Genomic DNA, 72,089 nt, shown 5'->3' on the forward strand with positions numbered 1-72,089 from the left:
AACGCAATCTCAAAGAGTATTTCTTTGCTAGATAAGTTTTTACAAGTGGTATAAAAGAGGTTCCATGGAGTTTGATGACTTCTAAGGTTGTGATTTCTTGAGGCCAAATAGTGGCAGTTATTATTGTAGCTTTTTTCAAGCACAATATTGCTGCAGACTCGAGTTTCTTCAAGTGAAACAACACTCAAACATTTATGTAAAACCCTTAAAGCTAATTTAGGAGGTGACTTTCTTTGAGTGCTAATTTTAAAGTGTATAACACGTGACTTCACAAGAATGAGATTTTTCATTCACATTTCTATAAAAAAAACTACCAAAACTTGATGATATAAGGAGTTTTTTATTGAAATTATAAGTTTGTATAGAATAACTATCTAAGGCATCAATTTTTCATGAAAGGGACTTCTATTAAGTTTGAAAAACATACAACAATCACGGCTTTAAGCCGGAATAGAATAGAATCACCCTAATATGTAAGGTGATCTCAACCATTGAGGAGCATCATGGTGCCCTGAAAGACCTATGGGACTAGAGGAAACAAAAATGGCATGGTCCCACTCCCCCATGTTGGAGCTCTATATATGGCTCACTCTACCTAACTTGGTCTCACCTATATATATGTATCTTGTCCTCAATATGAATCAGTCTTTGGGAGCGTACATGATGTGTCTCTTGTCTCGTCTCTTTCTCTCTACATTTCAACATGGTATCAGAGCATCTATGAGGGAAGCATCTATGTCTTCTTGTTAAATTCATGATTATAATTTCATGTCTTACAAGATTGTTTTTTGATTATGTGTTGTCTACATGATTTTATAGCTTAACTTGTTGTAATTAGAGTTGTTTCTTAATCGGTTCAGGTGCGTAGATTGTATTGTGCTAGTGAATCCTATCAAAAAAGTTTGTCAAACGGAGTTGTGAGTCAAAAGTTATGACAGTTCAGGCAAACTGCATCTGTAAAACAGCAAAACAGGTTCTTTGTGTGAGCACACAGGTTTCGTCTTCATCAATTGTCTTTGTGAGCACACAGGTTTCGTCTTCGTCAAGCGTTTTTAGCAACCCGCCCAAATCTAGCTTCTTCGTCAAGCGTTTTTAGCAAACCGCCAAATCTAGCTTTTTCATCAAGCGTCTACCAATGAATCTTGCGTGTGCTGTTTTTAGCAAAGCGACCAATCTAGCTTTTTCATCCTAGCGTCTACCAATGAATCTTGCGTCCCACGTCTCGCTATTTTGAGGACTCTTTTCTTATTGACGTCTCTTATCTCTTACAGTCGTCTTTGTCTATGGTGTGCAAATTTTGTGATTTTATCTTATACGTCTTCTCACAGATAGATATGGCTATGACTGTTCTCGTCAATGGTTTTCCTTCTGGCCAACGTTCTATTCCTTCTTTTCAAGGCCAAGGGTTTCCCGGTTGGAAAGCAAAGATGCTATTAATTCTTGAAGGCGATGAGCTCTCAGATGTTGTTATTGGCAATTCTCTATGTCCGTCTCAGCCTATTATTCCGAATTCTGACAACGTTCTTATCACGGAAGGCCCTGTTTTTGATGCATGGCGTCTTGCTTATATGGATTGGCAGAGGCGTGATAAAGCAGCTCGTCGGTATATTCTTTCTGCTCTTAGTGATTCTCTCATGCTTGATGTGTATGACTTTCCTACTTCCCATGACGTATGGGAGTATCTTATAGCAAATTTTCAGAAAAAGTCTGTTACAGAAACACTTTATTTGAGAGGTTTGCTTTCAAAGTTACAGTATGAAGTTGGTACTGCTATGACGGGACATATTGATTCTTTCAAATCTATTATTAATCAACTTGCTGCTGCGGGTGATCTTGTTCCATGAAAGCAACTTATTACAATTCTTCTTGATACAATAAAGGATCCGTCTTATGACAACATTGTTACCATTCTTTCTAACAAGGACGGTCTTGATTTTGACCAAACTTGCATATCTTTGATTGAGTATTCTCAACGTCAACAACGACGTAGTGTTGGTCATGATGCAGTTATGTTTTCACAACAAGAGGAGCCTGAGTCACAACAGTTGGAACGGGCCTTTAATGTGCGAAGGCGTTCTTTTCAACGAGGCAACCGTAGAGGTGGTCGTCGTGGTGGTAGTTTCTCTCGTCTCAAATTTCCTAACAAGCATTGTTCTTACTGCAATAGGAATGGTCATACTGAAGATGACTGTTGGGCACGTCAATATGATGAAGAACACAACATTACCACAAAACAACCACGTTTATCTAGAGATTCTTCTTCTTGTGATTATTGTAGAAAATCTGATCATCCCTCTTCCATGTGCTTTAAGCGTCGATTTGATGTAGATCGAAATCGAGCATATGCAGCCGAGCATCATGATAATGTTATGCCTGAAACAAGTTGTGTTTTATGTTCAGTTCCCCCAGACAGAATACTTCATGTACGTGATGGTTCACTTTTCATTATTGATTCTGGTGCTACAGGAAATATGACATATGAATCTAAGTGGCTACATAACTATCATTCTTTACCTGTTAAGCGTGTTGTTTATCTTGCTGATGATACAACTTGCCAAGTCAAGGGCCTTGGAGATTTATATCTTGGCACCTTATCTTCTTCAACTCGAGTTTTACGAGGGGTTTTACATGTCCCAGAACTTCAACGTAATCTTCTTTCAGTTGCAAGACTTGTTGATCTTGGTTTGTTTGTTGGATTCGACCACACCAAATGCCGCATTGAGAAAGATGGACAGATTATTGCAACTGCTTCTCGTAATGGCAATTTGTTTGAGCTCTCTCTTAATGATGCTGTAGCAAATGTTGTCACTGCTCCAGGGGATCATGATTGCAAGATATGGCATCATCGCTTTGTTCATGCTGATTTCTCAAAGCTTCTTAATCTTCATCGTCAAGGTCTTGTACGTGGAATGGATCTTAAAGCTCATCCTCATATGGGAATCTGTGAGTTTTGTGCTCTTGGCAAACACAATCGTAAACCCTTTCCTCTCTCGAATTCAGTTCATTCTCATGATTTGTTGGATCTTGTTCATACCGATATTTGTGGACCTTTGCCTCCATCGAGAACACAACATCGTTATTTCATTACGTTTATTGATGATTACTCACGGTATACAGTTGTTTTCTTGCTTCAACAAAAAACTGAGGCGTTATCTGTTTTTAAGCAATTTCACAAGGCTGCCGAACTTCAAACTGGACGTCGCCTCAAGAAACTTCGCAGCGATAATGGTGGAGAATATGTGTCTCGTGAGTTTGAGAGTTATTGTACGGACCATGGTATTCATCATGAACATACAATTCCACATTCACCTCAACAGAACGGTGTTGCTGAACGTAAGAATCGCACTATTATCAATGCTATGCGATGTATGCTGATTCATTCTGGGTTATCTCGTGTCTTCTGGAGTGAAGCTCTCTTGACAGTAGTCTTTGTTCAGAATCATCTTCCTACTACTGCTCCTTCTGGTAAGATACCCATCACAGCATGGACAGGTGAAATTCCTTCTGTATCTCATTTTCGAACCTTTGGATGTATTGCTTACATTCATGTTCCTAAAGAAACACAAGCAAAGCTTGATGCTCCTGGCCTTAAAGTTATTTTTATTGGGTATTCTGACACTTCCAAAGGCTACAAATTCTATGACCCGTCCTCCAAGAAAGTGCTTGTGAATCGTGATGCTATTTTCAATGAACAGCTTATGGGCGGTACATGGTCCATGGATGATTCTGATGATACTAAATCTTTGCTTCAAGCTTTTCCATTCTTGTGTGATGATGAATCTTCTTCTATAGAGCAAATTTCCTCTTCACAACCATCTAAAGAGCAACTTTCCTCTTCACAACCATTGATTCCGAATGCTGTCATTGATGATGTTGACATTTTTATTGATCTGCCTATTGATTTTGAGCATGGTTCTTGTCATGTTTATGATGAAGATTTTGAGGCTAATGTTTTCTCTACTTCTGAAGATCCAGCCACGTACAGTGATGCTATATGTTCTCCACAAAAGGATCAATGGCAAGAGGCTATGGAAGCAGAGTATGATTCTCTTATCTCTAAAGGTACATGGATACTCACTGAGCTACCTCCTGGCCGTACTGCCATTAAGTGTAAGTGGGTATATAAGACAAAATTTAAAGCAGATGGATCCTTTGACAAATTCAAGGCACGTTTAGTTGCCAAAGGTTATTCTCAAGTTGCTGGCGTTGATTATCACGAAACCTTTTCACCAGTTGTTCGCATTACTAGTATTCGGGTTTTATTGGCATTTGCTGTTCAATTTGACTTAGAAATTCATCAGATGGACGTGCGCACAGCTTTCTTGAATGGAGATTTGAATGAAGAAATTTACATGGAGCAGCCAGAAGGATTTGTTATTGCAGGGAAGGAAGATCTTGTTGCTCGTCTTCATAGGGCTTTATATGGTCTTAAACAAGCTTCACGGGCCTGGTACATCAAGTTTGATCTTTTTCTTACCTCCCATGGTTTTCTCTCTTGCTCTTCTGATCCCAACTTATTTACCAAACACCAAAATGGTAGTTTTGTAATCCTTGCCCTTTATGTGGATGATACAATCCTTGTTTCCAATGATTTGGGATTTCTACACCAAAGTAAGCAGTTGTTATCTTCGGCATTTGATATGGTGGATCTTGGAGAGCTTCACTCGTGTCTTGGCATTCAGATTCAAAGGGATCGCAGTAAAGGTATTTTATTACTTCGACAGTCAAAGTTTATTGAAGATACTATTAAGAAGTTTGGTTTGGAATCTGCACATTCAGCAACTACTCCTTGTCTTGCGAGTTCCATGAAAAACACTTCTGATGGTGGTGGCCAGCTTGTTACAAATCAACCATATGCTAATTTGGTTGGATGTCTTCAAGTTGTTGGTTTGAACACTCGTCCTGACATTTTGTTTATTGCTAACTATCTCGGGCAACACCTTGCATGTCCTTCTCTTACGCATTGGTCTTCAGCAAAGCGCGTGTTGAAATACTTGAAAGGCACTATAGATTACGGTTTGGTTTATCAACGACAATTCACATCCGCCGACTCCATTCCATCTCTTTCTCTTTTGGGTTACACAGATGCAGATTGGGCCAGCTCACATTTATCTATGCGATCTACTAGTGGCAATTGTTTCTTCATTAATGGTTGTCTTATTTCTTGGACCAGCAAGAAACAACGTTGTGTTGCAGTTTCTACAACCGAATCTGAATATGTTGCGGCATCACTTGCAGCTCGTGAACTCATTTGGCTTCGACAAGTGTTGACAGATATTGGCCATTCTCCTCTTTCTAGTACACCCTTGCGGTGTGATAATCAGAGTGCTATTAGTCTTGCAAAAGACTATGTCCAACATAACAAGTCAAAACATATTGCTGTGCATTACCATTATGTTCGATACGAAGTACGCAAAGGCACTATCATGATTGAACATTGTCCAAGTGACCAGATGATTGCAGATATTCTTACCAAAGGTCTCAATGAGTCACGCTTCATTCTCTTGCGCTCAGAGCTTGGAGTTGCCTCGGGCTCACTCTTTCTAGATTAGGCTCTTTACTCTTATGGTAGCTTTGTACATATATCGTTGTAATCTTCTAGACACCATGCACTTTGCACATTCCACAATTGCTCACTATGACCTCTTGGTCCTTTTGTATATTTGTACATAGATGCACAATGCACTTTCACATCATTACTTCTGGTTCATATTTTCACATTTGTATAGGGGCTTGGGTTTTTCCCTTGTACTCCCCAAGGGTTTTTTCATCCATAGCTAGAGACCCTTGTTTGAGTGGGGGTGTTGGAGCTCTATATATGGCTCACTCTACCTAACTTGGTCTCACCTATATATATGTATCTTGTCCTCAATATGAATCAGTCTTTGGGAGCGTACATGATGTGTCTCTTGTCTCGTCTCTTTCTCTCTACATTTCAACACCCCATAACTTCATAAATAAGGTATTTTTAAAGAACCCCTTTAATTTACATTATATATAGGAATTCTATGTAATAAACACCTTTAGGTGATTTTTTTTACACTATGACTTCTTGAGGTAAAAATAGATGGTTCTAATGGTTTCAACTTTACTAGGGGTATATAAAAGAAGTTTTGTGGAGTCAAGTATTCAGTGTGATCTCTAAGACTGTGATTTATTGAGATCATATTAATGGTAATAATTTCATGGCTTTCTTCAAGCACAATATTTTACACTAAGATTTATTCAAGTTTAAACACAATTCTAAACATTGTACCCAGTCAAGGTAGTTTCCTAGGTGACTTTATTTGAGTGTTTTTTTGAGGTAAAAAACCACATAGCAACATTCCTCTTCACAAGATGTAGTTGATGAGGTGGCTTTCTTATTTGCAAATATGAAATCATGTGGTCAAGAAGCCTCCACAAAGCATCCTAAAGAGGATTTTAAAGAGCACTCTTAAATGATGTTATGTATTTGGTTACAAGGAGGCTTAATGGGTATATTAGTACCCAAAATCCACCCTTTCTATGGTAGAAAGGACCACCTCCAAAAGACTACCCTTGTATGGTGGAAAGGACTAGCTTCAAAAAACTACCATGAAGGAACATGCAATTATGAAATCTAGTAGCATTTCATGAACTCGTAGTTCAGACACCATCATAAATTTTTGTATGGATGGTTAAACCACCTTCAAAAGACTACACTTGAGGAAAATGTAATTCCAAAATCTAGTTGTTGTTTACGAATTCATAGTTTATCATCCATAGTTTGTATGCATGATAAAACCACCCTTACACTATCTTTCTAAGCTAAACCCCAATAAATTTGGAATGTACATCTACAAATCAACTATCAAGTTTCTGATTAAAAATATTCCAAAGAACTTGTCATTTTTTTAAATGCCACTATTAGAGTCCTCTCCTGAAGTTTCAACGATACTCATTGGAGGTATAGATTTTGGTTATCTCTACTACTGAGCAATGAATAATGCTCATTTGATATTCGTTTTGATTACTTTTATTTCAACCTATCTTTGAAGCCTTACTAAATGCTACATTCCAAAGATCCTACCACAATATTGGCAAGTTCTTATTTTTGTAAAGATGTGTGCCTTGTAATGCTCATACTCACCATCCCTATGTAGACCTATGATTCCTACACCCAATGTATTCAAAGACAAGGACAAGGTCTAAAAGATCCTACCACAATGTCTGTAAAGACGTGTGCCTTTTAATGCTCATACTTTTGTCTCACCATCCCTATGATTCCTACATCTAGAGTGTTTAAAGACAAGGACGAGGTTTAGCTATGTTGTGCTATCTCAGCTCTAGATCATCTTAAAAAGTTGTTATTGCTCTCTCTATATTGATCATCACCCAAAGTGTGGGTTTGATGCAAGGATAATGAAGTGAAACTATTGCAATCCTATACCTTATAAAGGTCTTTTTGTTCACAATGCATTTCTCCAACCACATATGTATTTGAATCATTTCAATTGTGCCGTGTCTTGACCTTCCCCTTAATATATGTACGTACGATGATGCAAAAGATGCAAAAGAGAAGAGCCAATTGAATACATGAGATATCGCACAGAAGAATCCATGAAAACGTGACAAATGACACATTACACATGACATAAAGCTCCAACATGATGCAAAAGAGAAGACCCAATTGAAATACATGAGAGATCGCACATAAGGCATGATTATCTAGAGAAAGCAATAAAGCTCCAAAATGATGCAAAACAGAAGACCCAATTGAAATACATGAGAGATCGCACAGACGACATGATAAAAATCAAAAAACAAAACGTTGAACATAGTACTTACGAGCCTCTTGTCAATTTAAACATAGTATCAAATCAGCTTACGTGAAAAACTGCATGAATGAATGCGCTCCTAGCTTTGATACTCCAAGCTTCTGAATGGAGAACTGCATGATTCTGAGCTCGACACTCCATCGTGAACTGGGTTGACGTGGTTCTCCATCCCTTCAGCCCTACGCGATGGTGTCTTACAGGCAATGATTGACAATGCTACGGATTTGATGCGTCTTAGGGCGCTCTTGCACTTGAGCTTGATGACTCTTACTTTTCTGCGCAAGTGGAAGACACGGTGGCGGTACTTCTTAGTCTTGGATTTGTTACGGTCTGCTACAGCCAGCACGAGAAGGGAGAGAGTAGAAACTGCTGGAATGTGCCGACTGTTGAACCTGCGCCCTAAAGCCGGCCGTCGGTATCGCCCCGGTGTATCGTTAAATAATTCCGTGGATGCAGGTGGCTTTGTGATGTTGCTGCTGCTGCTGATATTGTTGCTTAAGAGGCCACTCTCTTTATCATCAACATCATTGGAGCTTCGGCTGCACGTAGACGCCGACCGAGCGAGGCTAACATTAGACGTCATTAACGCACAGTTTCTATAAAAATGTTTGAAGAAGTTCCAAGACTAGGAGACAAATGGAGCCGCTCATGGCTGCTTTATAATCAACATTTACCGACTCCTATCCGATACTCTCTTCATGAGGCTTGCCCTAACCTTCCGACTAGACAATTTCCTAACCTTCCGATCCAGCGATTCTCATCCTTCCCAAACGACAGGAATCAGCAAGTTTTGAACCTTACTAAGGCTCGAAGCTTAGTAGGAGATAAACCTCGAACATGGACGTGCACAGTGCAGTATATATTAGCCATATAACGAAGGGATATACTTTTATGTGACAAAAGAATCAACCGTAGATGTGAATGGAGATGTGGATGTATGCATGTAGATGTAGATGTATAGATGTAGATGTGGATGTGGAGGTGGATGTATGCATGTAGATGTAGATGTGGATGTGGATGTAGAGGAGGATGTATGCATGTAGATGTAGATGTATAGATGTGGATGTGAATGTGGAGGTGGATGTATACATGTAGATGTAGATGTATGGATGTGAGTGTGAATGTGGAGGTGGATGTATGCATGGAGATGTGGATGTATGCATATAGAAGTAGATGTATAGATGAGGATGTAAAGGGAGATGTGGATGGATGCATGTAGATGTAGATGTATAGATGTAGATGTGAATGGAGATATGGATGTATTCATGTAGATGTAGATGTATAGATGTAGATGTGGATGTGGAGGTGGATGGATGCATGTAGATGTAGATGTATAGATGTAGATGTGAATGGAGATGTGGATGTATGCATGTAGATGTAGATGTATAGATGTAGATGTGGATGTGGAGGTGGAGGGATGCATGTAGATGTCGATGTGGATGTATGCATGTAGATGTAGATGTATAGATGTAGATGTGGATGTGGAGGTGGATGTATGCATGTAGATGTCGATGTGGATGTGGATGTGGAGGTGGATGTATGCATGTAGATGTAGATGTATAGATGTGAATGTGAATGTGGAGGTGGATGTATGCATGTAGATGTAGATGTATGGAGGTGAATGTGAATGTGGATGTGGATGTATGCATAGAGATGTGGATGTATGCATGTAGATGTGAATGTACGCATATAGATGTGGATGTATGGATGTGAATGTGCATGTAGATGCGGATGTATGGATGTGGATGCATGAATGTGCATGTAGATGTGGATGTGAAAATAGATGTATGGATGTAGATGTGGATGTATGGATGTGAATGTGGATGTGGATGTGGATATATGTATGGATGTGAATATATGATATGTGATGTGAAGGAATCTGAAGTGATGAGATGGAAAATGATGTGATGGGATGAGTATACATATAAATGGAATATGGAATAAGTAATGTAGATTGATGAGGGATAATGTGGAAAAATGAAAGTTAAAATAGAAACTGTATTGTAAACTGTTTGTAAATGCTGTTTGTAAATGACTGTTTTATGTCAACAATGCTGGGGGAGCATTTTGACCATCTTGTGATTAAGGTCGTAGAGACCTAACTGATAAAGTTGCAACTGCTGACGGAGAGTGAATGTAGGACGTCTCGCGTAGCAAGGTCGGCCAAGGTCTTGACCAGCCTCGGTGCGATTAAAATGGTGAGCTTCCGGTACAGTGGATGAGGGGCCAAGGAAGCGGCCTATGAGTGAAGCGCTAGGTCACCTGCGAAGGATCCTAGAGGGTGCTGACCATACGGTGCTCGGGCCCTGGGTCACCTAGGATACCCACGCGTACGTCGAGGAAGATATTGGAACAAGGAGTAGGAGTTGTTTTCTGAAATCGGGCATGGATCTGGTTGATTGACCTTGCTGGTCTTCAATGGATGAGTCCATGGCTCTTTATATGGATCTGTTGGTTGATCTTGCTGATCTCCAACGAGAGTCCATCTTGATAAGTGATTATATTGCCGAGTATTATTGTTGGAATGCAAATGCAAATGCCTTGATTGTGGTTAACAAATGCTTATGCAAATGCCATGGTGAGGGCATTGTGAATTGTTGGTTTGTGTTGGAGCTTTTGGATCATGGATTGAGGCATGAGTCCATGCTTTATTGGTGAGTTCTAAATTGTAAAAGGGCATGAGTCATGCTCAATACTTGTAAGCCAACAAACTTGTTCTATCATTTGATATTATCCACATCATTTTGTACCTACACTCACCATTGCTACCACTTCAAGTTTCTATAGAATCTAGCAATGTGTGAGGGTACCTTGGCATTGGTTGGAGAGGCCAAGGGGAGAATGGCTTGAACTCTTTGTGCCGTGATTGCCTTGGAAAAGCGGTACAAAGGGGGATTAGGTACACCGGTGTGAAGACATGGCCTCAACCTTCACCTTGGAGGAAAACTCGGTGAAGGGGTGAGAAGAGCTTGGCCGGGAGATCGGCAAGCTTCAACGCGCGTCCTCAACAATCCTCACCATCGACTTTGTGGATGCATTTGGGCAATGGGGTCCCTTTTTCCATCATATTGTGTGGATATTGCAAATGCTTTGATGGACAAAGAGTGCATATGATCTTTCATGACATTGTGGGATACAAAGAGTATTGCATGGTGATTTGAGAAGTTGCATTTTCATTTGAGATTTGGTTCCAATTACAAAGGAGACTATGGCGGAATTTTTCCAACAAGGGAGCCAAACAAGCTTATTGATTGGAGATTTACCCCATGGATACACTTGAAGAGTTATTCACAACTACCAAGGGGAGAAACACCAATCATTTGTAGCCGGATTGAGCTTTGGGACCGAATTTTGGGAATTTCTGGGATTTTACAAAACCCTAATTCAGTCCTAAGGTTTTTGGGATTAGGTCCGAGTGATTACACGACTCTATTCTACTCATTGAGAGTTTTCAAATGAGCCATAGAACCCCTTAATCGGATATCACAATCTTGGTCAAAGTAGTCATGTTGACTTTCTGGTCAAAGTCAAACAGAATATACTTCCACTTTGACTGAATCAAAATGCTTTTAGAGGTAGGTTCTATCTTCCGTTAGCTTTCTATAGAGCCGTCAAAATCCTAATTCCGACATATATTTTGCATTTTAGAGCCAAATTACTACTTTCAGCTGTCCCGCACAAACCCTAAAACAGAGAGTACTTGCCCACACCTAATTCTTACTGTGTTCATTTGGGAGGATAGTAGACACCATTACCTACCCATAGAACCTTCTTTTGTCCAATTCCGACATCATTTGGGCATTCTACCAACATCTTGCATTTCTTCACTATGCCGAAGGGAAGACCACGCAAGGGTGGGGATGTTGTGCAAGAAATGATCATGGGTGATGAGGACATGGAAGGTAATATAGATGCAAGGGATGCATTCATCAATGAAGACAATGGGGGCAATGTACATAATCAAATTTCTCAAGGGACACAAGCGGCGGTCAACCATGACACCCTCATGCAAATGCTTGTACAACGGTTGGAGACTTTAGACTCCAAGCTTGATTCTCATTTTGAAACATTATCCTCACGGATTGGTGTGATGGAGGACAAGTTTGGGAAGTCTCAAGCACAAGAAAAGCATGGGAATTATGGTGACTATGAGCAAAGAAAAGGCAAGGGCATTTTGAATGAGGATTCCATGAAGGCCGTACAAGAGGATCCATTGGGAGCATCCACTCGGGGATTCATGGCGGATGCACGGATTTGTCTCACCTCAATGCATCAAAGGGTCCTACCTCTTCTAGGGCAATGCATTCAAGGGAAGAGGATGAGGTGTTTGTGAATGATGAGGAGATTACACTCGATTGGAATCAAATGTCCTTTGCCCAAAGACAAAGGGATGCTCACGAGAAGTGGATGGAATTGTCGAATATCATCAAGAGGGATTACAAAGACTTTGCACAATTTATGGAGTCATACTCAAAGATGCAAAGATTCAAGCCCTCTACCCAACATGATAACCCATCCCACATATCTTCCAAGGATGTCAAAGATAAAATCTCACTATCAAAGTTCAAAGGTGACGGGTCATCTCCGCAAGAGTTGGAGGAGTGGGCTACCAAGCTTGACACTTATTTCCAACTTTACCCAAAAAGTGAGCGTGATATGGTACAATTCTCCTCCTTACATCTTGAAGATTATGCTCATCAATGGTGGAGGCACTTGGTCAAACAAGGGAACACGCCATCAACTTGGGAAGGATTGAAGCGGGAGATGAACTTGGCCTTCATTTCACCCTTAGTGCTTGACCGATACCATGAAGAATGGTATGAGCTTTCTCAAAAGGGGATGATAGTGAGAGATTACATCAAGAGATTTTTGAAGCTTTCAATGTACGTGGAAGGCTTGAGTGAAGACATGAAGATGAAAAAGTTTGTGCATGGGCTTGAACACTTCATCAAGGCGGATGTGTCGGCTCAAAGGCCTAGCTCTCTCAAAGAAGCTATGAGGTTAGCCGAACTCTATGAGCCAAAGTACAAGAGGTCTCAGCCCATGACCTTCACCAAAGACACACTCAAACCAACCACTACTTCTTACAATTTTGGGAAAGGTCCTACCTCTACATTACCATCCTCTAATCCAAGAGCCCCTACATCATTTGGGGGTGGACAGCCAAAGAATGGGATACATCAATTTGATGCCAAAAAGAGTAGTGACTTCATGAAGAAGAGGCCCTTTCGACCCTTCAAGAAGACTCAAAGAATGGATGATCCAAAGATTGAGGAGTTGAGAAGCAAAGGGCTATGTTTCAAGTGCAAAGAGAGGTGGTCACCCGGGCATGTGTGCAAATCAAAGAAGATTGTGGCCACTATGATCCTCATGGATGAGGAAGAGAACAAGGATGACTCTCATGACATTGAAGAATGGGAGGATTGCAATGAAGAAGCACATGAGGAGTCACTTGAAGACCATTCTTTCATCACGGAGGATGGTGAGTTTCCGTTTGATCCGGGAGGTGGAGTTAAGGAAAGCCTTGTGGATGGAGACATGCCTACCAATGCAGAAATTTCAGCTTGCATATGCTCTATCTCACAAGAGTTGTTGGCGGGTTGCAAGAACCCAAGCACACTAATGTTGGTGGGGACCATCAATGGGAGGGTTGCACGTATTCTTGTGGATTCCGGGAGCACTCATAGCTTCATCAACTCTAAATCCATCAACTCTCTCAAACTCAACACAAAGAAGACACCTACAACGTTCCAAGTGCAAGTGGCAAATGGGGAAAGTGAGAAGACTAGTTTGGTTTGCCCTTCTACAAAAGTGGTTTTATCCTCTTCATACACTTGGGAAGGTGATTTGGTGGTTTTGGATATGGGTCCCATCGACATTATCATGGGGTGTGATTGGTTGGCTTCACTTGGTGACATTCACATGAACCTTCAACAAGGTTTCATGAGCTTTCTACATCATGGCAACAAGTGGTACTTGCTGCAAATGCACCTAAGAAGCTCTCTTTGATCACTCCAAGGCGACTCAAGAAAGAGATTAAGGCTTTTGGCACTATCTATGTGTTACATGTTACCCAAGAGGGGATGAAAGGCAGTGGACAGCACATAGATGAGGAAATGGCAACTCTTCTTAAGGAGTATGAAGATATTTTGCAAGTGCCAAAGAGTCTACCACCTAAGAGGGAGATTGACCATGCCATAGTACTTGAACCGAATGCAAAGGTTGTCAACAAGCCTCCTTACCGTTTGTCTAAGGTAGAAAGAGAGGAAGTGGCTAAGCAAGTGCAAGATTTGCTTGCTATGGGTCTTATTCAACCTTCACAATCTCCATTTGCATCTCCCGTTCTCTTGGTGAAGAAGAAGGATGGATCCTTTCGCATGTGCATTGATTATCGTGACTTGAACAAGGTCACAATCAAGAATAGGTATCCCATACCTCGCATTGATGATCTTCTTGATGAGCTCAAAGGGGCAAAGTTCTTCACCAAGATTGATTTGAGATCGGGATATCATCAAATAAGGATGAAGGAAGGTGATGAAGAGAAGACAGCATTTAGGACGGAAAGGGGATTGTTTCACTTCATGGTGATGCCCTTTGGTCTTACAAATGCTCCGGCCACTTTTCAAGCATTGATGAATCGGATATTGGCTCCCCTTCTTTTCAAGTTTGTGCTAGTGTTCTTCGATGACATCTTGATCTATAGCAAGAGCAAAGGGGAACATCTATGTCATGTGAAGCAAGTGTTTGAAGTGTTGAGGAAGCACAAGCTTTATGCAAAGGAGAGCAAATGCACATTCATGGTCAATGAAGTGGAATATCTTGGACACTTGGTGGGTGAGAATGGCATAAGGGCTGATCCTAAGAAAGTGGCATGTGTCAAAGAGTGGCCAACACCAAGCAATACAACTCAATTGAGAGGATTTTTGGGATTATCTTCTTTCTATAGAAGATTCATGCAACATTATGCATCCATTGTGCGGCACCTCTTACCGACTTGCTCAAGAGGGAGGCTTTCTTTTGGGATTCCATTGCCAACAAGAGCTTCAATGAGCTCAAGGAGTTGCTCACTTCAGCCCCTATACTCGTATGTCCGGATTTTGCAAAGACATTTTATGTGAGGGCGGATGCAAGTGGTAGAGGAATTGGGGCAGTTTTGTATCAAGAGCATGGAGTCAGTGCATTTGAAAGTACAAAGCTTACTGAAAAGGAGATGGGGCTTCATGTTTATGAGCAAGAGATGCTAGCCATACTTCATGCCATCAAGAAGTGGCATCACTATCTTTATGGTGCTCATTTCAAGGTGAGAAGTGATCATAGGGTGCTGAAATTTTTCCTCTCCCAACCAAATCTTTCTCCAAAGCAAAAGAGATGGCTGGCCACACTTCAAGGATATGATTTTGAGATATCCTACACACCCGGGAAGGACAATGTAGTGGCGGATGCATTGTCTAGAATGTGGGCATGCGCTACAACTTCAATCATGGAGGTATATAGTGAATGGATCAAGGGGATTCAAGAGGAATACCTCATCAATGAAGGTGCTGCCCATATTTATACCAAATTACAGCAAGGTGATGGTGGATAGTTTCCTCATTACAAGCTTCACAATGGTCTCTTGTGGTACAAGGATAAGGTGTATTTGGTTCCTACCTCATTCTACATACCAAAGGTGCTTCATGAGATGCATTCTTCACCACTTTCGGGCCATCTTGGTGTACTCAAAACCTATGATAAAGTGAGCAAGAGTTTTTATTGGAAAGGTATATGGGGAGATGTGAAGAAGTTTGTGATGGAATGTGCTTCTTGTCAAAAGAATAAGGATAGCCATCAACTCCCAAGTGGTTTACTTCATCCATTACCTATTCCGGATGGTAAATGGACTCACATTTCTATGGACTTCATCACGGGTCTACCAAAGACAAAGCATGGATGGGATCAAATATTTGTGGTGATTGATAGGCTTACAAAATCAGCCCATTTCATTGCTTCAAAGACCACTTATGGAGCATCTCATATTGCCAAGCAATTTTTGGAACATGTATTCAAGATACATGGCTTGCCACTCAACATAGTTTGTGATCGAGATACCAAGTTCATGGGGACTTTTTGGAGGTCATTATATGAGAGCTTGGGTACTCAAATCACTCCATCTATGGCCTATCACCCTCAAACGGATGGGCAAACGGAGTGCACAAACAAATGGCTTGAGGTGTACTTGAGGCACTATTGTCATGACATGCAAACATCTTGGGATGAGTGGCTTTATCTTGCTGAATTTTGCCATAATTCAAGCAAGCATTTGAGTATTGGCATGTCACCATTTGAGGCTCTCTATGGATATCAAGTACATGTGCCATCGATAGCCTTCCATGAAGACAAAGTGGTCAATCCATTGGCAAAAGAAGAGTTGGAAAGAATGAGACAACTTCTTCAACTTTGCAAGGACAATATGAAGAAGGCTCAAGATGTCATGAAGGCTAATGCGGATGTTCATCGAAGGAATGTGGAGTTTGAAGAGGGTGACTATGTGCTATTGAAGCTTCCCAAGAGTCGACATAACATTCTCAAAGGTGTAACCAACTCAAAATTGGCTCATAGGTATTATGGACCATACTTGATTATCAAGAGGGTTGGTGATTTGGCCTACAAGTTGGATTTGCCTTCTTCGACAAGGATCCATAATGTGTTTCATGTATCTAACCTTAAGAGGTTTATGGGATCTTTGCCTCAAGAGATGGAAGAGCTTCCACCCATGAATGAAGAAGGTGAGATCATTTATGAGCCGGAGAGGGTTATTGGCAAGAGGACAAGAGAGTTGAGGAATCGGAATATTGATGAATACCTTGTCAAATGGAAGCAATTACCCATGGATGAGGCTACTTGGCAATCATTGGAGTATGTCCAACAACATGGCTTACTTGTGGATGACTTTCCGTGACCAAGTGGTATGGTTTGCTTGAGCAAATTGGGTAATATGAGGAGAAGTATACATGCCGTAATTTTCGGACAGTTTTGGGAAGGTCTACTATTGGGCCTATTTTTCTACTCCAACAAGCTTCATGGCGTATCCTAATGAAAGATTATGATGTGGGCTACATATGGCTGAGTGTACATATCATTTTTAGCCCAATATATGGAGTCTAAATGAAGGATTTTCAAGGGTCTTCATCGACTAGAAGGGCTGTCATAACAGTCCCACTCATACACTTTGGGCTTGAAGCTTTGTGGACTTGTATACATCCGGATTTTCATTGTATATGTGCTTTGGATGTACTTGAGAACTCTTAACCACTTCCCATTGATTACATTAGAGTCTCATACTTTGAGATTGTACATGTTATTGATTTTGAGGACAAAATCTTTGGGAAGGGATGGTTTGTAATAAAGTAGGAACTTTATTCAATAGGGTTAATAATGGGACAAGTCCATGTATAAAAGAGGGGACTTGGACCATGGTTGTAACTTTTGATGATCATTTTTAGAAATGGAAACTTAAGTTTCTTGGAGCTCATGGCTTCTCTCTTGGCTTGTGGAAGGCTATTTCCATTCTCTTGGTGAGAGACTAAACACACTTAGGCATCATGTTTACATGGTGATTACTCATAATTTTCATGCATTACATCCCTTCATTCCAGGCTAGGGATTAGGAAACGGCCCCTGAGTGGACAGGTGGTGAGCGTTCTAGTTGCCAATGATGCCATAGATACTCAAATGAAGGAATGATGGGAAAATTAAGAATCAACTGGATAAATTGGAAGATGGTGATCAGTGATACTATGGTTTTATTAAAGGATTGTTTTATACTGGTTGAATCTGTGAAAAGGCAATTTCATATTGGGTGTGTGAGTGGTGTGACTAGTTTTATTTTGCATGAACATCCGGCTAGGGGGCCTTGGAACTCTTTTCCTTGGTACCCGGGACAAAACCTAACCAAATTCTTAATTGGATCCCATCACTACAGAGGTTGGCTAACCCATGGGACTGGATGGGGTTAGGCTGGACTGATGGATCCGTAAATCAAGACTCAAACTTTTGTTTTTACGATAGATAAAATAAATCCCGGACAATAACTGTTCTATGGAGAGGAATCAACGGCTGTGCCTCTTGAATGGGAAAAAAAGCGTTGATCCCAATGATCCAAGTGCAAGTTTCTTCCTTGATCTGACCAAGTATCTTATAGATGCAATTGGATCAGCTCGATCAGAAATGATCTTGACTACGTTAGAGTAAAAAGTTATCCTGGTGGAATCGCCCGTGCTTTCCGGTAAAGGAAGTTTTTCTGGGTTCGGATTTGGAACAACCGACGGATTAGTCTCTTATCCGGATATCCGTGGGTGAGGCCCCGAGTGTGGGACCCTTGTCTCCCACGCGAGAAGTGCTACTTCCGCTGCTAGTACCCGAATCCGTTGCTCGGTGGGAACAGGGGGATCTTACAGTTGGTATCAGAGCCAGGTTATTAAAGATCAACTGAGAAGACAAATATGTCAAAAATTTATCAAGAAACACAAAAAAGATTATAATTGTGTGATATAATTCATACAATTTGATATTCAAACTGAAATTCGTAATTTGGTAATTGGGTCTTCAGATGGAAGTACCGCAATTATATAGAATCCCTGACTTGCTTGAGGCCTAGACATGAGAGTATTTACCTTATAATTCCAAGGGCCGTGACTACCCGTATATACCGAGAGTATACTGCAGCTCTTTATACTGACAGTATATACGAGTAAATCTAAGACTTGAAATTATAAGCGTTAATGCTATCCAGATGATGATTTCGAATGTGATTGATATGATTTTTAATTCTTTTTGAGAATTGATGAATTGATTTGGATTCTGATTGAAAATTTTGATTGAAAAATGATGATTTTTAAAAAAATTAGTTGAAATAAAATGAAACCACAATGAGGGGGAATGGGACGAGTCCCTGTGATGATATTCATAACTAGAATGATGATAATGAATTCAGCAAATCACTATGAGATTAGTGGGTTGTGCTGTCAGATTGCTACTATTAATACTTGACCGGTAGATCAAGTTAAGGGATGTCAAATTGAGAACTTGCTTGACTAAAATTTCCGTGGAGGAATGTTCCGAAGGAAACTCTTTGGTCTAATGGACCATTATCATGTTAAAGATATGAATAATATGACCTGAATGAATTGTTATTTAATGATGAGTTCTATATAAGGGATATTTATCCCAGTGTTCTGTTGGGTTGACTAAAATATAAGGAACCCCAGAATAAAATTGGATCTTAAGAAAAAGAGCTGTCCTCTACCTTGCGAGATGAGGACATCTCGCACTTTTTTAAGTGGGGTAGAATGTAAGATTTCTTCCCAGCCTTCGAGGTATACAGGAGTAAGAATCTCCCTTTTTGATCTTATAATTATTTCCTCTCTAAAATAAAAGAAAGTTTCTGTTTAAAAAAAGGAAGACCCTTTCCCTAGAATACTTCTCAGGAGTCCCACCTGTTTTAAGGATTTAGAACAATGAGTTCAGAAGTGAGAATCGGTGTTTTGGATACCAAGGTTTTGATTTTCATTCGAGTACGGCCCAAAAGAAGTTCTTTATTTCTTGGGGAGTATAAGAAGTTATCCCCCAGATATTATGACCCTTATATTTGAATTCAATGAAAGTAGGTGACTTAGCCTACAAGCTTCTTTTATCTCCTCATCTCAAAATTCTTAATGCTTTCTATAGAAAAATGTGTCAAACACAAATCATGGAAAGACGGTAAAACTTCAGTGACAAGTTACCGTTGGCTTCTAGGTTACGCTAGCTCCTTCCTTTATATAAGTCGTAACTTTTACTTGTCACTCACAGTAATCTTACTCCCATCAATCTCCTTTCTTTCTTAATCTCCTTCATGGCTTGGCAACAGGAATTAGTTTTATCCCTGATGATTTCTCACCTTCAAGACGCAAGAGAGTCTGTGAAGAAAGACTTTATAGAACAGTATGAGCGCTCACTTTTTCCTCACCTAGGAACTTCTGTAGCTCAGACCAAATGGCGGACCTATCAAAACATAACTAGGGTAACACCCTGGGGTCGGCAGCACTTTCGTAGCAATGTCCACTTGGCCATGGTTATTGAAGCTTTGGGTTTGGGTCCCCGATACTACTGCATCATGAGATCAAGGCATCTTGGGTTTTTTGAGCGGGTCTTCTTACTGGCGTGTTTTCTTCCTCATAAGAAGATATGCCTTTATCCCGTTTTTGGCTTGCCTCTCAGAGGTCCTTTTGTTAGATCACCTCATACCACTGAGATAGCTGCGGCAATAACCAGTAGAATCATTCCCATAGATGAGTTACCCTATACTTGTGCAGCTTGTGAGTGTTGCTTTTGTGACCATATGATGGACGGGCTTATAGAAGTATAAAGAGTTTTTCTATCTTTACTGTATAAGTTCCGAGAATGAATAAAGTTTAAATCTTGTTCTTATCTTGCTTTCTTTAAGACTTTTCTTGGTGGTTAATCTTGATTAAAATTTTTCTCTAAGTCTCATATTCGTGCATCTTGCGGAATTATCCCAGTTTGCGAGATGAGGACATCTCACAATTTTTAAGTGGGGTAGAATGTAAGATTCCTCCCCCAACCCCCTTTTTGATGTCTAGCATATTCCCCTGTAATCAATTCCTTTTCTGAAATATAAGAGATCTTGTTGTGGCTGTTTTAACCTAGAGAGAGAAAATATTCTAGAGAGAGAATATTCAGATTTTGAATATTTTTGGATAGAAAAATATCTCACCTTATTAAAATGAGTCCCCCTGAAACAGAAATTCAGAAAGAATTTTTCAATGTGCAATTGGAATTAATTGGAAATAGGTATAAAGAACCTTAGTCTAAGGGTCTAGATTTTCTGAAATTTTTGGATTATGGTCCAATTAAGGTTCCTATGGGCCAATAGCATCAATCCATGTGTAGGGAGGAGATAAATCCAATTTGTAAAAGAAGATACCAAAAAATGAGTAAATGCTCACATAAGATGAAGAGTTGAAAATGTACAAGGTTTATTAGTAAAAAACTATGAGCAATAAAATTTTGACACATATGTAAGGAAGGGGAATTCTTTAAAGAAGGTGCATATTTCACATAAGATGAAGAGTTGAAAATGTACAAGGTTTATTAGTAAAAAACTATGAGCAATTAAATTTTGACACATATGTAAGGAAGGGGAGTTCTTTAAAGAAGGTGCATATTTCACATAAGATGAAGAGTTGAAAATGTACAAGGTTTATTAGTAAAAAAACTATGAGCAATAAAATTTTGACACATATGTAAGGAAGGGGAGTTCTTTAAAGGAGGTACATATTTCACATGCTTGAATGAGTTTTAAACTAAAAAATAATGTGATATTTTTATCCCTCATCTCTCTTGAACCAAACCAAATCAAAATGGAACTAAATCAAATTAAAAAGTAACCAAACTAGGTCCAAATCTAGTCCAAATTCAACCAAACTGACTTGGAAAATTCTAGAATCAGTTTGTTTGGTTAGGAGCTCAATTTTTCCTATAAATAGAAGCCTTTCCTTGTTGAAAAAAATATAGTGTCTTATGCTTTGTTACTCTACTCCACCTAAGCCAAGAACTGTGAATTCTTTAATAATTCACTAGTTTTTGACACTTCTCTCTTTCTTCAATCCCCATTGGTGGCGCCATCAACATACTAAACTAGTTGATTGGTTGGGGGCCTCTACCGTGATCAAAGAATCAAGCAAATTATAAGATAAGTATAGTGAATTTTGATCTTTTCTATAATTTCTCAATGATTCTCTCTTCTCTACCCCTCTCAAGCTTGAGAAGCTTAATTGATATGGTTTTTGAAATGCTATTGAAGTTAATTAATTAATGATAGTAAAGAATTACATAAAATTCTATTTATATTCAATTCTAATGGTTTTTCCTCTCTCTCACTTAAGAAATGGTCATACTCATGACCCTTTTCAATCCAAATGAAGCTTTTCATAAGGCTTTTCCTTAATCCAAGATTAAGCTATGCTTGAGGCCAAATTAATGGCTTTTTTCTATGCTTTTAGTTTATGTATGTCGATGATTCAATCCATTATGGATTGATGATCCAATTAGAGACCATTCTAATTATTTTCTTAATGATAAGCCTTATCCCTTAGAAAAAATTGAGATTTATCAGTCATAGTAGCGGAGCTATGGCAAATATTTTATAAAAATTACGCATAAAATAATTTCATTCCAAGCATAAAAGGAGGACTTCCTACCATATTCTAGGAACTATCATCCTAGATTAATTAAAAGAATTTTATTATGCATGTAGATGTATAGATGAGGATGTCAATGGAGATGTGGATTGATGCATGTAGATGTAGATGTATAGACGTAGATGTGAATGGAGATGTGGATGTATGCATGTAGATGTAGATGTATAGATGTAGATGTGGATGTGGAGGTAGATGTATGCATGTAGATGTAGATGTGGATGTGGATGTGGAGGAGGATGTATGCATGTAGATGTAGATGTATAGATGTGGATGTGAATGTGGAGGTGGATGTATACATGTAGATGTAGATGTATGGATGTGAGTGTGAATGTGGAGGTGGATGTATGCATGGAGATGTGGATGTATGCATATAGAAGTAGATGTATAGATGAGGATGTAAAGGGAGATGTGGATGGATGCATGTAGATGTAGATGTATAGATGTAGATGTGAATGGAGATATGGATGTATTCATGTAGATGTAGATGTATAGATGTGGATGTGGATGTGGAGGTGGATGGATGCATGTAGATGTAGATGTATAGATGTAGATGTGAATGGAGATGTGGATGTATGCATGTAGATGTAGATGTATAGATGTAGATGTGGATGTGGAGGTGGATGTATGCATGTAGATGTCGATGTGGATGTGGATGTGGAGGTGGATGTATGCATGTAGATGTAGATGTATAGATGTGGATGTGAATGCGGAGGTGGATGTATGCATGTAGATGTAGATGTATGGAGGTGAATGTGAATGTGGATGTGGATGTATGCATAGAGATGTGGATGTATGCATGTAGATGTGAATGTACGCATATAGATGTGGATGTATGGATGTGAATGTGCATGTAGATGCGGATGTATGGATGTGGATGCATGAATGTGCATGTAGATGTGGATGTGAAAATAGATGTATGGATGTAGATGTGGATGTATGGATGTGAATGTGGATGTGGATGTGGATATATGTATGGATGTGAATATATGATATGTGATGTGAAGGAATCCGAAGTGATGAGATGGAAAATGATGTGATGGGATGAGTATACATATAAATGGAATATGGAATAAGTAATGTAGATTGATGAGGGATAATGTGAAAAAATGAAAGTTAAAATAGAAACTGTATTGTAAACTGTTTGTAAATGTTGTTTGTAAATGACTGTTTTATGTCAACAATGCTGGGGGAGCATTTTGACCATCTTGTGATTAAGGTCGTGGAGACCTTACTGATAAAGTTGCAACTGTTGACGGAGAGTCAATGTAGGATGTCTCGCGTAGCAAGGTCGGCCCAGCCTCAGTGCGATTAAAATGGTGAGCTTCCGATACGATGGATGAGGGGCCAAGGAAGCGGCCTATGAGTGAAGCGCTAGGTCACCTGCGAAGGATCCTAGAGGGTGCTGGCCATACGGTGCTCGGGCTCTGGGTCACCTAGGATACCCACGCGTACGTCGAGGAAGATATTGGAACGAGGTGTAGGAGTTGTTTTCTGAAATCGGGCATGGATCTGGTTGATTGACCTTGCTGGTCTTCAATGGATGAGTCCATGGCTCTTTATATGGATCTGTTGGTTGATCTTGCTGATCTCCAATGAGAGTCCATCTTGATAAGTGATTATATTGCCGAGTATTATGGGCTAGGGATTAGGAAACGGCCCCTGAGTGGACAGGTGGTTAGCGTCCTAGTTGCCAATGATGCCATAGATACTCTGATGAAGGAATGATGGGAAAATTAAGAATCAACTGGATAAATTGGAAGATGGTGATCAGTGATACTATGGTTTTATTGAAGGATTGTTTTATACTGGTTGAATCTCTGAAAAGGCAATTTCATATTGGGTGTGTGAGTGGTGTGACTAGTTTTATTTTGCATGAACATCCGGCTAGGGGGCCTTGGAACTCTTTTCCTTGGTACCCGGGACAAAACCTAACCAAATTCTTAATTGGATCCCATCACTACAGTGGTTGGGCGGTTGGCTAACCCATGGGATTGGATGGGGTTAGGCTGGACTGATGGATCCGTAAATCAAGACTCAAACTTTTGTTTTTACGATAGATAAAATAAATCCCGGACAGTAACTGTTCTATGGATAGGAATCAACGACTGTGCCTCTTGAATGGGGAAAAAAGCGTTGATCCCAATGATCCAAGTGCAAGTTTCTTCCTTGATCTGACCAAGTATCTTATAGATGCAATTGGATCAGCTCGATCAGAAATGATCTTGACTACGTTAGAGTAAAAAGTTATCCTGGTGGAATCGCCCGTGCTTTCCGGTAAAGGAAGTTTTTCCGGGTTTGGTTTTGGAACAACCGACGGATTAGTCTCTTATCCGGATATCCGTGGTGGGTGAGGCCCCGAGTGTGGGACCCTTGTCTCCCACGCGAGAAGTGCTGCTTCCGCTGCTAGTACCCGAATCCGTTGCTCGGTGGGAACAGGGGGATCTTACATGATGTCCACATGTAGCCTATCTTCGAGCCTAGCGATTGTAAAGTTATCAAGGATGGGCCACATAAGGATACTCATGGATGGTAGAAAGATGGGATATATAATCTTCCATAAGTTTGCTACTTGGTCACGATAGGAGGCATTATAGAAGAAGACCCCTTGAGTAGCAAGTAAAGGTGTTTTTTACCTACATACCTCAACTTCCCAATATATTTGCATTCATTTTGGCTCCTCCTGGGTGAGTGGGGATATCTCCAAAGATGTTGGCACTTAACGAAGCTATGGGAATAGGGTTAAGGATGCGAATGACTCCTGTTGCTCCTAGAAAACCTCACCAACAATTTTGATCTAAGGCCCAACAAGTTCATAGACTCATGAACAAGTCAATGGCACATACAATGGTACACAAGATGCTTTGAATCATTTAGAGGTCTTTAAGCAAATGTGTGAGGGGCCTACTTAGATCTTGGCTTTTGAATTGACTATAGATGGAGTAGCTAGACGGTGATTTTGAATCCTAGAACATCTTTTTAAGGCCACTTACATTACCTCAAAGAATGATTCTAGGGTAGAGTCTCAAATATTGTACCCAAATAGATTCATTGAAAATATCATTTTTAATCATTTCATCATATTTTTGATGAATTTTGATTAATCAAACTAATTTCTAGTAATTCAAGTTATATTGGGTTAATTTGAGTGCATGTGTATTTTACATTAGTTTCTTGATCTCATTTCAAGTACCTTTTTCCCCTAATTTTTCTCTCCAAGCATTGTCTCAATCCATCATAAACTGGACACCTTGATCTTGCAACAACCCAAGGGTGCCTTTCAGCTTATCCTTGCACTTGTCTCTGTGAGCATGCCTTTGAGCTTATTTTACAAGTGTGTATGTGACAGAGATGTACAAGCTCACCAATGAGCTCCAAGATTTTATAATTCAACAAATTTTGTGCTTGTAGTACATGATAGGGCTTTGGAAAGATATAAAACTCTTTCTCTTTAACACAGTCTTAAACCCTTTATCCAATTGCTTGTAAATCATAGCAAACGATTGTGAGATGATCCCCACTTTATAAAAAATACCTTGAGCACCATTGGGTGTGAAATACTTGCTCACCTCCTACAAACAATTTATGGCTATGTCTTTGGAGATTGATTTAAATTTGGAATATTGGAGTGCAAACTTTACCATCCCTTTTGTGAGTACTTTGCATACTTTACCATGCCTTTTGTGAGTACTTTTAAAAATGCCATATCAACTTCATCATCTAGATTAGTAAACATTTGTCCAATGTTCTTGCATGCTCTGATTCGACACTTCCATTGCCTACCTCGAATGACCAATTTATCTATTGCTTTTAGTTGTTTCACACACTCACGTAGCCCTAATGGACAACTACTCTAGCATATTTTGTATCTTCCTATTCTTTTGTTCTAAACTTTGCAGACTAATAGATAACTAAGTATTTTCTATTTGAACAACATGCACTACATTCTGCAATTTATTAAACAAAGTTTTCTATGCATTTGAGAGTTGCACAACCGTTGCTTCCTTGTTCTTTTGTTGAGTAGATGTATAAACACTATGTACTTGGTTAAAAAGTGTTTTTGTGTATCCTAGCAAACCAACATGACCCCCACAACATACTTAATGAAAGATGTTAATCTTGAAAATTAAGGAGCTTATTAAGTAAGAGGATCAAGTGGATATATTGATCCCTCTACCCAAAGATCAACATGCTTTTTACCTACATATCTTTGCTATTGCATCATTGTTTGTTGCACTATATTTCCTTATGTCCTCTTATGTAAAGGTGCATACTCAACATTTAATTGAAAGTGTATATCTGTTTTCTTGTTCCTTCCTGAATCTTGTAATAAACATATATTGAAAATTAACCAGTGATGATTGTCTAAGAATAAAAAAATTTAACCATTGAATCTTAATTAAAAAACATGACATTAATTCTTAAATAGCAAACCAAATAAATATAACATATTAAAAGTTAACTAAAAATAGTAAACCATAATAGTAGCTAACAACATATTAAATCATAAGATTAAGCACACCAATTAAAGCATAACATCAAGCTTCACTATAATAAATTTTAAGAAATCAATAAAAAAATTTAAATAACATTGAATCATGTGAGTAAAGTAGAGTATAATATTAAACTTAAATATTGTACCATTACATTAAATATTAATTGAAAAGAAAACTATATTAGAAAACCATAAGAAGATATCAAAACATAAAAAACACCAAACCTTCATAGCTTTCTTCTCCTTTGAAGTTGCAGCACAATGGATATCTCTAAACAAAAAGATTAATGAAGGGAAAGCGGTTTTTTTGGTTCCAACCAAATGGCATCAAAAAATCAACACACCCTTCCTCATCAATCTTGATCTCTACATCGGATTTTCTAACCGGTCTCATGATTGAGAAGATGAGTGCCATAAATGTGAGAATAGAGAGAAAGAAAGAGATGCTAAAAAAAATAGATGCAAGCTACACAATTTGAAGGCCTTACAAAAAGATTCAAATTTCTCCTCTACAAAGGAGGGAAAATCAAAACAATGCTCTAATCTCTCATAGCCCTACAAAAACATATAGACTAAGTCTCAAAGTAAAAAAAAGGCTTGTAAAGTGAATAGAAATTGGAAGAAATGTATAGACATGCTCTTTAGGCCCTAATCTAGGTGTGGATAAAACTAATTCAAAAATTTGAAGTCTACATGTAGATATATGAAATTTCTTAATTGAAATGTAAAAATAGCTTAAATCTGTCAAATTTAATAGAATTTCAAAGGAAAAATCTAGGAGGTTAATCAAGAGAGTCACATCAACAAGCTGCACATTTTAAGTTCAAATAAAAAAACTTTTTTTGCTATCTTCAAAATCTGGTCTCAATCTTAGACAACTACATTGTTAGAATAAAAAATTAGGTGAATCTATTATAATATAGCCAAAACGTGATCTTTTAGATCCTAAAAAGAAAGAGAGAGAGAGAGCACTAATATTTTATAGTTTTTTTGCACTTTTCCTTGATTCATGGAAGCGAGAGAGAGCACCCTTATAGGGCCCCTTTTTGAGTCCATATTTTTTTAAATCTTCTAAAACTTTGCAGCATAATCCTCCAATGTCAACTTCTTTTGGTTCATCCGGCATAGCTTATCCAGCACATGCACGGATGTCTTGTCCTCCTAAAACGTCTAGAGAAATGAATCCCTAATTATGTCATATGTCGAGAAGTGATCATACTCATATTGAGCAACCCAAAGTGTTGCAGCCTTTTGTAAGGTTGGTACAAAATTTTTTTTCTTTAGGTTTTGGTAAATCAACCCGGGGACATTCACACTCCAGGCATTATCAAAAAGAAGAATGTGGACATCCGCATCCTTCAAGGAATTCTCAAATAATTTTGGATGCTTCAGCGTGACAGGTGGTCATGGGAGCATGTTGAAGTGATGAAATGGAGGATGGGTTGTTGGGGGCGGGGGAGGTGGTGGGTGTTGTGGCAACATGTTGTTCTCACCTTCCAAAGAGGAAGAATGAGTTGTAGACTCTTTGTTCTCCTCCTCCTGTGAGGATTCTAATTTGGATTCAACAAACAAAAGTGCCTAATCTTGTAGACACGCTGTCGTGCTGTGGCACGTCTATGCAGTGAAAGCATGTTCATGGAACAACTTATGTGGAATCTGGGCCTTGAGCAGCAAGGACAGATATGGAAGGTATTCACTCAGATACAGTGGCATTGGAAGCTGTATGAAGGTGTACAGGATGGGACACTCCAATTCATGTGGATGCGGCCAGCGGTGGTTTTGTGGTACCATTTTTGTACCCGGAGATAAAGTGGGATTTTAGGTTACCATGTGTGAGGAGCATTGATGTGAGTGGCCATTATTGAGGCAAGAAAAATAAATGAAATATATGATACAAGTGGCCAATAATATAAAGGGCCACATGGAAGCTTTGTGAGGGGCCAACGTAGCTGCCAGCACGTAGCCTAGAAGCTGGCGAAAAATCCAGAAGGTGGCCGCCCAGAGAGGAATCCAGCCGTCGTGGACGAAAGGGGGGGGGGGCTCGCCTACTCGAAAGAAGAGGGGGGGGGGAAGCTCCCGCCTCGGCAAGGGGGGGGCAGCTCTGCTCTACCTCCAAGACCATCTTCATGCTGCCATCGGTGGAAAGCTTAACATCCATCTTGCAGAAATGCAGAAAAAGGAGAGATTCTTCATGTGCAAAGTGTGTTCATCTACACGTGTGTTACAATGGGCTGGTGTGGTGGGTGCAGCTGTGCTGCATGCACCCTTTTCCCTGGACTTTGGTGACATAATTCTCTCTCTGTTTTAGCCCGAATAGGTGGCATGAAGGCTGTTGGGTTTTGGGATTTGAGAAGGGAACGGGTTGGATTCTGTATAGCTACGTGGAGATGGACACCATATTATGCATGCTGTGAGGATCTGCAGGTAATTGAGGAGGAGAGCTTTGCTTTGGATGTGCATGAGAATACGTGGAGAATGAACGGGCTATAGCATACAGGTTTAGGCGCAATCCTGCAGGTAGCTCAGAAAGGAAGGAGCTGCTGTGCAATTCTGTGTGGAGATGGAATGGCCTGTAAGATGGTCTATAGGAAAGGTAGGCCAATTTTTGTAAAAATGAAATCGTCATGAAGCTGCATACAGGAAACCGTCTCAGTGCTATGAGAGAGAACTGCATGAAGACATGGAGATTCAGGCACAGCAGGGCAATTATGGATTAATCTTCTAGTACTTGGATTATCCGAAGGAATTACGGATCGTGATTTGGTAGCTTGTTTCATCCTTATGGGACAATTTTATATGCAAAAGTAGTGATGGATAATAAATCTGGACCAGTTGAATGTTATGGAATTGTTACCATGGAAAATCCTCAAGCTGCTGAAGCAGCAGCAGCTGCCGTTAGTGGTATGTTTATCTTGGGAAGGCACATCAAGGTGGAAGTACAAGCAAAAGAGCAAAGACCTCCTCACCAACAGAGCTACCCTCAACCTTCAATGCAGCAAGGGCCTATGCTGATGAGTGGCTATTTGTTCAAGCTGGTTTGGTGAAGTTCTAGCATTGTGTTTGAAGTAAATGTAACAGATTTGAACTTGCAGAAATGTAAACTACGCTGTGATCCATATGTATTTATGGCAACCTACCCTCTCGCAGCAACCACCGCCATCCCAGCAGCCCATCTCTCCAGCTACAATGCAGCAAGCTTTTGCTGGTGATGCCCCTTGAAGTTCAACCACTACTCTCACAGCCAGACACCCAGTGTGTTCCCGGCTAGACGGCACACGTCATGACAGCTTTGGTGAACCCGACGTGAAACAGCTGGGGTGAGAGTAGAAGGGGAATCATGGGTGATCAACAGGAGCAGCAAGGATTTCGTCCGGACGTCAACACCATGCAGATGTTTCAGGCGTTTGTGCTCTACATGCAATAGCAACAGGCAGTCGAAAGAAGGCTGGGTGAAGTGGGAAAACAAAGGTAATGTTATCTGATTTGAATGCTGGATGAAAAACGATATGATATCTGGAATGTATGGATACATGCAAGATGACATACAAATCAAGATGATGCTTGAGGAAAATTAGAGCAAATAGATACACAATCAGGGCTTTCTGAAAGGCAGGTACAAAAATGAAGGAAATATACTATAATGATGCTATATCTTAGCTGCTTGGAGAACTTCTAAAGCATGACAAGGATGCAAAGGAGGTAAAAATAATGGCAGACAAAGCAAAGAAGGCTATAGGGGCCTATGACACTGATGCATTTCTCGAAAAGAGAGAGCCAGGAGCTTATAGGACTTGTAGTCTTCCATAATAAAACTATTAGGGAAGAATAAGGATTACAAGGGCTTATGACACTTGTTCACCTCAGGAGAAGGGGGTGGCAAGGAGCTTGTATAGACTTGTAGTTCTCTCTTAGAACTGTAGAATGGCAAGAAGGGCTTGTGACACTCATCCTTCTCGACAGCTGAGGAAGGAGAGGAGCTTGCAATGACTTGATCCATTCTTGCCACTTCAAGGGCCTATGACACTCATCTATTCCAATAACCAAGGATAGAGAGGAGCTTGTAGTGACTTGAAGCTAACCCTTTGTCTCAAGGGCTTACGACACTCGACCTTTCTGATAGCTGAGGAAGGTGAGGAGCTTGTATTGACTTGAGGTCTTCCCTACAAGTTGCAAAACAGATAGAATGCTCAAGAACTCATGAATGCCGGAAAGGTGGACACTTCTTTGTACTCTGATTGTCAGGATATCTGAAAGAAACTCTTTGAAAAACAGGGCTAAATGTATGCAATGATAATCTGAATGAATGGTTCGACATAGAGAAAGCCCAAAACATCAGAAGGATAAAAGGAATGCCAATGCAGAATGCTGTAGAATTGAGTGTATGAACATGGAGATTAAAGCTCTACTCGTTGTTCAGGAAAGCCATATATGATGGCATTATATGTACACATGGAATGCTCATTTGTAATACATGAATAAACTATGTGCCAGTTAATGGCTGCAACCAGTTAAAGTCTTTGAAAAGAAGCTCATGGTGATTTGAAGCAGTACAGGGCATCGGTGGAAAGGGAAGTGCATGCCTTTATGACCAGGGGTAGGTTGCAGTCAAATGCATATGTGGGGAGCTACCTTATCCGCATGTTTGATGCGTGTGGTAGTTTGTTGGAAGCCAATGAAGTCTTCAACAAATTGTGGGAACACAATTGCTACACATGGAGTGCAATCATTTCGGCACATGTCAACCATGGAAAACCTGACAGAGGTATTGAACTGTATTTTTAAATGCAACAGTCGGGGAGGAAACCAGATGGGCATACCTTTGTGGCCGTCCTAAAAGCATGTATCACCCTCACAGAGCTCAAACAAGGCAAGGTGATTCATGCTCATGTTATTAAAAGCACTTTAGGGCTGGATGTTGTCATTGGCAACACTCTTGTTGACATGTATGCAAAATGCGGAAGTGTCGTAGATGGGCGGAGTGTCTTTGACAAGCTTCCAAAGCACGATGTGGTGACTTGGAATGCAATGATTGGAGGATATTCTCGGAATGGTTTCGGGCTGGATGTGTTTTGTCTCTTTTGGAAAATGCAGCATCAAAGCATACAGCCAGACACATTTACTCTAGTAAGCATCTTGAAGGCGTGTTCCACCATGCAAGCCTTTTATCAAGGAAAAATAATTCATATTAGTGTTCTTGAGAATGATTTTGCACTTGATGTGCATATCGGAAGTGCCCTCATTGACATGTATTCTAAATGTGGGCACCCATTTCTTGCACGCAGAGTGTTTGATGCATTGCCCAATAAGAACTTGGTGGCATGGAATGCAATGATTGCAGGGTATGTCCAACAAGCATGTGGTAATGAGGCACTTGAACTTTATCAGCAACTACAAAAGGATGGAAGAGAGCCACCTGACTCTATAACCTTCATCAGTGTTTTAAAAGCGTGTTCCAGCTTAACAGACCTAGATTATGGGAAATTAGTTCATGATTACATAATCAAGTGTGGTTCTGAGCTGGATGTATTTGTTGGCAACACTCTTATTGATATGTATGCCAAGTGTGGACAACTTGAGGAAGCAGGTGATGTGTTTGACAAGTTGCCCACTCGAGATGTGGTGACATGGAATGCAATCATTTCAGCATATACCCAACAACACTTTGACCAGATTGCTGTTCAGCTTTTTACACAAATGAAGCAGGCGGGAAAGAAGCCGGACACTGTGACTTGGAATGCACTTATCACAGGATATGCACAGCATGGCATGAAGCCAATGCGATTACGTTTGTGTGTGCTTTGAAAGCATGTTCCTATATGGCAAGTTTAGGGCAGGGCAAGCTTACTCATGCCTATGTAGCTGAGAGTGGGTTTGAAACTGATGTATTTGTAGGGAGTATCCTTATCGGCATGTCTGCCAGATGTGGAAGGCCTGCAGATGTACAGAGTGTGTTTGAAAAGCTACCAAAACATGACCGGGTGACATGGAGTGCAATGGATACAGGGTATGTTCAGCATGGGAGGGGTGAGGAGACTCTCCATCTTTTTGAGCAAATGCTGCGGGAAGGGATGGAGCCAAAGGTCACCTTTGTTAGTGCCCTTGATGCATGTGCTGGCCATGGATCACCAGCTAAAGGTAAGCAAATACATACCCATATCTTGAGCTGCAGTTTTGAAGGGAGCATTGTTGTCGAGACTGCTCTTGTCAACATGTATGGAAAATGTGGCCGATTTTCACATGCGTGCAGAGTTTATGAAAATATGTCGGAGCGTGATGAAGTGACACTCATCAGCATGATTTCGGCATGCGCCAACTGTACAGCCCTATCTGAAGGCAAACAGCTACATAAATATATTATTTGCAATGCATCTGAATCTAACATTGTTTTAGGGACTGCCCTCATAAACATGTACAGCAAATGTGGGAGCATCAAAGATGCTCAGAGGGTGTTTGACAGAGTGCCCCTGCGGAATATTGTGTCTTGGACTGCCATAATTGCAGCATATGCACAAGTTGGGCATGCAGAGGAAGCCTTTCAGTTATATCAACAAATGCTTGCTGAAGGGATATATTCAGATAAGCGCACCTGCAGTACAATTCTTGCTGCATGTTCCTCTCCAGCAGCTCTAGAAGATGGCAAAAGGATCCATGCTAGAATGGTTGATAGTGGGTTTGAGCATGATGTAGAATTACAGACTTCCCTTATCAATATGTATGGCAAGTGTGAGAGTATCAAGGCCGCAGTGAAGGTCTTTGACAAGAAGCATGTACAAAATGTGGGCTTATGGAACACCATGTTGGCTGCTTATATCCAGCATGGGGATGCAAAAGAGGCCATGCAACTTTATCGACGCATGCAAAAGAAGGATCTTGAACCAGACAAGGTGACATTTAGTACCATCCTTAGTGCATGCTCTGTTCTAGCAGATCTACCCGAGGGCAAGGAGATCCATGCAAGCATCAGAAATGCAGGATTGCAGTCAGATGTCATTATAGGGATTGCCCTTATCAATATGTATACGAAATGTGGGGGTCTGGAGAGTGCAGCCAGGGTGTTCAAAACTTGGCATATCAAAGATAAGAGATATGGACTACCCTGAGCGTAAGGCACCAGCCTATATAGCAACTTGGTGGCACATACCGGAGGATGTGCAGGTTTAGAGGGGGTCGATGTCGTGCTGTGGCACGTCTATGCAGTGAAAGCATGTTCATGGAACAACTTATGTGGAATCTGGGCCTTGAGCAGCAAGGACAGATATGGAAGGTATTCACTCAGATACAGTGGCATTGGAAGCTGTATGAAGGTGTACAGGATGGGACACTCCAATTCATGTGGATGCGGCCAGCGGTGGTTTTGTGGTACCATTTTTGTACCCGGAGATAAAGTGGGATTTTAGGTTACCATGTGTGAGGAGCATTGATGTGAGTGGCCATTATTGAGGCAAGAAAAATAAATGAAATATATGATACAAGTGGCCAATAATATAAAGGGCCACGTGGAAGCTTTGTGAGGGGCCAACGTAGCTGCCAGCACGTAGCCTAGAAGCTGGCGAAAAATCCAGAAGGTGGCCGCCCAGAGAGGAATCCGGCCGTCGTGGACGAAGGGGGGGGGGCTCGCCTACTCGAAAGAAGGGGGGGGGGAAGCTCCCGCCTCGGCAAGGGGGGGGCAGCTCTGCTCTACCTCCAAGACCATCTTCATGCTGCCATCGGTGGAAAGCTTAACATCCATCTTGCAGAAATGCAGAAAAAGGAGAGATTCTTCATGTGCAAAGTGTGTTCATCTACACGTGTGTTACAATGGGCTGGTGTGGTGGGTGCAGCTGTGCTGCATGCACCCTTTTCCCTGGACTTTGGTGACATAATTCTCTCTCTGTTTTAGCCCAAATAGGTGGCATGAAGGCTGTTGGGTTTTGGGATTTGAGAAGGGAACGGGCTGGATTCTGCATAGCTACGTGGAGATGGACACCATATTATGCATGCTGTGAGGATCTGCAGGTAATTGAGGAGGAGAGCTTTGCTTTGGATGTGCATGAGAATACGTGGAGAATGAACGGGCTGTAGCATACAAGTTTAGGCGCAATCGTGCAGGTAGCTCAGAAAGGAAGGAGCTGCTGTGGAATTCTGTGTGGAGATGGAATGGCCTGTAAGATGGTCTATAGGAAAGGTAGGCCAATTTTTGTAAAAATGAAATCGTCATGAAGCTGCATACAGGAAACCGTCTCAGTGCTATGAGAGAGAACTGCATGAAGACATGGAGATTCAGGCACAGCAGGGCAATTATGGATTAATCTTCTAGTACTTGGATTATCCGAAGGAATTACGGATCGTGATTTGGCTAGCTTGTTTCATCCTTATGGGACAATTTTATATGCAAAAGTAGTGATGGATAATAAATCTGGACCAGTTGAATGTTATGGAATTGTTACCATGGAAAATCCTCAAGCTGCTGAAGCAGCAGCAGCTGCCGTTAGTGGTATGTTTATCTTGGGAAGGCACATCAAGGTGGAAGTACAAGCAAAAGAGCAAAGACCTCCTCACCAACAGAGCTACCCTCAACCTTCAATGCAGCAAGGGCCTATGCTGATGAGTGGCTATTTGTTCAAGCTGGTTTGGTGAAGTTCTAGCATTGTGTTTGAAGTAAATGTAACAGATTTGAACTTGCAGAAATGTAAACTACGCTGTGATCCATATGTATTTATGGCAACCTACCCTCTCGCAGCAACCACCGCCATCCCAGTAGCCCATCTCTCCAGCTACAATGCAGCAAGCTTTTGCTGGTGATGCCCCTTGAAGTTCAACCACTACTCTCACAGCCAGACACCCAGTGTGTTCCCGGCTAGACCGCACACGTCATGACAGCGCTAAATAGCGTTGCTCATGTGATGACATGTGCCCTCTTGGACATGTAAGGAATGACGAACTCAAAACCAAGGAGAATTACACAAATACCAAAACATGCAGAAACAACAAGACACATCGTGGTTGCCAAAGTGTTATCAGGTGACCACCGAAGTGGTAACGAGTGACCGCTATCCGATAACCTACTGAGGGTTCTCTCGTTACACACAGCATCTTGGGGGGTTCACTATATGTAGACTCTCTATATCACGTGTGTTCAAGGCCTAATTTAAAAAACCCATTATCTATAATTTTCACATGAATAAATTACACTCTTTTTCTATTCAATCTGTAAATACCCCCTTATGTATGTAAAAATAAAAAATGTGTAAACAAGGGGATTTAAAAAACCCCTTTTGTTGAACCCATGTGCTACGCTTAAATAATTATGAGTGACCCCCCGAGCACCATTGCATACACTAGTGTAGCATTGACCCAATAGAGGCAACAGATAATGATAACTCAAATCACAAGAAACAAAAATACAAGAGATAAATTGACGCTTATGTATTACCTCAAGAAAAGAAAGAGAAGAGATTGATATACACAATAGACGCTTGATTGATTGAAAAATTGCTAATAACCAACATCAATTGTTCAGATTTTCACTATAAATTTATACTGCTAAAGCTTGAGTTACAAAAAGAAGTTCCTGTGCTCTGAGCAACAACTGAGTTACATCAATCATGGCTAAGACGATAAGTTCGTTTTACAAGCGTCGACTGGCCACGACTAAAGTGTTCTGACTTATTCGGCCTATTGACTTATCCAACTTTCTGGACCCTCTATGTAATAAACCTCTTGAGGTTATTCTTTTTACACTATGACTTCTTGAGGTCAAAATAAATGGCTCTAATGGTTTAAACTTTACTAGGGGTATAAATCCGTTTTATGGAGTCAAGTATTAAGTGTGATCTCTAAGACTGTGATTTATTGATTTTGTGAGATAATAATGGTAATAATTTCATGTTTTTATTCAAGCACAATATTGTACACTAAGATTTATTAAAATCTAAACACAATTCTAAACATTGTACCCACTCAAGGTAGTCTCCTAGTTGACTTTCTTTGAGTGTTTTTTTGAGGTAAAAAACCACATAGCAGCATTCCTCTTCACGATAGGTAGTTGATGAGGTGGCTTTCTTATTTGAGAATATGAAATCATGTGGTCAAGAAGCCTCCACAAAGAATCCTAAAGAAGATTTTAAAGAGCACTCGAAAATGATGTTATGTATTTGGTTACAAGGGAGGATAAGTGGAGGCTTTATGGGTATATTAGTACCACCTCCAAAAGACTACCCTTATTTCGTGGAAAGGACTAGCTTCAAAAAACTACCATCAAGGAACATGCAATTATGAAATCTAGTAGTAGTTCATGAACTCATAGTTCAGACACCATCATAAATTTTTGTATGGATGGTAAAACCACCTTCATAAAGTTTTGTTGTGAAACCAAACAAAAGTATAAAACCATATTACGGGTAACAAGTTACAAAGCACGTGATCTATTGTTAAACCAAATAAAGTATCAAACCATCTTACATGTAACAAGTTGCATACCACATGATGATCTTATTATCAAATCAAACAAATTACCATATCACCTTATATGCAACAAGCTGCATGATGAGTATGCCCGTTTTCTTAGTTATCTCCTATCTGAGATTTTTAATGAAAAAGTGCATTGTAAATTAAAATAATGAAGGCATTTCTTTGAGGTCATGCAAGTTATTAGAGAGAAATTTATCTAAGCTTAATACATCACCATAAAAGCCACCACGCTTCATATTAGAGGCAGTAAAATAGGTTATTGAGGTGGTGGCATTACGAAAATATAATTTCTTTAGGAAAAAAACAGACCAGTAAAGCACCCTTAAGAGGCTTTTATTAGACTAATGGTTACACAGGTAGGTTTATGGTACAATTAATTTGTATACATATTAGTTTTTAAACTATAAATCCGTTGGGTATATAGAGTTTTTAGTGGGTGTGCCTAAGGAAAAGTTTGATAGTACCTGGGCTCCTCCGGGAGTACTTGGTCGTTGTTGTCATGCCCAACTCATGGGTCTTCCCGGGTAATGTCCTAAGGAAGTAGTGAAACTCTCTCTAAGACTGGAAACGATGAAGCTAATAGCAAAAGCATTTCTATGTTCGAGTCTCAGAATGAGCTTTCTCACTTCTGACCCCGACTCAAAAAAAAAACCAAAAATGGTTTTGAAGGCTGTAGGTTTCTTGGTAGTCCAATTTCTTAGATTATTTTTTTGTGAATGAAAAAACGCAATCTCAAAGAGTATTTCTTTGCTAGATAAGTTTTTACAAGTGGTATAAAAGAGGTTCCATGGAGTTTGATGACTTCTAAGGTTGTGATTTCTTGAGGCCAAATAGTGGCAGTTATTATTGTAGCTTTTTTCAAGCACAATATTGTTGCAGACTCGAGTTTCTTCAAGTGAAACAACACTCAAACATTTATGTAAAACCCTTAAAGCTAATTTAGGAGGTGACTTTCTTTGAGTGCTAATTTTAAAGTGTATAACACGTGACTTCACAAGAATGAGATTTTTCATTCACATTTCTATAAAAAAAACTACCAAAACTTGATGATATAAGGAGTTTTTTATTGAAATTATAAGTTTGTATAGAATAACTAACTAAGGCATCAATTTTTCATGAAAGGGACTTCTATTAAGTTTGAAAAACATACAACAATCACGGCTTTAAGCCGGAATAGAATAGAATCACCCTAATATGTAAGGTGATCTCAACCATTGAGGAGCATCATGGTGCCCTGAAAGACCTATGGGACTAGAGGAAACAAAAATGGCATGGTCCCACTCCCCCATAACTTCATAAATAAGGTATTTTTAAAGAACCCCTTTAATTTACATTATATATAGGAATTCTATGTAATAAACACCTTGAGGTGATTTTTTTTACACTATGACTTCTTGAGGTAAAAATAGATGGTTCTAATGGTTTCAACTTTACTAGGGGTATATAAAACAAGTTTTGTGGAGTCAAGCATTCAGTGTGATCTCTAAGACTGTGATTTATTGAGATCATATTAATGGTAATAATTTCATGGCTTTCTTCAAGCACAATATTTTACACTAAGATTTATTCAAGTCTAAACACAATTCTAAACATTGTACCCAGTCAAGGTAGTTTCCTAGGTGACTTTATTTGAGTGTTTTTTTGAGGTAAAAAACCACATAGCAACATTCCTCTTCACAAGAGGTAGTTGATGAGGTGGCTTTCTTATTTGCAAATATGAAATCATGTGGTCAAGAAGCCTCCACAAAGCATCCTAAAGAGGATTTTAAAGAGCACTCTTAAATGATGTTATGTATTTGGTTACAAGGAGGCTTAATGGGTATATTAGTACCCAAAATCCACCCTTTCTATGGTAGAAAGGACCACCTCCAAAAGACTACCCTTGTATGGTGGAAAGGACTAGCTTCAAAAAACTACCATGAAGGAACATGCAATTATGAAATCTAGTAGCATTTCATGAACTCATAGTTCAGACACCATCATAAATTTTTGTATGGATGGTTAAACCACCTTCAAAAGACTACACTTGAGGAAAATGTAATTCCAAAATCTAGTTGTTATTTACGAATTCATAGTTTATCATCCATAGTTTGTATGCATGATAAAACCACCCTTACACTATCTTTCTAAGCTAAACCCCAATAAATTTGGAATGTACATCTACAAATCAACTATCAAGTTTTTGATTAAAAATATTCCAAAGAACTTGTCATTTTTTTAAATGCCACTATTAGAGTCCTCTCCTAAAGTTTCAACGATACTCATTGGAGGTATAGATTTTGGTTATCTCTACTACTGAGCAATGAATAATGCTCATTTGATATTCGTTTTGATTACTTTTATTTCAACCTATCTTTGAAGCCTTACTAAATGCTACATTCCAAAGATCCTACCACAATATTGGCAAGTTCTTATTTTTGTAAAGATGTGTGCCTTTTAATGCTCATACTCACCATCCCTATGTAGACCTATGATTCCTACACCCAATGTATTCAAAGACAAGGACAAGGTCTAAAAGATCCTGCCACAATGTCTGTAAAGACGTGTGCCTTTTAATGCTCATACTTTTGTCTCACCATCCCTATGATTCCTACATCTAGAGTGTTTAAAGACAAGGACGAGGTTTAGCTATGTTGTGCTACCTCAGCTCTAGATCATCTTAAAAAGTTGTTATTGCTCTCTCTATATTGATCATCACCCAAAGTGTGGGTTTGATGCAAGGATAATGAAGTGAAACTATTGCAATCCTATACCTTATAAAGGTCTTTTTGTTCACAATGCATTTCTCCAACCACATATGTATTTGAATCATTTCAATTGTGCCGTGTCTTGACCTTCCCCTTAATATATGTACGTACGATGATGCAAAAGATGCAAAAGAGAAGAGCCAATTGAATACATGAGATATCGCACAGAAGAATCCATGAAAACGTGACAAATGACACATTACACATGACATAAAGCTCCAACATGATGCAAAAGAGAAGACCCAATTGAAATACATGAGAGATCGCACATAAGGCATGATTATCTAGAGAAAGCAATAAAGCTCCAAAATGATGCAAAACAGAAGACCCAATTGAAATACATGAGAGATCGCACAGACGACATGATAAAAATCAAAAAACAAAACGTTGAACATAGTACTTACGAGCCTCTTGTCAATTTAAACATAGTATCAAATCAGCTTACGTGAAAAACTGCATGAATGAATGCGCTCCTAGCTTTGATACTCCAAGCTTCTGAATGGAGAACTGCATGATTCTGAGCTCGACACTCCATCGTGAACTGGGTTGACGTGGTTCTCCATCCCTTCAGCCCTACGCGATGGTGTCTTACAGGCAATGATTGACAATGCTACGGATTTGATGCGTCTTAGGGCGCTCTTGCACTTGAGCTTGATGACTCTTACTTTTCTGCGCAAGTGGAAGACACGGTGGCGGTACTTCTTAGTCTTGGATTTGTTACGGTCTGCTACAGCCAGCACGAGAAGGGAGAGAGTAGAAACTGCTGGAATGTGCCGACTGTTGAACCTGCGCCCTAAAGCCGGCCGTCGGTATCGCCCCGGTGTATCGTTAAATAATTCCGTGGATGCAGGTGGCCGTGTGATGTTGCTGCTGCTGCTGATATTGTTGCTTAAGAGGCCACTCTCTTTATCATCAACATCATTGGAGCTTCGGCTGCACGTAGACGCCGACCGAACGAGGCTAACATTAGACGTCATTAACGCACAGTTTCTATAAAAATGTTTGAAGAAGTTCCAAGACTAGGAGACAAATGGAGCCGCTCATGGCTGCTTTATAATCAACATTTACCGACTCCTATCCGATACTCTCTTCATGAGGCTTGCCCTAACCTTCCGACTAGACAATTTCCTAACCTTCCGATCCAGCGATTCTCACCCTTCCCAAAGGACAGGAATCAGCAAGTTTTGAACCTTACTAAGGCTCGAAGCTTAGTAGGAGATAAACCTCGAACATGGACGTGCACAGTGCAGTATATATTAGCCATATAACGAAGGGATATACTTTTATGTGACAAAAGAATCAACACTAGGTGTTTCTATACCTATGGTGAAGTAGATCCGTGTTCTTCTTCCCTTCGGTTAGAGAAATTAGTGTTTAAAGAGGTAGGTTTCTCAGTAGGGTAATTTCCTAGATTACAACGTTGTGTTAGAAAAAGCCCATTCTAAGATAACTAATTCATCTAATGGATTAGTTTATACAAGGGGTGTTCTTAATATTTGTGGAGTTAATTTAATTTCTAACATTGTAATTCCTTGAGGTCATGAGACGTAGTGGTAGTTTTTGCATGCCTTTCTTCAAGTGCAATATCACACACTATATTTTCTTTAAGTCAAACCATCACTCGAAACACTTATACCATTCAAATCTTAGGTGGCTTTATTTGGGTGCAAAGCTTAGGTGGATCACTTAAGAATGTATCTTTTGAGTTCATGAGAAAGGGTTTCTTAGTAACATTTTTGGATTACCAAAATACATAAAGGGCTTTTCCAATGGATTCTGTCAAAAATATTGCAAGTTTATTTTAAATACTTCGAATTCATAGATAATACCAAAATCCCGTTAAATTCACGAGAGATAAGATGAACCCTTCGAGCTATAAATTTTGAAAATTTTCATTCCTTGAGGCTCAAACAAATGGCTCTAATAATTTTTTACAAGGGGTATAAGAAAGGTTATTTGGAGTGATATAAAATATATGATTTTGAGATTTATTAAGGTCATATTCGACCACAATATACTACACTCCAATTTCTTCAAGTTCAAGCACCACTATACACATTCACATCCCTTCAAGGTATTTTTATAGGTGTCTTAGTTTGAGTGCAAATTTAAAAATTATGATTATTGAGGCCAGAGAAGCCCTTAAATGCATTCCCTTCATGAGACATAGTTATTGAGGTTCCTTTTTATTTAAAAATAAGGAGTCTCCAGGTCCAAATGAATTCATAAAGCATTATAAAGGGTATATTCTAAAATGGTGTCATGTACTTGGTTACAAATGTAGCTAAATGGTGTCATGTACTTGGTTAAAAATGTAGCTAAATGAGAGGTTTTACAGGTATATTAGCATGAAAAAGCCATCTTCAAAAATCTACCCTTAAGAAGGAAGTACTTTAGAAAGGTAGGAGTTGTGCATGCAATTTAAGTTCATAAACTCGAGTGTAAGTGTTATATAGATGGTTCTCATCCTTAAGAAGGAAGTACTTTACAAAGGTAGGAGTTGTGCATGAAATTTAAGTTCATAAAAAAATCTACCCTTAAGAAGGAAGTACTTTACAAAGGTAGGAGTTGTGCATGCAATTTAAGTTCATAAACTTGAGTGTAAGTGTTATATAGATGGTTCTCATCTCATAAAGCTATCCTTGAAGCACAGAAAAGAAAAAATGGAAAGACTTTTAAAAGACTACCCTTGAGGAGCATCTTCTTCATAAAGCTAGCAGTTGGTCATGAAATATAAGTTCAAAAATAGTAGTACAAGTATTATGTACATGGCTCTAATGATAAAACTACCCTTAAATCCCTAGAGTGGGTTCTAGAACTCTCTCCTTTTGGACTAAACTCTAGAGAAATTAGCATGTACATAAGAAGATCGTATTCATAATCAACTTATAGTAAAGATAGAAACCAATATAACCATTAACTTTTTAATTCCATTTGCCTTGTAAGGTAGCTATTTGTACGTCTATAAACATAGATATAGTCATGTAGGTAGCGATGTATACAACCACGATCTTTAAATTTTACAGAGATAAAATTAGAAAATTAGTGTCTGGCCTTTTATTAGCCTACACCCACATGTCACTACCATATAAATGGCTAGAAATCCCTCCTACGGATCATGTGGCTAGTTAATGTGAAAATGGCAATATGCTTAAGCCACTAGAGTGATGATATGAACATGTACAAGGATCATGTTGTCGATAAATCACCAAAATGGTAATAAGCCAAAATCTTTGTGATAAGCTTCTAACTTCTCTCATGAGAGAGCCTTTATCCACATATTCACCACATTCATATGTTTAGAGACATAAGACTAATATCTTATGTAATAGGCTAGCCTAATCTCTTATGTAATAAGCCTCTCCGTGACATAATGACAGCATAAGTCAATGTGATTCGTGCTTGCATGAAACAATGAGTTCCTCCCAACTTCTAATGCACTCTTGTTTTTAATGCGGATGGAGGTGGACAAGTAGTGTCCACCAACACCAAGATCTACCAAAAGGCATCTAGGCCACACACACTCCACAATCATTGCGAAAGTTTCTATGTACTCAACATCAAAGCTCAAAGTGTCCATCCTTGGCTGCTTGCTTCTTGTTGAGCCATGACATACATAAATCACCAATATGAAAGGAAACACTATATTGGTGGTGGACACTCCCATATCATAACATTCAACCCAAAATTGGAGTCATTGAAAGCATGTAGTTGAATATCAACCCCCTTAGCATGGAATATATCAAGGGATTTAGTTCTTTGAAAGTATCATAATACTCACTTGGTAGCTTGCCAATGCTTACTTTTGGAACTACGCATAAAATTGATCAATTGGGAGACCCCTAACTGAATGGATGGCCTTGTATTACATAGATAAATGAGGCACCCAACAATGTAGTGATAAAGTGATGTATGAAATGGTTCATCTACATCGTAAAGGTTGAGCCCAGCACCTATCTCTAATGGTGTGGCAAGGGTATTATAATCTTTAAGACCAAACTGTGTAAGCACTCTATGTATGTAGTTTGACTGTAACATCACAATACCATCATCATATTGCACAATATTATAGTCTTTAAGATTGAAGTGCGTAAGCACTCTATGTATGCACTTTGACTGTAACATCATAATACCATCATCATAGTGCATAAAGTGTATGGTTGAATAATAATATACTATCCCAAATCTATTATCCCAAATGATGTATGTAATTCATACTTAAAGGTTGAAATCTTCTCCTCGTGAGGGACTATGAGGACATGTCATCATCGTATAAAACATAGAGTGTAATTTTAGTTGGGTTGTTGCAAAAATCATTTGCAACCAATTATGCATTTATCTTCTAGTACCATGTTGTAGAGCTTGCTTTAAAGGCCATATACATCTTTTCTTAACCTCTGTACTTTAGACACGTCCATTTTGCGCCTTTTTAAGGCCATATAAATATTTTCTTAACCTGTATGTGTTAGATCATGTCCATTTTGAATGAAATAATAAGGCTGAGATATATAAAACTCCTCATACAAATCACAATTTCAAAAGGTAGTCTTGATATCTAACTTCGTTTATTCCATCCATTATGAATTGCCAATGTGATAATACACTAGATTATAGTGATATGAGGTGTGGGGGAAAATTCTCATTCATAATAGATGCCATTATCTTGAGCATAACCCTTTGCAATAAGCCTTGATCTCTCAACGTTTTACACATAGGCTTTATACCAGAGTACTTTTTACCATAAGACAAATTTGCTAAATACCATGTGTCGTTAGTCATACTCACGTACCTTGTATTGCCTTCATCAAATGTGATCATTTCCTACATTTTTATGTGCTTTGGCAAATGAAATTGGTTTCTCTTCATTGAATATATTGTAAATAAGACCATGATTCATAAAAGGAGAACATGTATCATGAGAACTAGCACCTGTCCTCTAGTTTGAAAGGAGGATATACCAATCCTTAATCTATGTGTGTCACCTTATATTTTTGCATATTCTTGGATGCCATATGGATCTCTTTCATCCACTACATCATCCATAATTGCCTCATCAAGAGATTAATCTATGGGCTAAAATTGGAGTTGATTTTTAATTGGTATATGCTCATTTACAATACCTTGTTGAATAATCATTTTCTTTGTATATGGTTATCTTCCATCGTACAAAGGTAGGAGTGTGTCAAACATGTCTTGTGAGCATATACTTTGTGGTTTTTTGTATAAATCATGAGTTGAACTAAGTTCTCAACAAAGATATCATCTTTCCTTACCAAAATTGACCTTGTTGATTTGTAACACTAAGTTGAGCATTCGTTTGCACCCCATATGGTTTTCTGGCATTATACAAAGGTGGGAGAACATCAAACATGTCTTGCTAGCATAACTTTTATTGTTTTTGATAGATAGCACGAGATACATTCTCAACAAAGATAACATCTCTACTCACCAAAATCTACCTTGTGGCCAGATGTGGTAGAGTCTACACTCTTTGCTTTTGAGTTGTATCCTAAAAAGTGCATTTTACCGCCTTATCTTCCAGCTTATTGCATTGACCCTTGGGTGTAAGAACATAAGAAATACAACAAAAAACACACCAATGACACGTAGAGGGCTTCATGCCATTCCAAGCTTCATAAGGCGTAATGGTCTATATTAAGGCCTTTTGGGGGCATCTATTTGGCTCATAAGTGGCACACATAACTACCTCCAAGCAAAAACACGAGGTAACCATGCAAGATGCTATCTCCATGAGAGATCTATTATTTCTCTCCATACCATTTTGCTAATGTGTGAAAGTCACCATGCATTGATTTTTATGCCTTGTTTAGTCATATGTCCATGAAAATCCTTTAATATATACTCCCTCCCTTGATATGTATGTAGGATACTAATTTTGCATGAAGACACATTTTTAGTCATAGAAATAAACCATTTAAAGCATGTAAAAATATATAACTTTGCCTTAAAAAACAAATACACCACATGTGCCGACAGTAGTCATCAATAAAATTCACCACGTAGGGATACCCCCCATCGATTGTGTCCTCATTAGACACTATATAAAAAATATAATTTCTAGATATCTCTTACTAATCTAGCTTTTTTGTGTGTCTTTTTGTGTTAATGTAAAGAATTTTTATTAGGGCATCCCTACTCTTTGATACACACGTAAAGCCCTGCATAAAATGTTTATATTTACATAGAGAATGAATAACTCCATGCTTGCATACATAGAGCATACAGAATTTGATCTCTACTACCTTACTAAACCTGCCAGTGAGATGTTACACATGAAGGAGCAGTAGATATACCTCTGAAATCTTTATAAGTATATGTATCTTATCTTTTAAGAAAAAAAGATTATCTTATAATAGCATATAGATTTAATTTTCATTTCAATGTATGCATGTATCTTGAAGTAGTGGACTGCCCCGATGAATATGACTTTACATTAAAACAAGTTTTCAAAGCTCTCTTTAAAAGAGTGCATGAGGAAGGATGGGTTATTATCTATGGAGGTTGTTCTTGGCAAGCAAGGTCATCAAGGCCTAAACCTATAACCTTTTTGTTTTTCTAAATTGTGTCTCACTTGTGTTAGTTTCATTGTGTTTTAGGATACATATTACTAGTAACATGGGTAACTAAACATAGCATCATAGATATTTTAGGACTATGGATACATCCATAATTGAAAGCTCAGGATGATGCAAAAACATATTCTCATTCTTGTGAAGCCCCAACACATGCAAGAAAACATAGTATATATGTTTTCATGCCATGTATGGTTTAGATACACACTCTCTTTTTTAGAAATCAAGACAAGTGAATGAGGCCTCTATCTTAATATGCATATCATATGTCACTCCTATCCTCTATCGCCACATGAAAAATAATATGTATTAAACGCTCAAATGATGTCACTTATGATAGTCACTTGGATACTTTGGGCACTATATGTATTCTCCTTGGATATACGTGCCCTCCATTGTGAATCACTTGTTGTTGAACCCATGTGTCCATTGTTTGGTGCTGATGTTGATCCCATGAATCCGTCACTTGGTGTTACTGTAGGACTATTAGAACTATCCAATATTTTCATCTAAAAGCCACCAACAACTAAAGTACTTGGTTCTTCTGATATCATGTTTGTTCCTTCTTTCACCCTTTAAATAGGTGGGAGTTATGGAATGCATGGGTTATTTTTATCCATGTGCCACATATGAGTGACATTGTCATAGCAAAACTACCATTACACCACATCGGGGGCATAGCAACATTTTCTAGCAGCATTAAGGCCTTCGAAATGTCATGGAATTTTTTCTTTGCTCAGCAGTGAAATAACGTTGCATGGAAATGAGAATAGCAATGAAATTTTATTGCTATACTATTATAAACAGAGAGTTGTCAAAGATTTAAATTGGGTTAAACATGTTACATACATACAAAAATGCTGATAGTTGTTAGAAAACATCTTTCAGAACCCTTAAAGCCATGTTTGAAAAATAAAAACAAATATAGTTTAAAACTTTTATTGAAAGAAAATAATTACATAAATAATATTAAGATCATGAATAAATCCCATCTTGTAATAGATCCATTTGTGTTGATTCATCAATCTCTTTATCTAATAGAAGCTTAATGAAAAGATGGGGTATTTTAATATCACTATCATTATTTAATAAAGCATTATCATGATTGATAAGGTGACTCATCATCATCTTCTTTGGATTGATGTCCATCTTGGTTTGGATCGGCGTCCTCCAAATTGTTTTCTTTATTTTCATCATCGTCTTCTTCCGATGAGTTGATTTGAGGTAGTACTTTCACCTCATCCAGAGATTCAAACTCAACATCTTTAACTTAAAAGATATGTTTTTAATAAGGGAAAACGTGTAAAAAATACCACCACTTTTAATCGATCAGATCGATGTGAAACGTGATCTAAAATAACAAAGGAAAGAGGTTAATTTTCATTAAACTACATTAGGATTTACCCGTGAGATTGGTTGGGTTACTAGCTTGTTGACAATGTTGAGGTAGAACGAAAGTACCTTTCTCATCATTCGAAAACTTGGTGGAATCAATTTGAAAAAACCCATTTGTATGTTTCTTTATGGCTGTTTTAGCACCTTTATATATCACCTTGAACCATTTGACATCAAAGATGAATAGAATAAATGCTCAAACCCTACCTTAAGAATATCTTGAATAGTTCCGCAATACTCAAGATTGTCCTCTATGACATTGGTATCATGTCTAGTAGCTCTATTTTATTGTTCAAAAGTTTGGCGTCACACCACAATCAACTGTGTTTGTTTTAGAATCCACATGCTCCATGAAAACGTGCCTTCTCTCTAACCATATTGCACTATATAGTTTGTACTAACATTTTGAAAAAGCACGATATTAAGTAGAGTGCACTACTCAAAATATATAACAATCGAAGCATAAGATAGAGATGAAGAATATACTTACTTGAGGGTCACATCCTTGTGCATACTCATTCTCTTATCTTGTGATCATCTCTCCATTTTTTAATTCCATCCATATTACCTTACAAAGCCATTCTATATTAATAACATTTGGGAGAGGTTCTAAGCTGGACAGGAATGGCAAGCATCTATTTAATCTTCTAGTAGCTCTTCTCTCACCCTTTCATCTATTTATTGCATCCTTGTATGTCCCAATCCACTTCTCCATTATTGGAATATTTATAGTGTAGAATGTATTCACCTTTTGGCATAATGCTTCATCCAACCTTCATTGCCTTCATTTTCCTTGTGGAACATTAGTGATTAGTAGGTAATCCTCCTCATTTCTCCACAACCGTGGCATGGAAGGATCTATTCGAGAGAGATGTTTTAAGATATAGACAAGAGACTCTTGCATTAAACATTCCTCTAACATGTTTGCTTCTACACTTTCTCTTTGTCTCACAAATTTCTTTAACGTTTTCATGAACCCTTCAAGAAAAAACATCCATCAAACATGAACAACACCACAAAGTGCCACTTCATCAACCAAATTCACCACAAGATGAAATTGGGTAGTGAGAATTGTTCTAGGAAAGTTTTCCTCGAACATACACACTCCCTTAATAGCATTGATACAAGCCATCTCAATGGATGTAGGATCTATCTCCTTTAAGGATATGTACCTACATTTGTAGCAGTCACATGTACTATTTATTATGTGATTGCATGAGAATACCAAATATTCAATATAACTTAGATAGTGAGTTCAAGAGAAGATTCATACCTCACCAAGCTTTCCATTTTGTAAATAGCCTCTCTTACCCATAACCAACTATAGCTATTGGAAGAATAAACTATACATAGAAAAAAATTGAAGTCAATAATATGAGCCTACAAATTATATACCATAAAGAGCAAATTAATAAAAGAATACTTGAATACCTATAATATCTTGTGTCAATCATGTGTCTTGAGGCCTTATAATTATACCTCTCCTTTCATTTTTTTCTTTGTGAAGGAACTCTTCAATGAATGCATTACTCCCGTTGGTGTGTACAAAAAGAGGCAACCACACCTTTCACCTTATTGGGCTTTTGATTGGTTAATACCCATGGTGCTTTTTGTATGAACATGTTACCATTCTCATCAACAATTGGCCATGCACTTTGAAGGTGTCCAATATTTTGTAAGCTATCCCTTGCACCCTTGGTATCTCTTTTATGAATTATATGGTCCTAAATATTTTTTTCCACATTCTTGAAGATATGCATGGGGTCTAAGAGATGATTGATCTTTAACTCACACCAATACGGAAGTCCAATGAAGATTAAGTGTCTTGACACCCCATCAAGTGGTGGATTAGGGGTGCTCCTCCATGACTCAAACCAATCTCTACCTCTCCTCGCAAGTGGTGAGACATCACATGGCACATATTTGGGATGTGAAGGAGGGAGAAATGAGTGATGTTTGTCATACACGACCTTCTTTAGCATAGAGGGTCTTTCCAAAACAATTGATGGTCCATAAATCAAACATACATGATATCCATAGCTTTTTAAATCTTATATAAAATGGAGATGCTTGCAAGGTAGAGTAAGACAAGTTTAAAGTTTCAAGTTATAAAGTTTAAATATGTATCTGAGTACTTTGAGAACCTGGGATAATCATGCATTGTCTAAAAGAAAACTCATTTCACCTCCATATCATGCCTATATATTGGCCTTGAGATATCATGCACTTTGATACCTCGCCATAGTGTCTCAAGATCCTCAATCAAAGGCTCAAGGTACACATCCATGTTTGTCACCTTTGGTAGAAGGAGAGCTAGTATGATATGATCTTTCTTGATTCCCACCCATGGGGGGAGCTTGTAATTCACCAATATAATAGGCCAATCGGACCATGATGTGGACTTGAAGCCAAATGGGTTAACATTATCCATACCCAAGCCAAGATGTAAGTGACGAGGCTCATCTTTAAACTACGATAGTTGGTGCTGCACATGTTGCCATGTCAGTGAGCACGATAATCTTTATGATTCCATTGATTGAGGAACAATGAGTTGCATGCCATGTCATGAGTTTTGCAATCCCCTTATATTACAACATAATGAGGGTGTAGTAGTAAAAATAGAAGTGCTTTTATAACTAGAAGAGTAGGGAGATGTCAAGCTATTTTTGCTATAACGGGTTCGTTGTTGGATAGTGAAAATATCATCAAGATATCATTGCTCAACAGTAAAATTTCATCGTTGAGAAGAAAAATACTGCTTCTCAGCACCGATATTTTGATGCTACTTGCAGTGCCTATATTAGTAGCGAAAGTACTCTGCAATAAAAAAAGATGGGGTTGACTGGGGACTCTACACAAGACTCCCCACTCTAGCCCAGATATTTTTTTTAAAAAAATAAAATAGAGTCATAGTTCTATGACACAAACATAAACATGAGAAACACATAGATTGTGAATAATGTAATTGAGTCCAAAACTTATTTGATTTCACGAAGTGTTGGGCCTTTGGCCATATTTACAAAAAATATACAAATGCAGAGATGACTAATCAAAATCCTCATCGGATTCCAGGTTCTCATCATCATTGTCTTCATTATCCTCTTCACTTCCTTCCACCACTTCATGCTCATAAATTAGGATCCTCCTCTTCTCTCCCGTTCATCCTACATACATGCCATCAAGTGCAAGGTAATCATATGGAAATAAAATACCATTAGATGTAGATAAGAGAAGGATTGTTTCACTATTTAACTCATCTGCTTGAGTCCCCAAAATGGACTCATCCAAGTGTACGCCTCGCGTACGCATCCATGTCCATGACTGCAAACGGGGGGCTCAATATCCATAGTCGTACTCCTCCTTTGTTGGGTCACATCCAAAAACTTCCCTTTACAAAAACAAATGAAGAAATTATACAATTAGTTAAAGAAAATAATATAGGATAAAGAAAAATGAAAGAGGAGAAGAAATAATTACTAAAATAGGAACTTATGAAATAAGCAGTGGAGGAGGAGGACTTTCCTCTCAAGCCAAAGTTTGAAGCCCCTCGATTCCTTATTGGGAAGCACTCACCACCGCTTGTTGTTGAAAATCAGGTGGGTGCTTTCTCACAAAGTTGCATACATGCCTCCACTCCTCGTGCATGCAAACATTGGGCTTCTCCAAATTACTCTTTGCTGCTCTCTTGATATTTTCTCTCCTATTAGAGAGAAAAATCTTGATTCGTCTCTTCATCCAATCCTCTGAGAATCAAATACCTGCATGTGCAATAGGGAAATCTAGCTTAAGCACATTAATGATGTATTGCTTTGAAATCTCATCTTATGCTTCTCAGTTTTTGAAGGAGTTCATGAACTCCAAGTTTTCAAGTACATGTATGTAGTTCATCACTTTCTTCCCTGGTGCATCCATTATGATGGCACCATCGACATCCATGTTGTATGGTAGCGTGCATGGATCAAATGGTGGAAGGGCTATCGTGGGAGATGGCTCATAATGAGCAAATGAAGAGTCCCCCTATTAGGGAGATGTATCAGAAGACCTAGTGCTACTTTTACCAAAGAAAAAGCAACTTGTTCCCCCTTGCTAGCACATCTACTAGTCCCCCTAGATTCCCTACTATGCCATCGTCTTGGTGAAGATAGATATGAGGAAGCAAGAGTGAGGGAGGTGGTGGAGGCTCATCATAGCCATATCGTGATGGAATGCATCACTTAGCCCCGCACCACTCGGACTTGTGCCTATCAAAGGCATGGTCTACCCCAACTTGCCCAATGGGGTAGATTGCCCTCATGGCATCAACCAGCCCGATTGTAAGCCCGCCTACATATAAGATAAAACAATAAGACTTATAGAACACATAAAATGTTAAATTTGTGTATGCTAAAAGGTTTGATGGAATCATACATGTGTCTAAGTAAAATGAGGCCAAGCTTGCTACCCATATCATTCGTTTATAATAAATAGGAGATTTGCCATGTTTGGGTCTTGTGATGGGTCGATCGACATTACTTATACATACATGCATAAGAGTTAATTGCTTGAAGTATAAAACATAAAGGCCTTATGCGTAGAGCCTTATGTATAAATCTCTATGCATAGAGCTAATCCATAGAGTCTTATGCATAGAGCCCACTCATAGAGCCCTATGCATAAGCTCTACGCATAGATCCTTTGCATAGAACTCTACACATATAGAGCCTTATGCATAGAACCTTATGCATAGAGCCTACACATAGAGCCGTATGCATAAAGCCTTATGCATAGAGCCTACACATATAAGCTTTATACATAGAGCTTGCAAGAGCCTATGTATAGAGGTAAACCTAAGCTAAACCTAAACCCAGCACCACCCAAGGGTGTAATAAAGGAAAAACATGTTGTAAGCAATTAAAAGAAGAAGAGTGCTTACCGCTCTTATGTGAAGCTAAAAGAGAGGATTAGTGCAAGAGCTGCAAAACAAAAGAGGGAACAAAACAACATTTCTTTAACAGAAGAATATTCAAATCTTAAAACAAAAAATACATGTGATATCAGAACATTGTTGAGACCTCCTACAATACTTCTTACACAAGCAGAGTGGACAACGCTCCTTTTGGATGATAACTTTTGAGGACTTTCCACACACTCCCCACTATTAAAGCTTACATTCTTAAACAAGATAACTTTTAGCTTTACCCTTTAAACTCTGAGCTTATATCTCTACCTCTCAATCATCTCAATTGTAAAATAGATTTGGCAACCTCTAGACATCGTGCATGTCTAATTTGTGGACCATCACTTGTTTTGGAAAGACCCTCTACACTTAAGAAGGTGGTGTATGTACAATTATATAGCCTTAACCTCGACACATGATTGACACTAGATATTACAGGTATATAAATATTCGCTTATTCATTTTCTCTATGGTACATAATTTGTAGGCTCATATAGTAACTTCCATTTTTTTTCTATGCATAGTTTATTCTTCCAATTTTTATAGTTTCTTTTGGAGACAAGAAGGTTAGATAGACTATTTACAAAATGGAAAGCTTAATGAGGTATAAATCTTCTCTTCAATTTACTAGCTAAGTTATATTGCATATTTGGTAATATCATGTGCTCACAAGTTATGTATTGGTAAGTAGTAGATATGATTGCTATATATGTAGGTATATCTCCTTAAAGGAGATAGATCCTACATCGATTGAGGGGTTGTTGCAAGATCAGGGTGTCCAGTTTTATCCAGTTTCTACTGGACTGGGACAATGCTTGGAGAGCAAATTTTGGGGAGCAAGGTACTTAAAATGAGATCAAGCAAATAATAGAAAATATGTTTGCCCTTAAATTAACCCAATATAACTTAAATTAATATAAATTAGTCTAATTAATTAAAATTAATTAAAAATATGATGAAATGATAAACAAATGATCTTTCCATACTTAGAGTGATCCAATTTATTTTTCCATAGATGCACCATTACAAGTATACTCGTCCCTATAGGTTTTAGATGATTCACATCAAAAATGTAAAATGTAGGGAGAAGATAAATGGAAGAAATAAAGAAAATCTCCCCAAAAATGAGTAAATACTCACATAAGATGAAGAGTTAACTAAGGACAAGGTTAATAGTTAAAAAAGAGAGATATTTAGAAGAAATGATACATTTTTGACACCTCAATATGGGGGAGTTTCCCTCATGAAGGAGGCACCTATTTCACATGTGTGGGAGAGTTTTAAACTCCCAATTGATGAGATATTTTTATCTCTCTTCTCTCCTGTTTCAACTAGATCCAAAAAGTGAGCTAAACTGACCTAAAAATGGTCAAAAATTGACCAAACTGATCTGGAAAATTCTAGAATCAGTTTGCTTGGTTAGAGGCTCACTTTTTCCTACAAATAGAAGCCTTCCCCTCTGTTGAAGCTTAATAGTATTTTTGTACTGTTACCTTGCTTCTCCCAAGAGCTAAAAACTGTGAATTTACTCATAATTGATTAGTTTTTGACCTTTCCTCTTCTAAAGATTGGTGGCCACTCTTGTTTCAAACAAGAGTAGATCCCTCAAACCATCAAGCCAAAGGAAAGATCTCAATTCTCCTTGTAAGTTGGAGATTCTTCTCTTTTCTATTTCATTTTATGGTTTTTTATGATTTTTGTCTTCTCTAATATGAATATGATGTTATGCCTCATTCAAAAAAGGATTCCCCTCTCTTGTTTAGTAAATCCAACCATCCTTTATCCTAGATGAATGATTAATGGATAAAATCAAGTTTTTCATAATGTTTCTCTTAAATGAGTCGAAAATGTTTACATGAGAATGATTTAAATACTCTTGGTGAAATTCTAATTAATTTTAGAGAGTCGAAAATTGAAAAATGGTCAGCCATACAAAGGAGGTTATGGCAAAATTTTCTAAAATTGTGTAAAATAAGTTTTACTTTTTTATTCAAAAAGAGTAATTCCCATCGTATATATATTCTTAAAGTGTTATTTTTCATCCTAAGTAAAGACAAATGTATACTAAAAATACTTTATTAAAAAAGTATTACCTTCTTTAGAATTAAATTCTATGCATAGAAGGAAGCATGTTGAAATTGTTATTTTGATTATAAAAGTGTGATTTCATAAATCTAAGACTTGAAATTATAAGCATTAATGCTATCTAGATGATGAATTCAAATGTGGTTGATATGATTTTTTAAATTATGGTTGAGAACTCATGAGTTGATTTGGATTCTTATTAAAAAATGATGATCCCTGAAATTTGGTTAAAATGTAATAAGCTGAGCGAAACCACAATGAGGATGAAAGGGACGAGTCCCTATGATGATGTTCTTAACTGGAATGACGTTAAATCAGCTGTTCTCCATCTAGCAGAGGCGAGTATCTAAGGAGGAGGGCGAATGCTTGGTGATATGCTGGATGAATGGATGTGAATGGATGGAATAGATGTGATGAGATGTGAAAGGAATCAAATAGATATAAATAGATGGAAGTGATATGAATCAGATAAATGAAATTGGATGAATGGATGTGATGTCTTGTGAATGAATGGTATAAGATGTGAAGGAATGTGATGGCATGTGAATCGTGATATGAATGAATGATAAGGGATGTGAATGAATGACGACATGTGAATCGGATGTGAATGGATGATGTGGTTTAATGTGTGAATGATGTAGATTAATGGGGATGGATATATGGATGATGTGGTTTGATGTGTTGATGTAGATGGATGAATGGATGATGTGGATGTGGATGTATGAATGTAGATGTGGATGTGGATGTATGAATGTGAATGTGGATGTGGATGTATGAATGTGAATGGGGATGTGGACATGGATGTATGAATGTGGATGTGCATGTATGAATGTGAATGGGGGATGTGGATGTATGAATGTGGATGTGGATATGGATGTGGATGTGGATATGGAAGTATGAATGTGGATGTGGAAATGGATGTATGGATGTGGATGTGAATGTGTATGTGGATGTATGAATGTGGATATGAATATGTATGTATGAATGTGGATGTGAAAGTGAATGTATGGATATGGATGTACTAATGTGGATGTGTATGTGGAATAATGAATGCGAGTGTGTGTCGATATGAGTGAATGGATAAGATGTGATGACATGTGAATTAGGATGTGAATAAATGATATGTGATGTGAATGAGATGGAAAATGATGTGATTGGATGAGAATGAGTACACATATGAATGGATAAGATGCGATGACATGTGAATTAGGATGTGAATAAATGATATGTGATGTGAATGAGTCTGATGTGATGAAATGTGGAATAAGTAATGTGGACTGATGAGGGATAATGTGGAAAATCTTCCTCTCTCACAGCGTGGTGCAAAGTCACCGCTTGTTGCTAGTAGGGCTCCATGGAGATAGTGTTGCATAAAGTGGTTTAAATAGTTGCTTATTAAGCTAGCAATTTGGGGGATTTACCATTAGGGCAAGAATGCCTCAAAATGTTGGGAATCCGCACAATAGCTTGAATCATTGTGTTCAAAATCTTTATTAATTGAGGGTGAAGAAGATTTTGGACACAAGTTTGATGTAAAAGGAAATTTCCATGCTTGACACATGATACTTGGTCAATACATTTTGAGGATGTTATGCCTACTTCTTGAAGTGTGGAGATATTTATTCCAAATATTTTTGCCTTTTGATTCACATGATGTTGGATGCTACTTGGATGTCGGTTTGATGTTATTTGGTGTATTGGAGCTATTATAATGATTGGATGGAAGCACGAGAAAATGCTCATTGTAATTGATAAAATGTTAGTAGCACGAGTCATGCTAAACACATTGAAAGTGCTTCTACCTTCTCTTTTGAACCTACATCCACATACACTTCACTTTGCACTCTCGCTTCAATTTCCTAGCATTTAGTATGCTTGTGAGGGTACCTCGGTCATTGGAGAAGAGGCTCGGAGCGAGCATGGCATGAACTCTCCTGTTGTGAGTGCTTTTGGAAAAGCAGCAAGGAGGGGGATTAGGTACATTGGATGTGAAGACATGGTCCTAACTTGTGCCTAGATTCTGACTAGGTACGAGGATAAGAAGGCGTGGCCGGGATATTGGCAAGCATAAAGTGCTCCTCTAACACACAACTTGGCTAGCATGCAAGATATGGAAGCCAAATGATACCTGATTGGGCATGTCGTGGACACTTGGAGGTGATTAAAGTATGAGAGTTGCATTGGCAAGTGAATGCTTGTGGTTGTCAATACTTGAGACATTGTTCATGAATGGACATTCAGCGAATGCTAATGGATTATTATTGGGATTGGTTCCATTTTGCGGGGAGATTATGCCAAAATTTTGGTGGTTTGCCTACACTCTGTGCAGAGAGTACAAAAGTGTAATTCAGTCCCAAACCATTCAAGATCTCTCAGGGGAATTGAGAAGCCTTGAAAGGACATATTAAGTCAAATCTAACAAGTCATCAAGTTGTTGATTTGGACATGATTCTAGGGTGCAAAGGGACTACTTTGGTTAGAATGAAAGTTCTAATTCAGTCTAAAATAGTTTGGACTAAATTCAAGGTGTTTATGTACTATCCAAGAGCTTCCAATCTACCCAAAAAACGCTCGATTCCGTTACCGTTTGGATGGTCAACCTCACATAGTTGACTTTCAACTAAAAGTCAAAACAAAGAGAGATATAGAGGTGCTCTCATAAAGACAAATGTGAAAAACTAAGGAACTCCCAATTTGGTTACCATTTGTCCTATTAAGCACTTGGTAGCATGGGAAACCACAGAAGGCCATTGAAATTTGAAGCACAAGTGCCTGTGGAGGGGAACCAAGTTCAAGATGTTGGGAAATGAGGGGTTAAGTGATGGATTTGCACACGTGGTTGACACTACTTAGGTGATAAACCACATTATCAAAATATGGCACACATTCAAAATATGAACCACATGATCAAAATATGGCATGTATTTTTGTGTAATCCATACCTAGCATAGAGAGCTTTTTTTACGACACCCATCTCGTGAGTTTGGTAATAGATTTTGAGGGGGAAGAATCTTCTTGAGAAGACTTGTGACACTTGCATCACTCCATCCATAAGTTGTTTTGCAAGTTCAATAGCTCCAAGTTTGCTCACAGTGTGGACTACGAACATCCCTCATACAAAGGTTTGCCTGCCTCTCTATGCAAGGTTTCCTCCTCTTGTGACATTGGAGCTTGCTCACTATCATATGTGACCTCCCGTCCAAAGAAGTCATTCACCATGTCGTCCATGATGAGATTCTCTTCTTCCTCATGTGGCAATGGTGGAGGCATATCATTTATTGGTTGGGGAAGATGAGTCTCAGCCATGCTTTCCATATGAAGCCTTGCCACCGATCGCACTCTACCGAATGTCACTGAATGGTGTGGCATGCTACCTAGAACTCTCCTATGGTTTTCCTCTATGTCATTATCTGCACTTGGTCGTGCCACTGCCTCATGAAGACTATATGTTTGGACATGCTCAATTGTTATACGACATTGTCGTATATATTGGCCCTTGCATCGATCACACACGCATCAAATGTTTTCTCTCAACCATGCCTCGGATCCAACTTTCGACTCTTGATGATCACTCTCGCACATCTTTAACCTGGCATAAACTGATTTATGGTTCATACAAAATACACAACAACATCTAGTACTGCAATAAAACATTTACTTAGGTTTTTGCTACTAGATAGTGACCACAGCAGCGTTTTTTTGCTGTGCAGTAGCGAAAATATGCTGCTAGTAGGGAATATACGCTGCTCAACGGGGAAATTTAACTGCTCAATAGCAAAGCGAGCAGCAAAAATTCACTTCTCAATAGCAACCTGCGAAACTCTCACTCTCGCCTAAATCACACTTCCCTGTTGCTGCACATGCACAGCTACGCGTGCAGCCCGAGTTTTCCTCCCACCTCAACTCATCACTTAAGGGTCTTGAATCACAGCTACGCCTGCAGCCCGAGTTTTCCTCCCACCTCAACTCATCACTTAAGGGTCTTGAATCAATTAAGTCTTCCTCTCCAAGGTAAGCACTTCTTGCTTTCTTTTCTCTTTTATGGTTATATGTCTTCTTCCAAGCTTTCGTGGAAAGCTTGGAAATAGGTATATGTGAGCTTCTCTCCCTTTCCCTCTCTTTCCTCTCCCTTTCGCTAACGCTAGGCAAAGCTTGGAAATAGGTTTAAGTGAGCTTCTCTCCCTTTCCCTCTCTTTCCTCTCCCTTTCGCTAATGCTATGCTAATGCATAAAGATCAAATAGAGAGCTATGATGCATTATGCATAGGTTTAGGCTTAACATAAACTAGTTTTTCCATTCACTTATGCATTAAGAGTAGGGTTTAGGGCACTCACCATTTTTTTCTCTTAGTCTTCTTGCTTACTAATGTGTTAATGATGAGGACTAACTTTTTTATTTATTATGTTTCTTTTTTATAGGATTATTCAAGTGAGCAAGGCTTCGGGCATAGCCTCTCATACGGTAAGCCTTCTTTCTTCATTTGTGCTTATTGTCTTTGTGTTTTTGCACCATTGGGTGCCGAGAATAGGGTTAGGTCAATAGGCTAGGTCTATGCATAAGGGCTAGGCTATGCATAGGGCTTATTCATAAGGGCTAGGCTATTTATATCCCTCTTTATGCATAGCCCTCTTATGCATAGGGCTTATGCATAAGGGCTAGGCTATGCATAGCCCTCTTATCCAATAGGGCTTATGCAATAGGGCTTATGCATATCCCTCTTTATGCATAGGGTTTATGTATAAGGGCTTATGTATAGCCTTATGCATAAGGTCTTATGCATAGCCTTATGCATATGGCTTATGCATAGCCTTATGAATAGGGATTATGCATAGCCTTATGCAATAGACCTTATGCATAGGCTGTGCATAGCCCTCTTATGCAATTGCCCTCTTTATGCAATATCCCTCTTATGCCATAGCCCTCTTTATGCAATATCCCTCTTATGCCATAGCCCTCTTTATGCATAGCCTTATTATTCATAAGCCTTATTACGCATAATGAACTAATGTTTTGATTTATTATGATAATCTTTTATAGGCCTATTCAAGCGAATGACCTCTAAGGGCATAGGCCACACATACGGTTCATACGGATTCGGCTAGTAGAGGTAAGCCCTCTTTGTTTATGCTTCCTCTCTTTGTTCTTTTGCACCCTTGGGTGCCGAGGATTAGGTTTAGGTCAAAATCCATATGCATAGGACTTATGCATATGGCATAGAGCCTATGCATATTGCCTTATGCATACGCCTTATGCCATATGCTAGGCTTATGCATACGGCTTATGCATAGGCCCTATGCATACGGCCTTATGCATAGGCTGTATGCCATATGCATAGGCTATAAGAATAAGCTTATGCATACAGCCTATGCATACATCGTATGCATAGGCCTTATGAATAGGCCGTATGCAAAGGTTGTATGCCATATACAAATGGCCTATGCATACGGCATACGGCTTATGCGTAGGCTGTATGCCGTATGCATAGGCCATATGCATAGGTGGTATGCCGTATGCATACGGCATACGGACTTATGCATATACGGCCTTATGCATATGCAGCCTTATGCATAGGCCGTATGCATACGGTATTTAAATACTGCTTATGCATACGGCCTATGCATAGAGATATGGGGCATTGTTATATCCCATCTACAATGCTGCTTATGTCAGGTTAGGAGTGGTTATTTGCGAGTAGGTGGTTATAGTGGAGGGGCATCCCTCCACTATAGGTGGTTATAGTGGTTATAGTGGAGGGGCATCCCTCGATCTTCTCACTATTCTTCTCTTGTAAAAGAGGAGTTTCCTTTAGCTTTAATAGTGGGGAGCGTGTGTGGAAAGTCCTCAGAAGCTATCATCCAAAAGGGGCACTGTCCACCCTTCTTGTCTAAACAGTATTGTAGGAGGTCGTAACAATGTCCTAATATCACAGGTTGTATTTTTTGTCTAAGCTTGTGTTGTTGTTTTCTCTTGGTTGGCTTGACATATGGGAGACCTTTTGGAATTGTGATTTGTATGAGGAGTTTTATATGTCTTAGCCTTATTATTGTATTCAAAAGGGACATGATCTAACACATACAGGTTAAGAAAATATTTATATGGTCTTAAGAAGGCTCCAAATGGACGTGAGTCTAAAGTATAGAGGTTAAGATAAGATATATATGGCCTTTAAAGCAAGCTCTACAGCATGGTACTAGAAAATAAATGCATAATTGGTTAGAAATGATTTTTAAAACAACCCAACTAAAATTACACTCTATGTAAATAGGAGTAAGAATTATTTATGAGTCATTGTTTTATACGTTGATGACATGCTACTCATAGGCCCTAATGAGGAGAATATTTCAACCTTTAAGTATGAATTACATGTGTAATTTGGGATAGTTATATTAATATTTAACCATAGAATTTATGCACTATGATTATGGTATTGTGACGTTGTAGTCAAATTGCATACATAGAGTGCTTACGCAGTTTAGTCTTAAAGACTATAATACTATGCACTATGACGATGGTATTGTGATGTTACAGTCCAAACTACATACATAGAGTGCTCACACCATTTGGTCTTAGATACTCTAATACCCTTGCCACACCATTAGAGATAGAATCTAGGATCAACCTTTAGGATGCAGATGAGCCATTTCATACATCACTTTATCACTACATTGTTGGGTGCCTCATCTATCTATGTAATACAAGGTCATCCATTGAGTTAGGGGTCTCCCAATTGATTAATTTTATGCGTAGTTCCAAAAGTAAGCATTGGCAAGCTACCAAGTGAGTATTATGATACTTTCACAAAGCACTAAATACCTTGATATATTCTATGCTAAGTGGGTTGATATTCAACTACGTGCTTTCAATTACTCCAATTTTTGGGTTGAATGTTATGACATGGGAGTTTCCACCACTAGTAGCGTTTCCTTTCATATTGGTGACTTATGTATGTCATGGCTCAACAAGAAGCAAGCAGCCAAGGATGGACACTTTGATATTTGATGTTGAGTACATAGGAACTTCTGCAATGACTTTGGAGTGTGTGTGGCCTAGATGCTTGGTAGATCTTAGTGTTGGTGGTGGACACTACTCACCCACCTCCATCTTCATTAACAACAAGAGTGCATTAGCAGTTGTTGCGAGGAACTCATTGTTTCATTTAATCACAAATCACATTGACTTATGTTATCATTATGTCAAGGAGAGGCTTATTACATAAGAGATTAGGGTAGCCTATTAGAAGAGATTAGGCTTATGTCTCTAAACATATCAATGTGGCAAATATGTTGATAAAGGCTCTCTCATGAGAGAAGTTAGAAGCTTATCGTGCAAAGATTTGGGCTTATTACCATTTTGGTAATTTATCAACAACATGATCCTTATACATGTTCATATCATCACTGTAGTGGCTTAAGCATATTGCCATTTGCACATTAACTAGCCACATGATCCGTAGGAGAGATTTGTAGCCATTTATATGGTAGTGACATGTGGGTGTAGGCTAATAATAGGCCAGACACTAATTTTCTAATTTTATCTTTGTAAAATTTGGAGAGCGTGGCTGTATACATCGCTACCTACATGACTATATCTATGTTTATAGCCATACAAATAGCTACCTTACAAGCAAATGGAATCAAAAAGTTGATGGTTATATTGGTTTCTATCTTTAGTATAAGTTGATTTATGAATATGATCTTCTTATGTACATTCCAATTTCTCTAGAGTAGTTTATCCCAAAAGGAGAGAGTTCTAGAACCCACTCTAGGGATTTAAGGGTAGTTTTATGATTAGAGCCATCCATATAATACTTGTACTACGAATTTTGAACTTAAATTTCATTACCAATTGCTAGCTTTATGAAGAAGGTGCTCCTCAAGGGTAGTCTTTTGAAGGTCTTTCCATTTTATCTTTTATGTGATTCAAGGGTAGCTTTATGAGATGAGAACCATCTATATAACACTTACACTCGAGTTTATGAACTTAAATTGCATGCACAACTCCTAGCTTTGTAAAGTACTTCCTTCTTAAGGGTAGATTTTTCAAGATGGTTTTTTCATGCTAATCTACCTATAAAACCTCTTATTTAGCTACATTTTAAACCAAGTACATGACACCATTTTAGAATACCCTTTAGAATGCTTTATAAATTCATTTTGACTTGGAGACTCTGTTTTTTTAATAAAAAGGCACCTCATTAACTATGTCTCATGAAGGGAATGCATTTAAGTGGTTCTCTGGCCTCAATAATCATAATTATTAAATTTGGACTCAAACTAAGCCACCTATAAAAATACCTTGAAGGGGTGTGAATGTTTATAGTGGTGCTTGAACTTGAAGAAATTGGAGTGTAGGATATTGTGGTTGAATATGACCTTAATAAATCACAAAATCATATATTTTATATCACTCCAAATAACCTTTCTTATACCCCTTGTAAATAATTATTAGAGCCATTTGTTTGCCTCCACAAATGAAAATTTTCAAAATTTACAGCTCGAAGGGTTCATCTTATCACGTGCATTCAACCGGTTTTTGGTATTATTTATGAATTCGACGTATTTAAAATGAACTTGCAAGTTTTTAACGGAATCCATTGGAAAAGCCCTTTACGTAGTTTGCTAAGTTTATTCCAAAAATGTTACTCCGAAACCCTTTCTCATGAACTCACAAGCTACATTTTTAAGTGATCCACCTAAGCTTTTCACGCAAATAAAGCCACCCAAGACTTGAAGGGATATAATTGTTTCGAATGATGGTTTGACTTAAAGAAAATATAGTGTGTGATATTGCACTTGAAGAAAGGCATGCAATAACTACCACTACGTCTCATGACCTCAAGGAATTATAATCTTAGAAATTAAATAAACTCCACAAATATTAAGAACATGCCTTGTATAAACTAATCCATCAGATGAATTAGTTATTTTAGAATGGACTTTTTCGAACAGAACGTTGTAATCTAAGAAACTACCCTATTGAGAAACCTACCTCTTTAAGCACTAATTTCTCTAACCGAAGGTCGTTATATGGCTAATATATATTGCACTGTGCACGTCCATGTTCGAGGTTTTTCTCCTCCTCCTGCCACGACTACCCTTTGAGCCTTAGTAAGGTTCAAAACTTGCTAATTCCTGTCCTCTGGGAAGGGTGAGAATCGCTGGATCGGAAGGTTAGGAAATTGTCTAGTCGGAAGGTTAGGGCAAGCCTCATGAAGAGAGTATCGAATAGGAGTCGGTAAATTCTGACTATAAAGCAGCCATGAGCGGCTCCATTTGCCTCCTAGTCTTGGAACTTCTTCAAACATTTTTATAGAAACTGTGCGTTAATGGCGTCTAATGTTAGCCTCGCTCGGTCGGCGTCTACGTGCAGCCGAAGCTCCAATGATGTTGGTGATAAAGAGAGTGGCCTCTTAAGCAACAATATCAGCAGCAGCAGCAATATCACACTGCCACCTACATCCACGGAATTATTTAACGATACACCGGGGCGATACCGACTGCCGGCTTTAGGGCGCAGGTTCAACAGTCGGCACATTCCAGCAGTTTCTACTCTCTCCCTTCTCGTGCCGGCTGTAGCAGACCGTAACAAATCCAAGACTAAGGAGTACCGCCCCCGTGTTTTCCACTTGCGCAGAAAAGTAAGAGTCATCAAGCTCAAGTGCAAGAGCGCCCTAAGACGCATCAAATCCGTAGCATTGTCAATCATTGCCTGTAAGACACCATCGCGTAGCGCAGAAGGCATGGAGAACCACGTCAACCCAGTTCACGATGGAGTTTCGAGCTCAGAATCATGCAGTTCTCCATTCAGAAGCTTGGAGGAGCAAAGCTAGGAGCGCATTCATTCATGCCCGTAAGCTGATATGCTACTATGTTTAAATTGACAAGAAGTAATATGTTTTAATATTATGCTTAACGTTTTGTTTTTTGATTTTTATCGTTTTCACTAGAGAATCATGTCGTCTGTGCGATCTCTAGTGATGTATTTCAATTGGGTCTTCACTTTTGCATCATTTTGGAGCTTTATTGCTTTCACTAGATAATCATGCCTTATGCATGTGCGATCTCTCGTGTATTTCAATTGGGTCTTTTCTTTTGCATCATGTTGGAGCTTTATGTCATGTGTAATGTGTCATTTGTCATGTTTTCATGGATTCTGTGCAATCTCTCACGTATTCAATTGGGCCGTCTGTTTTGCATCATCGTACCTACATATATTAAGGGGAAGGTAAAGACACGGCACAATTGAAATGATTCAAATACATGTGGTTGGAGAAATGTATCGTGAACAAAAAGACGTTTATAAGGTATAGGATTGCAATAGTTTCACTTCATTATCCTTGCATCAAACCCACACTTTGGGTGATGATCAATATAGAGAGAGCAATAACAACTTTTTAAGATGATCTAGGGATGAGGTAGCACAACAATCATAGCTAGGCCTCGTCCTTGTCTTTAAACACTCTAGATGTAGGAATCATAGGTCTACATAGGGATGGTGAGACAAGAGTATGAGCATTAAAAGGCACACATCTTTACAGACAATGTGGTAGGATCTTTTAGACTTTGTCCTTGTCTTTGAATAGCCTGGGTGTAGGAATTATAAGTCTACATAGGGATGGTGAGTATGAGCATTAATAGGTGCACACCTTTACAAAAATAAGAACTTGCAAACATTGTGGTAGGATCTTTTGAATGTTGCATTTAGTAAGGCTTCAAAGATAGGTTGAAGTAAACGTAATCAAAACGTATATCAAATGAGCATTATTCATTGCAACAATAGAGATAACCAAAATCTATACCTCCAATGAGTATCCTTGAAACTTTAGGAGAGGACTCTAATAATGGCATTAAAAGAAATTGACAAGTACTTTGGAATATTTTTAATTAGAAACTTGATAGTTTATTTGTAGATGTACATTCCAAATTTATTGGGGTTTAGCTTAGAAAGATAGTGTAAGGGTGGTTTTATCATCCATACAAACATATGTTGGAATTTATAAACTATGAATTCATAAACAACAACTAGATTTTGGAATTACATGTTCCGCAAGTGTAGTCTTTTAGTCATGACGTTTTGGTTGTTTTTATGTGAATTAAAAATTTCATTCTTGTGAATTCTCATGTGATACACTTCGATGACTCTCTTTTTGTCCACACTAACACTTTGTTTACTACAATATGATATCAATCTGTCTGATGATTTGAGCCTAGGAGAATTAACACTTATTAAATAAAATACAGAACATGATGCTGACCCTACTATAATCATGGGGATTTTTCAGGGGGGACCTAGTAACATTAGCATTCAAAGAAAATCACCTCTTAAATTACCTTTAAGGGTTTTACGTAATTGTTTCAGTGTTTTTTTCACTTTAAGAATCTCGAGTCTACAATATTGTGCTTGAAGAAAGGCATACAATAACTACCACTATTTGACCTCAACAAATCATAACCTTAGAAGTCATCAAAATCCATGGAACCTCTTGTATACTACTTGTAAAAACTTATCGTCGAAAGAAATACTCTTTGAGATTGGGTTTTTGCTTTCATAAAAGTAAATCTAAGAAATTAGACTACCAAGAAACCTACCTCTTTAAAAACCAATTTTGTTTTTGTTTTTCAAGTCGCGCTCAAAAGTGAGCAAACTCATTTTGAGACTCAAACAGAGAAACAATTTTGTCATTAGCCTCATTGTCTCCAGTCTCACAGAAGGTTTTGCTACTTTCTTAGGGCATTACCTCCGAAGACCCATGAGCTAGGCATGACAGCGACCGAGTATTCTCGGAGGAGCCCAGGTACTATGGGACTTGCCCTTAGGTTCACCCACTAAAAACTCTATATAGCTGACAGATTTTTGGTTTAGAAACCAATATGTATACAAATTCATCATACCATAAACCTACCTATGTAACCCCATTAGTCTAATAAAAGACTCTTAAGGGTGCTTTACTGGTCTCTTTTTTTTCTTAAAAAATTGTATTTTTGCATTGCCACCACCTCAATAACCTACTTTACTATCTTTGATATGAGGCGTACTGGCTTTTATGGTGATTTATTGAGCATAGATAAATTTCTCTCTAAGAATTGGCATGACATCAAAGCAATGCCTCCATTATTTTAGTTCACAATGCACTTTTTCATTCAAAATCTTAGATTGGAGATAACTAAGAAAAGGAGCATATTCATCATGGAGCTTGTTGCGCATAAGGTGCTATTGTAATTTGTTTGATTTGACAATAAGATCATCATATGGTATGCAACTTGTTACATGTAAGATGGTTTGATACTTTATTTGGTTTCACAACACATCATGTGCTATGTAGCTTGTTACACGTAATATGGTTCTATACTTTGTCTGGTTTCACACAACAAGAACATGTAATATGAATAGAGTGATTTAATACTGTGTCTAACCTTTTGTTTTCTTGCATTTGAGTTGAGGATCATGCTCTATGTTAGGTATCTCATGTTTTTGAATTGGCGCTTTTCGTTTGCATCATGTTAAAGATATTATGTTTAACATTTGTAACATGTTCATGTATCATCTATCATGCCTTCATGTTCCATCATGTGTTATGCAGGAGGACACCAATCTGGATTAGCTTAACTTGAATGGATAAAACATATGTACATGCTATCTTATGTAGCTAATGTCACAAAATTATGTAGCTAATGCACAAATATGTAGGTGTACTATTGTTTTCTAAAGAATGAAAAATTGCATGACCTATGACATTGCCATGGGAGATCTAATTGTGTTTTGTGTGATGGAGTACTTATGAATCTATAAATTTATTATTCTTTTACCTTTTTTTTCATGTACTAAAGGGAGTAATTGGATATGCAGATGTAAGGTTAAGTCTCTAGCACCACAAACTGCACTTCATTTTAACATAAAACATTGAAAACAATAACTAGTCCTTCAAATGGTTGGGATCAAATGGATCTTGTATCTACAATGAACATCTATATACATATATTAAGGGGAGGGTCAAGACCTAGACAACTAAATGAATTAAAAGCATGTAGTTGGAGGAAATGAATCCTAGACAATCTAAACTTGATAAGTAAAAAATATCTTTATACATTAGTGGTTTGAGATTGTTGCAAATTTCAGGTCATGATCAATACATAAAGAGTGATAATAAATCTCCAAGATGGTCAACAACTAATGTAGCACAACAATTATAGATAGACATTAATCATGCCTTTGAACATTGACATGTTGGTATCATGTAGGAATCATAGGTCTACATACAGACGGTGAGTATGAACAGTAAAAGAACGACACTAATACAAATTCCAAATCAACATCTTACAAATAGTGGTGGAATATTTTTAAGCTAGCATTCAATAAGATGCCATAGATACCTTAAAGTAAAGGGAATCAAAACTTATAGTAAATATGCATGGTTTATTTCAGTAATAAAGGTAACCAAAAGTCTATACCTAATGATCATCCTTAAAACTCTACGAGAGATCTAAAGGTGGGATTCACAAAAATCGTAGTACATTTAACTAACACAAGTATTGGCCTAATAGTTGATTTGGTTCTTGTCTCTACTAGGAGGTGATCATGCATATGACATTATTATGCATGTTTCAAAGTTTTTATAAAACTCACTATGGGTATTTAAATTGTTTGGGCTTTTAGCTAAAAAATAGAGTATTCAGATTTTATGCATGTTTCAAAATTCTTGTAACACTACAACAGAATGAGGGTTTAGTAGTGAAAATAGCTGCGCTTTTATAACTAGAAGGGTACGGAGATGTCGGGCCTATGTTATTGCTAAACACGTTGCTTGTTTTGCAGACTGGGGAGTCTCCATAGGACTCCCAAGTCTACCCCAAGTCTTTTTTTTCTAATGTAGACACAATAAAACTAATACAACTTCACATCATCATGGAAGTGTAATGTAAAACTTGACAAATACAAAAAAAAAAGATAATTGCAATTCATGGTTTAAGGAATGTCAAAATTCAATTACAATACTTAGGAAATTACATAAGTGTATGATTCCAAAAACTTCATATACAAGATAAAGCATAATGAAAATCTATGGAGCTAGGGGCTATCTAGATGTCATGATGTGCGATTATTATTGTTCCTTATAGCTCCACTCCCTTCGCTTCTCACATTTCCATTGCTACTAGCATGGACATTTGCACCACTGTTTCTAGTTACATGATCCTAAAACATAATAAAACTAACACAAGTGAAAATCAATTCTCTAAAAACAAATAGGTTTAAGGTTTAGGAATGTACTTACTTGCCATGCTTTCCAAGCATGTCCTCTAGTAATAACAATATATTCTTTGTCTTGCACCCTATCAAATAGAGCTTGCAAATGTCATTGTAATGCAAAATCATATTTGTCTTGCGTAGGGGACAGTCTACTGCTTCAAGCTATAGACATAAAAACAAATGAACATTTTAGAAAGTTGTTATTTAAGATAAACTTCTTTAATTAAGAAAATATACAATTTGAGGCTAATATATACTTACAAATATTGTTGGAATATTGACTCCTCCTTTACGTGTAACATCGCACCTCAAGTTATTTGCCATCTATCTAAGAAAAAACATAAATACTTAAAACTCTTATGCATATAGCCTTATGCATATGACTAATCCATAAGGCTAATGCATATGGCATAATGCATAAAGCTATCAACATGTGTAGGTAGCTACCGGCATGCATAGGTAGCTACCGGCATACATTGTTAGAAACCAGCATGTGTAGGTTTCTACCGGCATGCATACGTAGCTACCGACATGCATTGGTTACTACCGGCATGCATAGGTTGCTTCTGGCATGCGTTGGAAGGTATCGGCATGCATAGGTAGCTAACGGCATGCATTGGAAGCTATCAACATGCATTGGTTGCTACTGACCATCATGTGTAGGAAGCTACTAGTATGCATAGGAAGATACCCGCATACGTTGGTAGCTATCGGCATGCGTTGGAAGCTACCAGCATGCATAGGTAGCTACTGGCATGCGTTGGAAGCTATCGACATGCATTGATTGCTACCATCATGCATAGGTTACTACCGGCATGCATTGGAAGCTACTGCATGCATAGGTAGCTACTATCGACATGCTTAGGAAGGTACCGGCATATATAGGTAGCTACCGACATGCATGGAGCATGGAGTATGGGAAAATAAACAAACCCTAAGTTTACAAACCCTTTAACATGTAAAAGCATAAGAGAAGAAAGATACAAGAAAGAGATCTCTTACCTTGTGAGGCTTGTATGTATTGAAAACCTAAAAAATCAAGCCAACATAAGGAAAAAAATGTATTAATCATAAACTTTTATCTTAAAATCCCTAAAACTTACAAACCTTATAAACATGTAAAAGGATGAAAGAAGAAACATACAAGAAAGAGATCTCTTGGGAGGCTTGTATGTGTTGAAAACCTACAAAACTAAACCAGGTCAAGAAAAAGACAGTATTAAGAAAAGTCAAGATCTCTTACCATATGAAGATTTAATGGAGAGCTCTTAATTAGGGAAAAAAAAGAAAATAAAAACTTAAAGAGAAAGGAAATACTCAAAAGATAGCTTTCATGGAAAGCTTGTTTGCATAGGAGGTAAATGAAAACAATAGACATACCTTGCTTGAGCTTGAGGAGGATAGGGTAGGAGAGGTAGAAAAGATAGACAAGGCATAAACCTTTAAAAAAAAACTCAGAGTACAAGTTTATTGTATTCAAAAGAGAAAACTTTGTGGCGGCAAACGAAGTGGCAAAAAGCTGGATATTTTTATAGTATATCCGCGTTTTTTCGTTGCCATGGCTGCTGCTACGTATCAAAATTTTACTGCTAAAATCGATGCTTGGCAGGGAAAAAGCGTTGCGGAGCAGCAATAGATCCCTGCTGAGCATCGTGAAAACCTTCGATATTTTCCTTCTCAAAACACTCCAAAAACACTTCTAAAAAATGTTGATGTGCTCCTGATATGTTGTGGTGTAAAACCCACATAGGGATTTAAAATATTTGGAGTTCAGCTCAAAAAGACGGTGCTCAAATTTGAGTACTTCAAGGGTGGTAATTTTCCAAGAACCATTGACACAACGAGAGGGGGGGATTTCCCACCAAGAACTATTGTTGATTGCCTTAGTCTAACTCATATAATAAACACTTTTGGAGTTAAAGAGTTAAAAGATATAATATTGAACTAGTTTGTGACCAGATTTTAGGTATAACCTTCATTAGGGGACTGTTTATGAAGCATTTATCTTTCTGTGTGTTTAAAATCAGATTTTGACATAAAAACAAAAGTTTTAGATGACAAAAAACTCTACAAGATTGTATGAGATGCTAGAGAGTTAAATTTCTTTCGTTTTGAGTTATTCGAGTGCAAAGCAAGCCACTTGGCTGTTTTTGACAATTTTATGTTGAAAACACAACTTTGGCCATTTTGAACGCTTTCAAAAGGACTTTGGAACTCATTTTTAGAGAGCCATTGAAGAGATATATTTTATAGGGCTTTAGAAGTCCTAAAACTCTTTAGTTTTGACTTTTCTCTAATTCCAAATAGATTGGAAGATATTACTCTCCCAAAGAGACCAGTTATTAGGCTTTGCCTTAGAAATTGTTATCAAGATTGATTATCTTATCTATATAGACCGGATGGACTAATGCATAAGCATAGTTAAGACTTAGCTATAGTGACTAGAGATAACCTTGCTCATTTAGAACATAACCTTGCTCGTTTAGAACATGATAATTGGTTATGTTAAAAACAAGGATTCCCATGTGACTTAAAAGATAAAGAGAAGTTAAAGAGTGTTTAAATTAAAAGCTTGTTTTATACTTAAAATTGATTGTGATTGATTTGAATATGCATGCCTTGAAAGATTATGGACTAGAAATGAGTTTGAGATGATATGTATGAATTATGATTGCTTTGTTCTGAGATGAATGATTGATATGCACGCGTGTTATTGATTGATATGCATGTGTATGACAAGACTCAACATGATATTTGGAGATTCGGGCCAACCATCGTTAGACATGGAATGCCAGACAGAGAACGAGATTTATGCCCTCTAGGAGCCATGTGGTAGAACCCAGAGAGAGGAGACGAGATTCAGAAAGAGGCATACTCGGGATAGGCACAATGTCCAGTGTGGAGGTTGGGTGGACGGGCATCGGGGAGAAAGCCCTAGATTGGTTGGATTTTTGTCATTATGACTAACCATGTTGTTGAGCATGGTGATGATGATAGAATCTTGAGATAGACACGTACATTGTGATTGATTGAGATGCTATGCTTTAATTCATAGAGATTTATATCATGTGAATGTTTGTTTGAGATTGCATGATTCTTTGCTTATGTG

General features: G+C 38.4%; 2 protein-coding genes across 2 annotated transcripts; both read left to right on the forward strand.

The window, feature by feature from the left end:
* The first annotated feature begins 31,104 nt into the window (after positions 1 to 31,104).
* Positions 31,105 to 32,244, forward strand: LOC147619850 (pentatricopeptide repeat-containing protein At2g33680-like). Its single transcript, XM_086772646.1, has 2 exons — positions 31,105 to 31,655; positions 31,814 to 32,244. Exons 1-2 carry the CDS (start codon positions 31,314 to 31,316, stop codon positions 31,820 to 31,822), a joined length of 351 nt encoding a protein of 116 aa, XP_086628772.1. The 5' UTR covers positions 31,105 to 31,313; the 3' UTR covers positions 31,823 to 32,244.
* LOC147619851 (pentatricopeptide repeat-containing protein At2g39620-like) lies at positions 31,860 to 33,631 on the forward strand. Its single transcript, XM_086772566.1, has 2 exons — positions 31,860 to 32,316; positions 32,424 to 33,631. The coding sequence occupies exons 1-2, from the start codon at positions 31,860 to 31,862 to the stop codon at positions 33,629 to 33,631; spliced, it is 1,665 nt and encodes a 554-aa protein (XP_086628692.1).
* Positions 33,632 to 72,089: the final 38,458 nt, after the last annotated feature.

Source organism: Cibotium barometz, chromosome 32, assembly GCF_041138505.1.
Source record: "Cibotium barometz isolate CiBa-2024 chromosome 32, ASM4113850v1, whole genome shotgun sequence".
Taxonomy (NCBI): Eukaryota; Viridiplantae; Streptophyta; class Polypodiopsida; order Cyatheales; family Cibotiaceae; genus Cibotium; species Cibotium barometz.

Bases quoted from the DNA above. Each gene is read 5' to 3' on its own strand.
- LOC147619850 (XM_086772646.1), top strand. From the start codon at position 31,314: ATGCAACAGTCGGGGAGGAAACCAGATGGGCATACCTTTGTGGCCGTC.
- LOC147619851 (XM_086772566.1), top strand. From the start codon at position 31,860: ATGATTGCAGGGTATGTCCAACAAGCATGTGGTAATGAGGCACTTGAA. The intron at 32,317-32,423 runs GTTTGTGTGTGC...ATGTATTTGTAG, and splicing joins CATGAAGCCAATGCGATTAC to GGAGTATCCTTATCGGCATG.